The sequence below is a fragment of the Rattus norvegicus genome, chromosome X, assembly GCF_036323735.1.
Source record: "Rattus norvegicus strain BN/NHsdMcwi chromosome X, GRCr8, whole genome shotgun sequence".
In the NCBI taxonomy this organism is placed as follows: Eukaryota; Metazoa; Chordata; class Mammalia; order Rodentia; family Muridae; genus Rattus; species Rattus norvegicus.
The window spans coordinates 147,711,065-147,783,153 of NC_086039.1; the positions used below are offsets into that span (position 1 = coordinate 147,711,065).

Below are 72,089 nucleotides of genomic sequence, written 5' to 3' on the forward strand. Positions count from 1 at the left end.
TTACTGATGAGAAGAATACAGGGCAAATTGTAATAAATGGAGTTCAGTAAAAGGGACAGATCAAACACAGTGCAAATTTGGGGAATGATGAGACTTAAGTCCTGCAAGGGAAATGTTTGAAATCCATTGGTAACGTTTGAAGTCCAAATGCTGGTTAATAGCTGACATGTATTTGAGAAAGACAGCAAACCTGGATATTGTGACCATGGTCAGACAGTGTAGTCTAGGTAGGTGGGTGGTCTAAATGGAATATTCATTCACAGGAGCATAATAAAATCTGAGTGAACTCTCAAAAAAGACATATATGGACTAAACTTAAACAACTACAGCACATAATGCTAAGGAGAAAAGAAGGGACCTGATCCTTTATAGTCTTAAGTACAGCAGAAAGATATGTAAATTTTGATCTCAGGGGAATGGGGTCCCATGAAAGCATTCTGAGCAGATGAGATATGTTGTCATATTTGCATTTGAGAAAAAAAAACATTCTGACTTTACTGTAGACAACAAAGTAGAGGGGCAGAAAATAGAAAAGATGGCAGGATAATCTACTGAATTAATTTTACAGGAAAGATAATGAGGTCTAATAATGTGGTGATGGTGAGGCAGTGAAGTTAGAATTTATTTGGCAGTAGAAGTGTGATGGAAAAATAAATCATAGAGATTCTACTAGATAAAATTGACTGGCCATTGTACATTATTGGATTTCAGGATATAAGGAAGCGGGTACAAAATTATCCTTTAGAATTAGGTCCACCTGAATGGTAAAAAAAAATTAAAATCACATTAAGGTCTATGCAACAAAGGGACCATATGCTTATGGAAATAATGGGATAGTAGGGAAATGGAGGAGAAGGTAAAAAATGATAAAAGTCCATGAATATAATACATGCTTATTTTTTTACCATTATGTTCCCAGTGCATGGTTCAACAAATATTAAAATGATAAAAGATCTTGCATTCTTCTTTTTGAAGTATCATTGAAGTAATTTGAATATAAGGGTTCTGCTGAGGAATGAAAAGAAATCTCAGTCTATGTATTGATCTAGGGTTAATAAACAAAGACTACAGGCCTGATAGAATTTTAAGCATGTGTGATATTTTAGTTGAAAAATAAAGTAGTATGGAACTAAAGAATGACTAGGTATATTCAAACAAAATTTGTCAGTGGCTGGGGAAATGGCTAGAGAAACTTCTGTACAAGGATGAAGACCAGATTGCTAATACTTGTAACCACATGAAAGCCACACAGGCATGACAACCTACTTGTCACCTGTGAGCTCTGGACATACAGAGATGGGGAATCCCAAGGGAAGGCATCTAGTAGAGCTACTGAATTGACGAAGTCTGGGTTTAGCAAAAGATCTTGCTTCAGTAAATAAAGTAGAAAGCAATTGAGGTAGACACAGAACATTGGCCTCTGGCCTCTGGCCTCTGGCCTCCATGTTAACAAGTATACACGCATACTTTCACACATGTATTCCTATACATGCACAAGCATGGAAACACACAGAAAGAAAGAAAAACAAATGAAAAAAAGAAATAAAATATAGTAAAAAGAGATAGCTTTACTAAAAAGGTCAGTGAATGCTGAGCTGAGTGGAATGGAATGTGTCATGGGTCTGTTGCTGAGAAAAGAATAAAAAATAAATTATGTAAAAAAGGGCAATGACAGAGATATATCAGCACCTTTATGTTCAAAGAATAAAAAGCAGATCACTGTAATTTGGAGAATTGAACAAGTGTAAGTGACATAATACATGAGGTCAAAGGAAGAAAAAAAAACTAGATTATTTAGATCTGTAAAAGTTATGGTTTGTGTAGATCTACCACACTTTCTTTATCCATTCTTTAGTTGAAGGACATCTAGGTTGTTTCAAGTTTCTGGCTATTACAAATAAAGCTGCTAAGAACATAGTTGAGCAAGTGTACCTGGGTATACTGGGGCATCTTTTGGGTATATGCCCAGAAGTGGTATAGTTGGGTCTTGGGGTAGAACTATTCCCAATTTTCTGAAAAACTGCCAAATTTATTTCCAAAATGGTTAGACAAGTTTGTACTTCCACCAGCAATGGAGGAGTGTTCCCCATGCTACACATCCTTGACAGCAAGATGTGATGCCTTATGCCTTTTTGATCTCAGCCATTTTGATTGGTGTAAGGAGGAATCTCAAAGTGTTTTGATATGCATTTCCTTTATGACTAAGGACTTTGAACATCTGTTTAACTGCTTCCTTTGTTAGACATTCCTCTGTTGAGAATTCCCTGTTTAGTTCTTTACCCCATTTTTGAATTGGGTTATGTGTTTTGTTGGTGTCTAATTTCTTGAGTTCTTTATAAACGTTAGATAGCAGTCTTTTCTTGGATACCTACTTAGCTATTAAAACAAGGACATCTTGAAATTTGCAGGCAAATGGATGGAACTAGAAAATGACATCCTGAATGAGGTAACCCAGACCCAGAAAGATGCATGGTATATACTCACAGGTGAATATTAGTCATAAAGTACAGGATAACCATGCTGCAATCAATCCATAGAGTCAAAGAAACTAAGTATTAATGAGAGAATAAGGGAGGTAGCATAAAACTTATTAAGAAGGGGAAATAAAATAGTCACAGTAGGTGGCTGAGGGGAGGGACCTGGGTATGAAAAGGGGTGAGGAGGGGAGAAAGTATGAGGATCAGGTGTAGAGAGAAGGAGGCTGAAGAGAGCCGAGAGCAGAAATCAATGGAGGACATCCCTGTTACTAGCTGGAGACCTGGGATGGAGTGATGTGACTCCCAGTAGGCTATGAAGGATGATCCTAGCTGAGATTCCTACCAGTGGGGGATATGGAGACTGATTGGTCAGGCAAGATTTCCAGTGGAGGGAGGAGGACATCAACCCATCCACAAAATGCTTGACCCAGAATTTGTCCTGCCTACAAAATAAATAGGGATAAAGATAGAAAATAGATTGATGGGACAACCATCTAATGACTGGCCCAACTTGAGACCCATCCCATGAAAAAAAGCCAACCCCTGACACTATTAATGATACCCTGCTATGCACTCATAGCATGGGAGCCTAGCATAACTGTCTTCTAACAGGCTTCATCCACCAGCTGATTGAAACATATGCAGAGACCCACAGCCAAACATAAGTTGAAGCTTGTGAGTCCTGTTGAAGAGTATTGAGTAAATCAGGTGGGTCAAGGACACTCCAAGTAGACCTACATAGTCAACATTACCTGGGGCCATGGGTACTTACAGAAACTGAACCACCAACCAAAGAGCATTCAGGGGCTGGGCCTAACCCCCCTACATATTTGTAGCAGATATGCAACCTGGTTTTCAAGTGAGTCTCCTAAGAATTGGAATGGGAGTTGTTCCTGACTCTATTGTTTGCCATTGGGACCCCTTTCCTTAACTGGACTGCCTAGTTGGGCCTCAATGGGAGAGGATCTGCTTAGCCCTGCTGCGACTAGACATTTCAGAGTGAGGTAATATCCAAAGGAGGGCTTCCATTTTTCTGAGAAGGGAAGGGAGTAATGGGGGATGGGAACTTTTGAGGGTGGGAATGGGAGTGGCAAAGGGGGGCTGCAAGAAAGTTGTAAAATAAATAAATTAATGAAAATTAAAAAAACTATGATTTTTGACTTTGTTGCTTAGTCACTGTGAAATGAAATCCATTGTCTGGTTTGTATCTGAGAAGTAACAGTATCTATGTCATTTTTTCACAGGATCACTAAGCTGTACCCAGAAGAGCAAAGGAAGAAGCAGCAGAAAGTTACTTCTAAGACTCTGGAAGTCATAAGTTTAAAAAGTATTTCTTTACTTGTTTTTACTTATTTGTTTATTATTTAATAACTTGCATCAAGATGGAAACAGTGGAGAATAGATGATGGGTTATGGCCTTGTTCTCTGATAGTTTTGATTTTATTTTTACTTTAGTTTATTCAGATGAAGCTAGTAGGGTGTACTGTAGTTACTGCTCCATGTTATCATTATCAATTGACTTTTTATTTTGATGACCCATTAGGGCAAAATACTGTGGTTGCTAGTCTGTGGCAGATGAAAGTGTCTTACCTCATAGCACCATAGAAACAAAGAGAGAGAAAGAGGAAAGAGTGTTTGTCCTCATCTCCTCCAAGAGCATGCCTTAGTATCAATTCTTAAATTTATAAATTTTGGTGAACACCAAATTCAAAGCAGAGCAAAAGGACAGTAAGGTGAGAGAAGAAACAAGGAGCACAGGTGCTTTAAAATCAAGTAAATCAGCATATTACAAAGAAGAGATAAGTGTATCAAAATGCTATATGCAAGGCTTGTAAGAACAATAGGCATTCCTTGTTATATTTAGCAACTAAGAAGTCACTTTTGACCTTGACAGGGGCTGTTCAGTAGAATACAAAAGTATGGTTTGGACAAAAAAGCATGCTTAGAATTCATTTAGGAAAAAAAATTAAAATGTAGAAAGAGAAGTCAATAAGTAGAAGCAGTTGATTTCAAGTACTGATGTAAAGTATAGGAAAATTCAGTATTCAAGTGAGAGTGTAATCATGCAAGACTTTGGGGTATTTCATTGAGATATAGGGATCCATGGTTTTACAGGAGAATATGGCAATTCCTTTGTGTCTAAAGTTTGGGGTGAAAGGTGTTACCAGCATAGGCGACCAATATGCTATTAATGAGGTAGGATACAATAAGAAAATATTTGTTCAGAAACTATAACAAGAGGAGTAAAAGGTAAACTATATTAATTGCTGTTTCAAGTCATGTAGGACATTACAATGGACCTGACAAAATGTGAAATATGAGATGGAACTTTTCTTGCCTCATCTCTTCCAGTTGTTTCAATGGGATCAAAAAGGAATATTATAGTTCATGGTGGGCTGAGGAAAGTGAGACTAAAGAATAAAATTAACTAAGTCTATTGATCTTAGATAGAAGTCATTATCTCTTATGATATGCTGAAAAGGAGAAAGTCTCTGTCTCTGTCTCTCTCTCTCTCTGTTTCTCTCTCTCTCTCTCTCTCTCTCTCTCTCTCTCTATTGTGTGTGTGTGTGTGTGTGTGTGTGTGTGTGTGTGTGTCCCTGTCCATGTGTGTGTCCAGGCAGTTGTATACATATACATAGTAAAATATATAATGTTTTCTTTGAAAAATCATATCTTAGATTGAAGATTTCAATATTTATACACTGACCTTTATATGACAGAAATCCATTGCTTAATAAAAGAAAATTGAATGAGTCGCTAATATAATCTTAAGTCTTATAAAGGTGAAAGTTTGGTGATAACAAATGGAACACAGTGAGTGAAATTCAGATCTTAATGACTTCAGAGATGAAATTAGCACTTAATTACAATAATTATAACTTGCCCCCTTTCCTGGCATAATTACCTCTCTCATCTCTCTGGTTTTTGAACTCTTCCTGATGTTTATTTAAACCACTGTTTGATAATGTACTTTTACTCTGAACCTTTTCCTTCAGTCTCTTGGAAACAAACAATTATAAAAATATATTTAAGTTCACCTTAGAAACTGGCACTGAGTCAAAGATCTTGAAAATGAGATAATTCTAATTTGTGTCTCTCCTCTGTATGAGTGTTTCTCAGAAATTCTTTCAGAGGTGGGTAGAGCACTCCATTAGATAAAGAGTTGAGAATTTTTGTAGGGCTCTAGTGCAGAGCCTCTCCCACGGAGATCTCTTGCCTGGTTAGGTGCTCAAGTTAGGGTGAGGTGGAGAGAACTGTGCCAGGGAGGGGGAATGCCTTTCACTGTATCCATCTGCCAGTCCTTCTCCTTTCTGCTGCTGCCAGCCCAGGCTGATCCAGCAAGAGACTGACTTAATCCACAGGGGTGCAGGGGAGCTTCTGGTGGTGATTTCAGGAGAGTGGATCTCTTACCCAAGTGGTGGTGTTACAGGTCTTATGACTGAATCTCTCAGATGATGGAATAATTCTGCACACCTTTAATTCTAAACATGACACTTAAACAGTTTTTTGGATGGGTCAGTGTCTGACATTAGGTACTTCCTATTGCTTCAGCCTGAAAGCTTGGGAAGAACTCATCTGCATATTCAGGGGAGTGGTCCTGTTTCTATGACTGATCTGTCTTGAGCTATATGACCTGTAGTCATGTGCTCACCTGTGGAGGAGGTGCTTGAGGTATTGCTCTATGAGAATGGTCTGTCTCAAACTTCTCTGTAGGGGTTGAGGGGAGGGATGCAGCTAGTGAGGCCCTGATCTGGGAGGCTGGGAATCCACCTGCCATCCTTTTTAGGGTCCCCAGGGATTTGACCTGTCTCGACTGGGAATCAGGGTACATTTCACAGCTCGCTGCTCCATGAATTTTAACAATATTCTCTTCACTAATGTATAGTGGCAGGGTAATGTATAGTGTTACCTCTTCAAAAGGAAGAGAATATTTCTAAATATCCATCCACCAGGATGCTGGATAAATATGAATTTTTTTCTTGCATAATTTTCCCTCTTTTTCTACTTCAAATTTTCATGTAGACGTCATCCTCTGTGTTTCAACTATTACTTACTTAGCAACCACAGCAATTTACGTAGTTTGTTAATCCACAAATAGCACACTGAATATCTTAATGATATTTAGTAGTCAGAACAAGTCTTTTTGCAACCCCTACTACTAATCCAATTTATAAGTGGGAAAAGTGTGCTGAAAGAATTTGTCCAACATTACACAAGTAGGTAAAAAGGAAACTAGAATTGTCATCACATGTTGGTGGCACTAAAATCTGTGTGCTTAATTTTCAAGACATATTGCAGTCCTAGGATTACAATTCCCTATTAAATTCAGGATTCACATTAACATTTCATAGAAATGGAAGTTGATTTTCAATAGAAAGGATCAGGGAATTTTCTGAGATGATACAAGTAGAAAAGTTCTGTTTTTATGTCAAAGTTACCAACCTTTTCACACTTTTAAAATGTGATTTACTTAGAACTTGCCTTTTCTTTAACTCAATATTTTCCAAAATGTGTTTCTTCATTGGTTTCCATATACAACATGTGATTTGAAAGTTTCCATTGCTGTCTTATTCTCTACACTTGGACACATTATGCATCTCTCCATTGACTGTTGTCCTCTGCAAAAAGAAGTTTCTCTGAATAAGGAGGGGTGTGGCCAAGGTGTATGGGTATAAAAAATATTTGAAAAGTCAATTATACAGCATGGTCATTCTCTTAGTTTGGGTTTTATTGGTGCAAGGAGACAACATGAGCAAGGAAACTCTTCTAAAAGACAACATTTAACTAGGGCTGGCTTAAAATTTCAGAGGTTCAGTACATTATCATCATAGCAGGAAGCATGGCAGCATGTAGGTAGACATGATGTTGGAAGGGATGAGAGTTCTACATCTTGATCTGAAGGCAACTAGTAAAGGACTGGTTTCCATAAGCAGCCAGCAGGGGTGTCTCTTCAACACTGGGTGAAGCTTGAACAAAAGAGCCCTCAAAGCCTTCCTACACAGTGACACACTTCCTCCAACAAGGCCACAGCTGTGACACTTTCCATGAGCCAAACATATCCAAACCACCACATTCATTTAGGAAAATAATAACTGCAAGTTCCACTCTAAGGTTTATGTCTTCCTTGCTTGTGGCCTTTTGTCCACCATTATAGCACCAGACATGAAATTTCCTCCTGTGAAGCCTGTCTCAAATCCTATCAAAAAGAGGGGAGTTACACTGTAACAGAAATGCCACTATAGCACCAATAGGCAGATCTTATCTGACAGGTCACTATGGCAACATGTAGTACTGGATGAGACTATTAATATATTTTCTCTCTTAGCCAAATAGGACATCTATAGTAATCCCACCACACCAAGACTCAAGAAACACTGCAGAAGAGGAGGCAGAAAAAATGAAGAACCAGAGAATGGGAAGAATGACTATGAAAATGCTTTATTCTGGATATCATGTGGCTATTTCAATCATGAAATTATAGCAGCTGTGCTCACCTGCCCAATACCAAGCCAGAACAGATGTACTATATGATTTCCTGGCTACATCTCATAATGAGGAGATTTTGGCAGTGGATAGTTCCTCATGGAGAATGATTTGTTTTATAATATCTGGCAACTGGAATGTTTCCCATACTCTAGTGGAGGGCTTCGCATACATGCAGTTTGCAAGTACCACCTGGATTTAGTAGGTTATTTCCCCTGCAAAATGTCATGAAATTGGGATGATGGTCATGTTGGGGGGATATGGGAGCAGTCAGATCAGAAGTGGGTGATAGATATAGTCACATCCTACTGTATACATGAATGAAATTCTCACAAATAGAGGAAACATTAATGATTCAATAAGCAAAACATATTTGGCTAATTCTCAGTTCATCAATGCTAAAGTGGGGTCTTTGTTATTTATTTACTGTTCAGATTTATTTTATATGTGTGTGCATCATATGCATGCGTGGTACCCATGGAATTTCAGATGCTTGGGAGCTGCCATATAGAACCTAAACCAGGTCTTCTACAAGAGTAGTAAATTGTCTTAATTACTGAGCTATCTCTACACCCACAGCAAAGTGCTATATAAGTCTCTTATATGTTTTTGGTTACATTGAAAGACCCCCCAGATATCTGTATACAATTTAGAGACACTCTGATCTTCCTTGTACAAATGCAAGATGTAATGTTTCCTCAACAATGCTTGCTATATATGTTATCCATTCTGGGAGATTATATGAAGATGTTGGTTCTTATACAATTAGTATTTCAGTTACAGAGCATAATGTATTCAAATTTTAATCCAAAGTTCTACAGAATGATCTTATATATAAACTATTACTAACATACTAGTAACCAATGTCAAGGTTGCAATTAATAATAAGAAACACAAATTTGTCATTTCTCATCCTTGTAAAGTTTATGTGAATATAGCCCTTTAATTTTTTTAAAGTCTCTGCAATTGGATGTTATTTTTTTTAAATCTGAGTAGTAGCCAAAATAGGCACTAAGGCAATTAAAGCATAGGATGCTATTGAAGTAAAAGTATTTCATGACTATTGTCATAGCATGGCTTTAATGAGTTCATTCCCATCACCATATTTACTTTAATAATGATATGGAAATAGTTATGACAATACAAAGTCAGGACAGAAGTTATTCTACAACTTAATTATTACAGAAACTAGAGAAGCGATACTTTGGCATCAGACTAAATATTGAGAACTGAAACCCCTCAATTATATATAAATATAAAAACAGATTATGCTCCAGTATATAGCAAGCTGAAATACAAATATATTTTCTTCCAAAAGGCATTAGAATTAAAAGGTCACTATAATTTTCTGCCAGATTTTATGGCTTTTAGGTAAAAAGCAGAAATTACACTTTTTTATTAGCAAGATTAAATGAAATGTGACCAGGAAATGTTCTCACAAAGTGATTACATCTGAAGCCTATCTAGTACAGACACAAAGGAAGAACACCCTCCCCCCTACACACATACATATCTTTTGTACCTGGATGTACAATCTGATATAGACACAAGAAATCATATAATACCAGAATTTAAATAGGCTATTCAAATACCTAATTTATCAACCATATCTGTAATAGCTCCAAGAACACATAAAATATTTACGTAATTAAACTACTATGATGCTCTCATTCATTGCTAAAGAGCACACAGTGGTCATTTTGGGAGAGCAGGTATTACAATTGCAGGAACACAACTTTGAGAAGCAGAATGGCTTGTAAGCATATCGATAAAAATGTGCTGTTTTCCTAAGGTAACACAAAAATACTCTCAAAAATTGCAATGAAGAACAATAATTTATACAGCATACCATCCACAGCTAAGACAAAATAACAAAAAACAAGCATATGCACATAGCAGGATTTTCTTGCGTCTTCATGGCTTATGATATATATTTATTTGTTTTTGCCGTTATATGTATGAGCTCCACATTGTAAAGGGGAAGACTTCTGATTCACCCTGCCATGTTTGTGTCATCAGCACTACAAGGAGGGTGAATACAGTGAATAACTTATTGACTTTAAATTATAAGCCCAAATCACATGATCATATATGATTTCAATGTTACCATGTTCATGAAAGGAAGAAAAATAGAGAGTTAAGACTGGCTTTAGTTACTGTAATACTGTTATGACTGTATGGAAATTTACTCTTCATGTGTAAGATTTATTTATACCTTTGTTATCTCTGGTCTTGAGCATTGCATTTCTCTTGTGATCCTTTCCTCCTTTTGTTCTAGTGTACTGTAAAATAAATGTAGTACATTTTCCAGAGATCAGCCCTTTGCATACTTAAAAATAGCATTTCTCTCTGTACATACTTATCCTCTGCTTTAACCTAAAGTCCCCAAGTCTTATCAGCCATTCCTGAAATGTCATATGTTTGAATACTCTCATCTCCTTCATCCAGCCTTGTTACATTTGTCTCTGCTTTCTCTGAAAACAAAGACCACATCTGAGTACAGTGTCACTAATTTCATTTTATCAGCGTAGTTTATACCTGAGCTCATAAGAAACTATAGCTTGTACACCATGCTTCTCCTTATGCCACTAAAGTATACTGTAATGTTCTAACAATTAAGGGATAAAATGGTTGGAAAGAATTGGAAGTCATTTAATCTAGTCGTTTCTGGGCATACATTTATAACTCAACAATACCAGATCAATGTGAAGAGGTGTGTGTGTGTGTGTGTGTGTGTGTGTGTGTGTGTGTGTGTGTGTGTGTGTGTGTGGTCTGTTTGTTTTATATGAAGTGTTCTAATAATTAAGATAAAGCATGAAACAGCCCCTCACCACCAAAAATTCTGCAATGTAAGTCCCAAATTGAGGAAAATTGCAAGCATCAACATGTCTAGTATATAGTGAATAAGTATAAACCTAATGAATATATATTTATTCACAGGCACTGCTCCATCACATCTAAAGTCTTCATTAAAATTTTAGAAACTGGTGCATGGAGATGTAGAAAAACTCATTGTTCGATATTTTTTCTGGGGTGGAAAAGTCCTCTCTATGCTGTGCAATGCACTGAACTAAACTTTAGTCCTTTATATAACCTGTCCACTGCCTTTTTAAGAGACATATTCTCAAGTTCTCACCACCACTTACCCTTTTCTGGGCTACAACCTGCTATGTAAGCTAGACTGGCGTTGAACTTACAGAGATCCACCTGAAAATGCCTCCAGACTGTGGAAATTACAAGTGTGGGCCATCACCCATAGCTTCTTACAAACTTTCTTGATACATAATCTTATGTTCTTTCCAAACTTTCACATATGGAGCAACATATGCTTCAGAGCACCTGGAGTGTTTGTCAAAAATTGTTTTGAGAATCTTCTTACCAAAAATAGAATTTCTGGAAGTTGGTCTCAGAAATATGCACTGTTACACTACTTCCATTTGGACCTGTTGAGCCACTAGGATTGAAAAACTCTGACATGTACTTCATCTTTCTACTAAAATATGTAGGACTACCAGTTACCACGAAGTTTTATAGTAAATATCACTTTGAGCCAGTTAGGAACATTCATACTAGAAACATACACTATGTTATATAATATACAATAAAGATAGTTTTCTTTAAGTTACATGCTTAATACTTAAAATTTAATTATTTTTCTCTTTAATGAGATAAAAAATGGGATGTCACATATCTTATAATATCTATAAAACTTCAAAATAGAAAAGTCATACTACGGGGCTGGGGATTTAGCTCAGTGGTAGAGCACTTGCCTAGGAAGCGCAAGGCCCTGGGTTCGGTCCCCAGCTCTGAAAAAAAAAACCAAAAAAAAAAAAAAAAGAAAGAAAAGTCCTAAATAACACCAAAATATACTAAAGCTATATAGTGGAAACAAACAAGATCAATAATAATGATACATTTTCTATGATTACAAATTTCTGTCCTATAAAGCTGTTGATTTTGATTAAATTGATTTATAAATTTGAAGTACTTCAGTAAAACTTTAACAGGTTCACTTATACATCTTGACCATATTAATTTAAATTTTATTTGAAACTATAAAAAGCCCAGAGCAATTGAAGCAATTTTGATTAAAAAGGAATACACTGAGAGTTCATTTCCAGAGAAATTTTTAAGCAGCCGTAATTGAGGCTTCAAGATGTGAATCTAATGTAGATATACTGCTTTCAAGCTGTGTAGAACAAGAGTCAATAGCAGCTTCTTGACAATATTCAAAAGAGTACTGAAAAGATGGAAAATACCAATTGTTAGAGCAGATGCATAAAAGGATTATCCTTCACACATCACTTCTGAGAGTAGCTACTGGTCCTAAAATTGACAGGAGCAATTATTTGATCCTATTAACCCTAATGTTAAATATATTTACTATTTAAAAAGAGAAAACAATTAGTTGCACAAAGTTTTCCATGAATATTTATAATAAATAAAATAATATATGCAGAAAGAAAAAATAGTGAACACTGATTCAGCCATAATTACCTTTTTCTTAGAATTTCCTTCCATTCTCTGAGACTAAATGCTTTCTTTCCTTAGTATTTCCAGACTTCCAGCAGTTGAGCTTCATATGTAAGCACAGTAAAGACATCTTTCTATGATGCCTTTCCCTTAATCTTCATAGTTGCTCACAGAAAATGTGAATCATACATAGTCAGAGTTAAAAAGGATTTGAAACTAGAAATAGGATGGAAGTTAGAAGGAATGCTCTGTTACATGGAGTATTTCAAAGGCAAAGTACATGGGAAACCATAGAACACTGATTCATTTTTATTCTTTTTTCTATAAAAAAAACCCACATAATATGTTCTGATCGTGTTCTCATCCCCAACTCCGCTCAGACCCTTCTCATCACCCCATCTACCCAACTCCATGACCTTTCCTTTTCTCTCTCTCTCTAGAAAACAAGAAGGAAAACAAAATACTGAAAACATCCTCTCCCCCAATCTCAAAAATCTCTTCTCTCCCCTCTCTCCACCCCCACCAAAGACCACAAAACTCTAAACTGGAAAAGGTAATATACAAGAAAAAGAGCAATAAACCAACAAACATGCCCAACAAGTAATATGAGACAAAAACTAGAGAAATACTATTGAGTTTGTTGTATGTTAGCCACCTACTGCTGGGTGTGGGGCATGCCCTTATGTGTGTTTAATATACCCAGTGAAACATCATTGGAGAAAAATAATTTTCTCTTTGTTAACAAGTATCAGTTGCAGAGAGCTTCTTTGTTATGGATGGGAGCCCATGTGTACTTCCCTCTCACTGCACTGGAACCTTCTCTGGCTTGAAGCAGTGCAGATATTGTGCGTGCTGTCACAGCATCAGTGGATTTTCATGTGCGTCAGTTCTGCTGTACCTGGAAGGCTCAGTTACCTTGGAGTCATCCATCCCCTTCTGGCACTTAAAATATTTTTATTTCCTTTTCTACATAGTTCCCTTAGTTCTGAAAGATGGGGTTTGATGTACATTTGATTTAGCATCGAGTGCTCCAAAATCTGTCACTCTCTACACAGAGTCCACCCTTCGGTCTCTCTGTTCGTTCCAACTTAGTGAAGGAGGAAGGTTGTCTGACGATGATGTCAGCGAGTATAGGTATGGTTATAGCATAGAGTGATCTATGGGTATAGCAGAATGTCATTTAGAATAATTTTATTGCTATGTTCCATTAGCACAACAATTATGGGACAATAGGCAGTGTCAGAAAACTTGATAAGGTTGAGCGGGTTCAGAGTTCCCAGTAACCAAGCACCCACCTGAGACAGTAGGTGGCTCCCTGCTCCCTACCAGATTCTTGGCTTGGAACATGTGCCACACTTCCCACATAGGAAATGTGACTTGTGGTCAGGTAGCCCAGAACAGAGTTCTCCAGGCTAATGAGGTATCTAGATGAGCCCTGAGTGTGTAGCCAATAAGCTTCTCTTTTTAGACCTTTCTCTATGCATAATCTCTGGTCCACCCTGAAGAGGTGGTATGCACCTATTTTCCACGTTGAACAATCAATAAACAGTTTGGAACCTAGGAATATCTGTTTCACCAAGAACCGCAGTTGGAAGCATGAAGAAAGCCTATTTCTGCAGAGCCATGCACCCACAGAAGGTCCTTCTGCCCACCCAGACAACTTCCACAAAGCCAAGGACTTCAGCTGATGAGCTAAGCCAGAGTGTGCATCCCTGCCTCCCTGTCTCAACTGTAGCCCACAGGCCTCCTTTGTTCTCTGCTCTTGGACATCCAGTGGTCTGAATGTCTAGGGGTTTGGTAGCCCCTGACCCCTGACTCCTCATTACAGGCCTGTGGAACTCCAACCCTCCATTCTTGATTCTTCTGTAAGGTTTCCAGTGGTGTTCGGCTTCCCATATGTTAGGCTACATTTTCCCACCTCCTTAGAGGTTATTAGCACTTCCCACTGAACCTCACACCTGAGTTACACATAGGGTAAATGCAGTCTAGTATCTCTGTGTTTCCTCTGCTCTGAGGAGTTTCTGTCCCCCAGCAGTGGGGTGAAACGTGGAACCACAAACAATAACATGATTTTCTCCGAGGTTCATAGTCTATCCAATTTCAGGTTCTTGGATATCCTAGTAATGAGTTCTACCACATGGCAGGGTTTTTAAATTCACCAGGTAGGAGTTTGTTATTCCCACAATGTTTATACCACCCTTGCACCAGCATATCATGCAGGTTGGTTGCCAATAGAGATTGCAGGACTTGACGCTCAGTTAGTGGTTACCTTTCTACTCTGGTAGTGCACAGAGTAGCTTCTAGCTAGTCTGAAGGGATGAAGGTACTATTTAGGGACCAGACCAACTTTGTTTTTAGTAAGATAGCTAATCATTGTTTTCAGAAGTACAGCTTTACCATCACTTTATGGAGAACGACAGATAATCTTGGCAACAGTCTGAAATGTTTGAGGGTTACAGTGTAGCCTATGTGGCCAAAGACTCATCTAGATGCAAGGCATTCCTAGCACTGGAGTTTTGACTCAGTGGCAAAATATGTCTAGTTTGGACATTACCTACCCCATTATTTGGTGACTCCACTTCAATTTATTTCACATATGTCTGTATATGCTTCTACAGTAGTAAATTTTCATATGTCCAATCAAATGGCCATCAGAAACACTAATTCTTGTACTAACATGCATATAGCACAGAAAATTGGCAGCCACTAAAATGTATAACTTTATTTAAATAAAAATTTTAGGTATTTGAACAAGTTTTTTAAGACACACCACACAGTAGACTGAAGAATTTACATTATCTATAGGAAATGTTGGTCTAGAGCATTTTTAATGAAATATGTGAATTTCTTATTGTATATTCCTACAGGGACCAGTTAGATAAATCTCTGTGTAAAACCTCTCATCTCACAATCCCCAAAACCCATAATAGAAAGGAGAACCAATTTTGTAATGTCATCTATCCTCTTACTTTCTTTACATGTGCCATGGAGCACTATGTGTGTGTGTGTGTGTGTGTGTGTGTGTGTGTGTGTGTGTGTGTATGAGAAGCACAAAGAGAGAGTGACAGAGACAAAGACAGACAGAGACAGAGACACAACAGTAATTTTTCTTGTATGGATTCATTAAAATAATATATATTTGTGTATATTGAAAATTCCTTTTTTGTTATTTCTGTTTACACATGTGCCAGACAATACATTGACTTCTGCCTCTTCTAAAGTATATATTCAGTTATTTCTAGAGATAACTTAGCATAGTGAAATGTATGTATGATTTATAGTAGGAAGCCTGCATTTGATATTTAACATTATTTACTATACATTCATTACATAATTGGACATTATTTAGTTATTGACATTGGTTTTAGTTTCATGTAAAAAGAAAATTACCATGAATTTTACCATGAAATGTTTTGTTTAATAAATATGGTAATGTGTGTTAAAAGCTTACCATAGTGCTTGGAACAGATTTTAGTGCTAATATAATAGCAGTGTCTATTTCATTAGCAAACAGAAATGCAGCATTCTAATTAATAGTTTCAATTTCAGTATAGACAAATTAAGTATTCTTTAATTTATTACTTCTAAAATATAATATGAGTATGCTACTATCTCAAGAAGACATGATATATGAAAAAACACCAAAACAAACTTTGTGGATGAGGAGAGAAACATTACAGATGTTATTGCTAGAACAGGTGTGTTGTTTGAAGATATTTCTTCTTGACTAAGGAATATTTCTCAATAAGATACAATTAGTTGTCACTGTATTGAGTAGAAACTCCTGGTATGATGACTTACTCATCAGCAATCTGTGCATTTATAGGATAGATATAATTTCTCATTGCTGTGGACAGGAGAAAATAGTGTAATGAGGAAAGTTTCATTTGCACTTATAACTTATGTAGTGGTGTTCAGCAATCATAAAGAGAAGAAATAGAGGAAGCAATCATGGAAATATAGATTTTCTTGTATTATACCCAATGATGTGCTTTGTACACTAGGCCCCACCTTCAGATTTTCAACAGATGTCAATAATACCATTATGTTATGAATTTATCAGGAAATGAATCATTTTATATTATCAGAGCTTTAATGATATAATGGTTTCCAGAAATGGAGTCTGTAACACCCTATTGCTGAAGTGTCTGACTTGCAAAGGAAGCCTAAAGGATGGGAGAAAATAACTCACAAGACATATGTTTTATAAGAATTACTAAATAGAATTTACTGTTTGATGATCTACTACAGCTCAACGACAACCCATCCAAGGAAAACAAACCCTAAGGAGAACCTACAACAATTCAAGTTCAAAATGCTTTAAAGACTTTAGATCTTTTTCTAAGTTAGATATGAAATTGCCAGAAGGTACATGAAAAGAGTCTCAGTACCAATAATCATCAAGCAAATAAGACTCACATCCAAACTACAAAATCTTGCTAATCAAATGCACGCATTGGTGAGATTGAGATTATTGGAACCCCTATGGTAATACTCAATAGTGCATCTACTATTTCAGTTCTTCAAAAAAATTAACTTCAAGTATTACATGACTTCCCAATATCAATTTTGGGTATTTTTTTACCGCAAATTGAAAGTTATGCATCAGAGATGTGCTTCTGTGTTCATTACCTTGTTATTGACAGTAATAAAATCATGGAAACTTTTTTGTTAAATATTATTTATTTATTTTTATTTATATGAGTACACTGTAGCTGTCTTCAGACATACATCAGAAGAGTACATCAGATCCCATTACAGATGGTTGTGAGCCACCATGTGGTGCTGGGAATTGAACTCAGGACCTCTGGAAGAGCAGTCAGTTCTCTTAAGCGCTTTTAGCTAAGAAAATAGAGAAGATACAGATAATCCAATTTTAATGAAAAAATTAAAAAGGATTAAAGCATTATTATATATGTAGATAATAGAACATTTTTACATTAAGTAAAAAGGAAAAAATGTCTTATTTAACATCAAGGATAAACCTGAATGGTGGTATACCAAGGGAAGTAAACTAGGCAGAGAAAGACAAAACTGATATGATTTCAGTTATAGAAGGAATCTATAATAGACAAATTTAAAGGAGCACAAGAGAGAACAATTGTTCATAGGGGCTGTAGAGATGGAGCAAGGCTTGTGAGTGATTATTCAGTGGGGCTTGATAGTCTACTTAATGTGAAACCTCAAGAATAGATACTAAATCTAATGCCATAGTGTGGATGTGTAATGTTGAGTTCACAATCTTGTATTACACAATCAGATATCTGCTAAGTGAACAGATCTAAAGTTAATTTATTTTGCCTAAAATGAGATTTAAAATTCATTTACAGTGATGGAAAAGTAACTCATTATTTGAACAATGATGGTTTACTAAAATGAACACATGACAGAAACCCAGTTGTTACAATTAACATGTGTTCTATAGAAATGTAAGATGGAGTCCTCTGGTTAAGGGTAACACATCAGTGCTGATGATGCTCATTTATACATTTGATTTTTTAGTTTTATAGAAAGAGAAGTGAAATTGTTTTGCTTCAGTAGATTTATAATATGGTAATCATAGAATATGTAAATTTCTTTAAATGCAGGTAGAATATCTGGAAACATCTGGAAGAATAAAGAGTGGGGTCACAATAATGAATTTCATTTTCTAGAAGCTAGCCTAATAGCACAGATTAGGTGGTCCTAAGTTTCATGATTATTAGATGCATATACATTGGTAAGCCAGGGAGAAATATGATTAAATCTATCAACTAACTGTTTGATCCTCAGGAAAACAAGTAATGAGCTATTAATATCACTAAATCTATAGAATTCTTGGTGCCTTAATTCTAAATGTTCCATAAAATATCGACAGAGGCTATATTTCTCTAAATTTCTCTAAATTTGTTGAAGCTTTGTTTTCAAGCTTGGACAAGCTGAACTATGAGACAAAATCCTTCATTTTGCTCCAGCATGGGAATTTACCCAGAAGTTCTTAAGCTTCATTGATATGCTGGGATTTCCTTGACTTGGACAGTCTAATGCACTTAATCACTCTTGTTTGTTCGCAGCACTCCTATAGTGAGCTGGCAAAAAGGAAGAAAAACATTCATCACCAGATGGAGAATGGTATTAGCTATACTTGAACTTTCAAGTGTTTTATTGCTGTTTTCTAGACCCCCAAAGGAATATCTCAGTTGGGTAGACAATGCAATGTGCCTAATAGCGAAAGCAAGAAGAAAACCCAAACAAACAAGCAACAGTTTCTGAACACAGAAATCACCACAAGAGAGGTTCAGAGTCTTTTAGTGGATGTATATGAAAGTTGCTATTGAATAAAAATAGCATGAAAAGATGTTTTGTTCTAATGTTCAACTCAACAAGTACATTGATTTTGTCTAATTCAAGTTATTCATAGCCAAAATCTTTTTGATAAATTATTACCTCTTTTGATTCAAGGTCACACTATAAAACCCTTTCCAGCTTGGAGCTCACTATAGAAACCAGGCTGACCTATAACTCAGAGACACGTGCCCATGTCTGCCTCCTGATTGCTGTGAGAACAAGGCATGTGCTACCCGTCTTGATGACAAATGAGTTTTTATCCACCTTTTGAAGAAACCTGTTTGTTTGTGGTTTATGAAATGTCTCAATGTTTTTGCTGTATAGAGTAGTTTTAAAATGCTCATAATTCCTAAGTTTCTTATGGCTTTAAGAATTCAAATCAGTTGCCTTATTCAGAGCTGCCAAAAAGAACAGAATGACTATAAAGTAATTTTTAGTCTTATCATAGTGACAAATGAATCTATATATGTAAGGAATAGAAGGAAAGACAATGCTTACTGCCTATGGCATGACGAATGGTAGAATACTTTATTTAAAAATTTGAAAATTGTGTAGCTCTTTCTGAGTTCACTGAAAAAGTTCATGCATTATTTTTAACCCCCTTGCCCTTGGAGGTGTGAAACTGCATCTTGTTTCAACAAATGGTTCTTAGGCTTTCTCTCATTTGTCCCCTCAAGCTGAGGTCTAATCCAGTCTGATTAAGTATCACTCTGCATTGGAAACTACATTTCTGCCTTTCTCTTCTGTGTCATAGGAAGTTGTGGCATTGCTTATGTTTCCATGTTTTCCCCAAATTTGCTCTGCACAGAAAATTGGTACCTACATATATGTCAACAGAAGCCCTATGGGAAGGGATAATCACAAAGGTTTCATCATGAGAGTGGAGCATCAGTTTTAACATGAACTAAGTGGTGTAGGTCACACAGCCTATAGTTAAAGTTGTCTCACCCTCTCTATTCTTTTGATATTTGATCCACAATCCTGTGTCCTTTGAGACCCATATACAATGGAAAAGACCACTCAACCTTGCTGCTTTCCTTCTAAGAGAGAACAGGAACCAACCTCCAAATATTAGCACTGTTGTCAGAAGGTGGTGAGCTCACCAAGACTCCCTTTGCTCAAGCAGTATAGCAGACATTTCATAATAAAGGAAATGAAAGCAGGCACTTCCTTACAGTGAAAAAGGCAATGCTGAGAAAATGCGCAAATAAATGTGAAGATTATTCTCTCTCATCCTTGAAATCAGGCTCCAGATCAAACTGGAGAGCATAAGGTTTCCATGTTAAAATAACTAGGCAGGTGAAGAGAATTTCTTTTGGCAAAAATTGCTTAAAATCTGCACTACTTAATTCCTTCAACCCTGACATGCTGGCAAGTGAATTAGAACAGCACAAATTCCTGTAGCAAAAGTTTCACTTGAGCTTAGCAGCATGCATGTACTGATAGAAATAGGAATTACACTAGCCAGCCTGGGTTTCAAGGTTTTAAAAACAATAACCCCTATTCTCCCTTGAGGTTCTTGCCTAGCTTGATCAAAGGAGATACCAACTTTGGCGGTTGAGAGAAAACACCTTGACTTCCATCCTTCTTAATTTAAATCAAGAAGGAATAGGCAGAAAAGCAGGCCAATTTATGACAGGCTTCTTCTATGTTATTGTGATGTGAGACTTTTGCCTGAACAATACAAAACTTCAGAGTCGTAGGGAACTGTGAGAAGTGTAGTATCACTGGAGGAAAAGGAGCTTTTACTGTTTTAAGTAAATACAGCGGAGGCAGCACACAGTATTCATTTCCTCCTGTGTGTTCGTTCAGTGAATACACACAGCAGTGTCTACAATGGCAGGTCTAGTGTTGGCACAGAATATCCAGAAATGATCCATGTGTAGCTCCTTTCCTTAAGAAAAATATGCAACCCCTTAAGAACAACAATACCAACCAACCAGAGATCCCAGGGACTAAACCACCATCCAAGAGTACACATGGACAGACCCATGGCTTCAGCAGCATATATAGCAGAGGAGGGTATTGTTGGGCATCAATGGGTGGAGAAGCCCTTGGTCCTGCCATTTGGACCCCCCCCACCCCAGTGTAGGGGAATGTCAGAATGGGGAGGCGGGAAGGGGTGGGTGGTTGGGTGGCAGAACACCCTCATAGAAGAAGGGGGAGGGGGATAGGATAGCAGGTTTATGGACAGGAAACGGGGAAAGGGGATAACATTTGAAATGTAAATAAAAAGTATCCAATAAAAAATAAAAATGAATTAACAAATGCTGAATGAAGAATGAATCTGAACTTAATGAAATAAATTGGTGAATAAGGAGGTATCCTATTGCAATAGGTCTTCAGGCAAGGACATAAATAAAAAGGATAGAAAAAAAAAACAGGTATTAGAAAGTGAAGGGAACAGCATGGCTGGTTAGACAGAAGAACTGAGAATGCTAGTCAGCGTTGGGAAGTGGCCCACAAAGAAGGCTGAAGGCAGGTCAGAGAAAGAAAAGACTAATGATAGCTGGTCACATTGTGTTTTGATTTGTCAGTGGGAATAAACATTTTAGCTAATTATTTATGCTGAGTCCTGTACATCCAAGGGAAATCTTCTCATATTTTTTCCCTATGCCAAGCACCATTTCAGGGCAGACAAGGGTGAAATGTTTGCTAAACTGTAATTCTTGTCCAGGAGCAAAAGACACAGGTAAAATTAGCTTCATAGGCATGCCATAACTAGCAGATACACATACATAAGCAAATTGCACATGTATTTGAATGTTTAAGTTTATAGACGGTTGTTTAGAGATGGGTAGCATATAGAGGAAAGTCATTAACTGGAATTAATGACAGGAATCACAGGACATCATATAATGAATTTTAAACTGCAGAAGTACACTTTTTTACTACATTTTTCTATCTCTCCTACAGCAAGACCTTCATATGCATACATAAGTTCTCCTTGTGCCATGCAAATATGAACTGTCACCTTGCAGTTTTATTCAGTCAGCCAAAATTATTAAGACTTTAATTTTTTGCCAAGAGTTGATCTAGTTCCTAGGTATCTAGATTGAGTACATCATGTTAGCATTCAAAACTTTATGACTTTTATAATTTAAATATAATGATATTGTGCATATAGGTGATAGCTACTGACTGGTAGAAAGTCAGTATTCTCAATCTATAGTATAAATAAAATGAATAACATTCGTACATAGATGGAAGGCGGCTTTATTAGCAAAGGAAAGTAGAGATATTCAGCTGGAGAGCTAATGCTTTCCTATTATTATCTATGTCTGTGAGTAAAGGACATGCACATCATCTAAAGATCGTAAATGAGTGATTTCCTTCACCTCTATTTTCATCAAATCATTTCTGTGTTATTGGTTGTCTTGCCTCTAGAAGTTCGGGTCATCACAGACTCTTCTTTCTCTTTACTCTAAATCTAATCACTTGCATTTTTTGTGTTGTTCCACTCTCGCACTTCTAATCACACATCATCTGTCATCTGGAGCAATGCTTCTCAAGCTTTTATTTCATTCTGCCAGACCTCCAAGATATAATACTACTATTAGTAATAAGAGCTGTGGCACATTACATTATTATTAATGTAATCTCCTTTATTTTGTAGAATAGGAATATTTCCTGTGTCTTTTTGATGCTAGAATTGCTTCTGTACCTGCTTTGGTTAAATGTATGATGCATCAGAAGCTTGCTATGTATTATGGTATATTTGATCTTGCCCTCTTGTGCCTCCATTCTAGGAAAATGCCCTCTCTTGAGTAGCTAGGTGGGTACAGGAGAATTGTAGGATGATGTCATTTTGTAGCAAGGCGGATCCAGGATAAGGCAAAACCTATCATTGGAAGAGAAGGAAGGGTAGGTGGGGAAAAGTCTAGAAAGCAGAGAGGAGGAGGGAGAACAAAAAAGAGGAAGATGGAGACAGAGAGGAGGATAATTCCAACCCAGGTGGTCAAGGTCAATTTTATCCTGTCTAAGTGGGCAGTTTTTATCTTTATTAATTGGCAGTGTATTTATTCTGTCTGTGTATTGTAGATTGAGAATTTAACATATAGATCTAATTGTTAAACTACTGGTCTCTAGAGCTTTCATTTTACCGGGCTACAGGGGATGTGTGCAAAGTTCCTGGCAGGCAGAAAGAGACAGCTTGTCTCAGTTTTGGTAGCCATTCTAGGCTATAGAATGCCTGGAACTAGCATGGGATAGTGCCATGCTAGAAAAGGCCCGCGGAACACAATGTGTGTGTGTGTGTGTGTGTGTGTGTGTGTGTGTGTGTGTGTGTGTGTGTCAGGCATGGGAACAACCCACCAAGGGGACACTATGTGAAAGTAGCAGGCAGAGAGACAGCCAGAGTGTGCGGCTCCCGCAGATCTGAGCAAAGTGGAAACAGGTGGGTAACAGTAGCTGCTGATCCATTTTTATTTTTACCGCAGCAAAGATTAAGGAACATAAAATGAAGAAAGAAGAGACTACACTCTGGAAAGGGATTATGCTTACACTATTTATCTACCCTCAGAAGCAGAGCTACTCTAATTGACTAAGATACTCATAGCCCAAAGAAGTTGAATTATGATATAGACTTCTCAGTTCAGCAGCACTTTTTCTTTTGGTATGTGAATTCAGGTATGTAGATGTATGGATGTGTGCAGGTGTATATATGTATGCACCTTGAGTTTTGTCCATCTGGATCCACCCACCTTGCTTTTTATTTTGTCTTTTCTGAGACAAGGTCTCTCACTGATAACTTGGGCTCCCTATTCACTGGTCAGGTAGGTTGGCTGGACAGTGAGCTCCCCAGAGGTCTGCCTCTCATTGATGCCTCTGTTCTGAAATGTGACAAGCATGTGTCAACATGGGTGGCTTTTTAATGTAGGTTCTGAAGATGGATGTCCTCGTGCTTGTAATAGAAGCATTTTCCCAACTGAAATGCCTCCTCTGTCCCAGTTAGCCATTTCTGAATACGTAAACTGAAGATTATTATGATGTCTACAAAATAAAACTTGTAGAAAAGTTGTTAATAATATCCTTAGATAATGCTTAGATGGACATGTATGAATACATGAAAATACAAGTTTTCTATATACAAAAAATACAATAAAAATTACTTTAAAATTTGGGAGAAATATTTGCAAATCACTTCTCTGATAAAGGAATAATATCAAAAGCAATACAAAATCATAAAACACATAGCAAACAACCTGGTTCAAAACAAACAAAAGTATAAAAAGGTAATTTCGAAAGAACATAAGGATGCCCAATGGTTATAAGAAAAAATGTTTACTATAACTCATCATCTGGGAAAAAAATCAAAGCTACAGTGAGGTTATTATCAAAGCAAAAGTAATATTAGGCAAAGTGACAGAAAAAAGAAAACCCTCATACAGTGTTGTAGGAATGTAAGCTGGCACAACTGCTATGGGAAACAGTGTGTGGCATCCTCAAAAACATGAAAAATGGAACTAATCACATGGTCAAGCAATCTCTCTGTTGTATGTACAAAGAAAATAAATTTAAGGCATGTAGAGACAAGTTTCTATTCACTGTTCACTGTAGCATGTTTTATGGTAGATGACATGGACATGCTTTTGTGTACCACTTAAGTATATACAATTAAAAGCAAGCAACCATGCAAACTTCAAAAAGAAAGTATTGAAAGATGACAGAAAATAACACTAGCTGCTTCAAATGGTGGCAGGCCATAAGCACTTGACAAATTAAAATGGTTCTATATATTTTAAAATTATCCCAAATGCAACTGGAAACCATTGGAGGGGCTTCACTAAAGCTTGATGCTAAAGATTAGGCTAGTAGCTGGTGTTGTATGGAAAATTAAATATAGACTATATCAAAAGAACACAGAGAACATCAGGGTGACTTAAGAGTTAAATCTCACTCCTGCATGTGGTCAGTGAGATAGAAAGCAGACTATGGGGGAAGATGTCCATGTCTTCCTGATGAAGGACAAGGAGGGGATTATCATTATGACCAGAGTTCCAGCTCTAGTATCCATATAGCTGAAAAACTGACCTATTAGAATCCATCCACTCAGTGAAAAACATTTGTATGCAGGTAGAATGCTAAAGCATCTTTGAGCTTGAGTTTCTTGTAAGACATTCAGATGCACATAACAAACAAGTCGAGTGACTCTGCCTCAAGGAGTAGATGCTCAGGCAGCACTGAGCTACTTCCTTATTTCCCTTAGAATGCTTTGCTCATCTACCTTTCTATGTTTTCTTATCAGTTGTTTGCTATAGGTTAATTTCTTTCTTCTATTAGGGGTTCATTTTGTCACCTGACACAAACTAGCATCATCCTGGAGAACCCCAATTGAGAAAATGAGTCCATCCTAGTGGCCTATATGCAAGTCTATGAGGGGGTTTCTTGATTGAAATCAATGGGTCAAGCCAAAAGGGGTCTCTGCCACCCCTGGACAATTGATGCTACACTATATGAGAAAGGTAACTAAGTAAGCCTTGAGTATCAAGACAGTAAGCAGTGTTCCTCCATAGCTTCTGTTTGAATTCTTGACCCCAGGATCCTGCCTTGAGTTCTGCTCTGACCTCCCTTCATGATAAGCAGTAATCTGAAAGAAACACCTTCCTCCATAGGTAGCTTTGGGTAAAGGTATTTTTCACAGAATTAGAAAGCAAATAAGACACCCCTATTATCCTTCAAATGTAAGATGACAATGTACCTCTACAATGAAGCTTTCCTTCCCTTTCACATATAAGCATCTGATTTTAGTGGTACATTGCATTGATTATCCAGAACAGAGAATACATAATTCTAGCTATTCAGCCTTTTTAAAAACATATTTTCATTCTTCTTAGATTCTGATTTCTATATAGTCACACATTTGCTCTGCTCTAATGCTTCTTCCTCCTTCAGTTACAGCTCAGACAAAACACACAGTAGGTATGCAGAGAATGTACAATAACTTTCATTTAAATAACACATTCTATTAAGGAGATATTGGAGGAAAAGAATGGGAGTATTTTTTTCCTGACTAAATATACTGAAATTTAATCCTTTCAGCAAACAATTGAAGCTCAAAAACTTTTGTTTGTCATGCGTCCTTGTTGGCATAGGCTAACACAGTACAGAATGCCTTAAAAGGGGCTACATTTTGGTGAGCATTTCCTAAAGCTCAGTTCTGATGATTTCAGGTACTGATTGTGCATGTTCCCTTTCACTTATTCCTCTTGGCATAACTCTACTGCTGCTGGATTTGCTGATTCCATCATTCCCTGAAGAATTCTAATATTTTATCTGTACTCATCTTTTCTCCTGCTTTGCCCAGTACTTGGGACCTGGTTCTCTTTATCATTTCTTAGTCTACCCCTTATCTTTGCAATTTTGTTTGAAAATTTGTCTCTTTTTGTAGGACATATAGTCCTAGAGCTGTTTTTGCATCTGCCTTGTAATGAATTAAATCAGGTCTGACACCATAAAACTCTGACTTGGTAGCACTGCTGTATTTTGACAACACTAAACACATTAGACATTGTGTTATATTTAGATGTCAGTTTTTCCTTTGCTTCCTGGACTCTAAAGCCCCTTGGATTTCCCTTTGGCTGTCCGGAGACATATATACATATGCACATAAACATACATACATACACACACATACACAAGCATATATCCAAGTTTTCCAAACATCGTGGATCCTCACAATTGAATATAAATAATAAAAAACAACCCAGAAAACTTTAAAATGTGTTTTCCTGAGCATTACACACAAGGCTTCTGGGAAGGAGTTCTGAGTCCATCAGGGGATTTCGATACCGAAGAAACACAGAAGAGAAGTTAAGTTAGTAATGAACAAATCTTCCAGCTACAATCATTGCTTTCTGGTCCTATTGTTCCCTTCTGTTAAAACTTTCCCTTAGACATCTCAATGGAAGGCATCTTTATAAACTTAGGAATGTAAAGTCGCTGTCACTGTTGACCCTCTATGTAAGTTACTGACTAGTACTGCAGAGTCTATGTAAGTGATAGTGGTCATAGTGGTGAATGATTTGTGTCCCAGCACTCACTCACAAAACAGATGCAGAGGATTCCAGTGCAGCTTGGTCTACAGAGTGAATTACTGTTTTCTCCACTTAAACTCTGCTCCTCACTCCATTTACCTGAACTTCCATATAGCAGGCATTAGCTTGTCTGTAACAAGATTTATGATGTCAATGCTTTTGAAAACTTTCACTGACTTCCTAATATACAGCAAAGTTCCACTCATACTAGGCTCTTGAGTGGCCTGGCACTCAGCCCCTTTGCCTAGAGGCCAAATTTGTTCACCGTTTTATTCTTGTCAATAAATATTTTATCAGAAACAGAACTACATCAATAGGTTTGCTTATTTTCTGCCTCTTGGTTTGTCCTACAAGAGCATAGTAAGTTACTTGTATTAGAGATCATATGGATGGTGAAATCAATATTTGTTCTCTGTTACTTCACAGAAATGTCTACTAATCCTGGTAGAGCTTCTGCTTTGCTCACCACATGCATGCATTAGCTCAGATTGGTTTTTCAGCATCGTAGACCCTTATAAACTCCAGTCTTCAACGACTAATATAAGCTTCTTAGCTTATATTAGCTGGCCAAGCCCACTCCTTTGCTCCAGGCTTATACTGAATAAGACTGAATTAAAGAGAAGTCCTTAAAAGATTCTGGCATGAGAATGAGCTTTAGATTCGGCTTAAGTCCTTGTCACTCACCACTGATCTGAGCTGTAGAAGTTTGACACATGATAAGGTTAAAGGGTACTAAGGGAGGCTTAGTTTGTCCTGTTGACTAGCTTGAAGTATTATCACCTGCTCCATTATTGTAGTCTTGTTTCCTATTTCTAGGCATTGTGTTCTTTCAAACCCGATAGGGAATGTGGTATCTGACTGTGAATTAAGAAAACCCATTATCTGATGAAAAACAACGGAAAACGGAAAAAGCTTTAATGTGAATGGGAGTACTTGACTACTACCATAAGGAAGATCCTTGCTTGAGGTGTGATGGGACTTCCAGTACACGACGAAGTGGTAGAAGCCTCAAGGCTACATGCACTGTAGAAAGCACAAAGGTCTCACATGAGTACCCCACACTCTCAACATTTAAGCATGCCAGTGCTCAATCAAGAGAAGTATCTATTTCTATTTTTCTTAACTTTAATGCAAAACTGATTAGACAGAGGTTATTTATTTAACACTGTGACAATTTAGAAGTGAAACAGGAGTTGAAAGTATAAAGCTGATAGCTCTGAATGAGTTAACAGTACCTGTAGGAGTAGTTGTGGGTTTTTGTTTGTTTGTTTTTTTATTTGTTGTTGTTATTGTTGTTTCGTTTTGTAATTTAAAGGCTCAGGGACTATGGAATAGTCACGTTTGATGGCTTCTCATTAATAGTAGTGAACTAAAATAAAATCGTAATTGCATTTACAGCCATCACAAAATACTTCAAAATCTTAAAAAAAAAAAACCTTAGAAAGCCTGAAGAATCAAAACTCTTGAGATCTGAAGACATAGTTTTTATTTTCCTCTTCTTTTAATGATAACTTTCTATCTCAGTAGGATGAAATTGCAATGGATATTAATGGGAATGTTTTTCTGGTTAAGATAATTTTCACTTGTCCTTAATATTTTCTGTTGATCTACAGCTTTAACTAACTATAATAATTATAATTCCCTGGCATAAATTACAATTGCATATAATTAAGTGTAAATTTAAAAACAAATGGCCCAACTGCAATTACTTAAGGCAATACAATGCTACAGACCCCTGTGTTTTGTTTACCAGCCCAAAGTACAGTAAAAAATTGAAATTTTTCTTTGAAATAATAAATACCAGCATATTCCATGAGGTTGGTACTATAATGCCACCTTTAGTGCAGTGGACCAAGCAAGCTGTTTTTCCTTTTTAAAATGCCGATACCCAATATAAAAGTGTTGACAATTAGAGGGATTATTGTATTTCTCATCTAACATGATATTTAATATATAATTAGTATTTGGTGGTTATATTTTATTTGCAATTACAATGCATAGAAGATAGTGTTTACTAATAAACTTCAATAGAACAAGTTTTTGAATGTTCAGGGTAAATTTTGCTTGGTAATTTTGACTTGACTTTTATCAGTGCACAATCCAGAACTTCCTTACACTTTTAATATGTGGAATGTCCTCAAAGACCATCCAGTGTAAGCCTGAATTTAGATAATTGTTTTCAGATAACTTCTGTTCTCCTTTTCTGAATCATTCTTACTTTGGACACTAAGTAAAAAGAGGTCCAGGTATTATAGCTGATTCTTTTTAGTTATAAGTTGCTGTGGGACCTTGTGAAAATTGCAGTTCGGTTTCAATGGAGTTTCTCATATAACCTCAGCTATAGATTCTCATAGCCTCTATGGAACTTACAGAGAAAACCAAACAGTACAATGTAAGCATCATTAAGCTGTGTGTCAGGAGTTCCTGGACAATGGTGGCAATGATAGATTATGTGACCTAACTCATGCTCCCTCTCAAACCTTTCTTGGGATGATAGGAACCAAGTCATTTGATTTAGAAAGTTACTGAGCACATATCCTCTATGTCCCTTTGATGGTCCTTAAACAGGGAAGATGTTTATTCACCAACACTTATATGGTCTACCCTAATATTGATAATGAGTATGCTGGTCAAAAGACCATTTAGTGTATAGCTTTATCGGGGTATAGTATGATTCACTTGAAAGGCTAAGCTTTTTTGACAGATTTCTATTAAGAAGGATACCTGAAATCTTATATGCATTTGGGATTAGATGATCAAGTCTGCAAGCACAGTTTGCTTTGTGCTGGAGAGTAGGCATCTGGAATGAGTAAACGGAGAGTGGAAAAGTTGTTTCTAGACTAAGCTTTACTTTCTTATAATATGCACAATGAAGCTTAGGGAAACATTGACAAGTTCAAGGGGGTTTGGTGGACCCAGATGTAATTTTAATTAAATGCTTCCATTTGATTCTCTTAAAGCCTGTTTTCCTTCAGGATGCACTGGTTGACTTCTTAATCCCGGTGGCTTTATCAAGTTTTCAATACACATTTCTGCATAACGCCTTCGTTACATACTGAAAAAAGGCTTAGTGAATTTTCATGGTTGGAATTGATGCAGCAGCATTTCAGCAGCTGTACCAAATCTTTAAAAAAATGAGTATTTTCTGAAATACTGAATGTAAGGAGAAAAATAATAGTCATGCTTGTGCTAACCCTTGAGCAACCCTAACAGTTTCAGCAATAATGCTCTTCTGTAGTTAGAGTAGAGGCTCCAGAGTGAGAAATTAATTCCTTGGATTCTGGTTTACAGCCTAAACCATTGAGCTCTAATCACATTGCAAGCAAATCTAAAAGACAAAAAAACATGTTCCAAAAGTTGAATTTTCTGCTGATAACTCAGTCTATCTTCTTATAATTATTTTCATGACAACCAGACTTCACTAAATTTTCTATATTTCTAGAACTTTGGGAAGTTAAATGGTAGTACAGTGTGTGATTCTTTCTATAAATAATTTTGAGTTTCCACAGTGGAGAGTAGTTCCACATTGAAGAATAGTATAGAATAAAATGACAAGCAGTTCCTTTGGGCTGGAAGATAACTGATGAACCAAAACAAAGATGCAATGTGGAAGAAACACAAAACTGAAATGCTCTCATGTATCATAATCTTATGCTAGTGAGTATTGGCCTCTGAATCCTACAGTTTATATGTATTGCCAATAGAAAAACAAAAAAGAAAAAAAAATCTCCCTAAACTAGCCTGTGCCATAGATAGTCATGGCTGTTCACAACAGCAGAACAGAATAATTTTCAGCAGGGAGGACTTGGCAGAGATGGCATATCCTGCTATGGAGCAAAGGGATCCATGGCAGATACATGACTTCCTGGGGCTTCGTTCAGGAAATGACTTCTGAAATAGGCACTTAATATATTCCGCTGAAGTAAAATTTCTGAAAACAAACCAGAAGACCTAGCACAATTTTATTACAACATTGGAACCCAAATGCTTATAATGATCTATTTTATTTCCTGAAAATACATATTATATAAATGTATTGTCTAGTACTTCTCTTAAACAAAAATATTGCTTGTCATCATTTTAACAGATGTGACAATTCAGAAGGCTTCAACATCAGTCCATAACATTACTCAACAAAAATGATCATTTGAGGATATCAAAGTAATTATACCTTTCATTTGACCAGTCTCTCTCTCTCTCTCTCTCTCTCTCTCTCTCTCTCTCTCTCTCTCTCCCTCTCTCTCTCTCTGTGTGTGTGTAATTATGAAAATCTTATAGGCACTGCATGTTTATTTAAAAGAAAAATTATACTTAAAAAATGAGTCTAATACTTGATATATTTTTACCATAAAGTGTTCAGCAATTAGATTTTGAGGTCTGATATTTGTTCTGTGAAAACTCCTTTGACCTTATTGTTCTATCAAGTCTTTAGGCATCAGTTTCTATTAAATGTTCCTTCTTTTAAAATAGATTTACATGTTCTAGTAATTTTTAATTATAAACATAACCCTTGGATTGCTTATTTTTTATATAGGTGCAACTACATTGTTTTCTGAGAATGTTTATACAGGGTGTAGAAGGCTTGACTTACACCATAGCTAATGTTCTGTGAGTAACACATGACACCAGTCATTTAGTAAGCACACACAATGAAGACCCTAATGAGAAATTTTAAAAATTAGGAAAATCAAAAGGAAATCCTGAAATCTAAGGAAGTCAGAAGATAAGCTCAGTCCAATTATGACTACGTACAACACAGTGGTTATGTTTCAATTTAAAATGATACCAAAGTAATTTTTATCTGGGGATGAAGTAGCTAATCCATTTGTAAACTTTAGATGAGGCAGGGACATTTTGATATTTATCAGTTACATATCTATATTTGTGTATCATCCACTGTTTGTGTCTATTATTTTCTTTGTGCATGTGTACAGGTATAAGTTCCCTAATTATATAAACTAATAGGAAAACTGTACTGAGTATAGAGCAAATTATTTGAATTTCTCTTTGCTCTTGAGCTTGGATAATATCAGACTAATAAAATCACTGAATGGCTACACATATGACCTATAAGAAAAGACTTTTATTCATGAAAACAGCATTAAAGTTACTTCATACCAACTCCAGAATTTTAGTACAATGATTCCATTTACATAAAACAATGATGGAAATATACATTGCGATTTTTAGTAGGGAGAACAGAGCTTAATGTGATTCTCAAAGGTTGCCATCATTAATATCCATTGCACAACAGGGCTTCTTTAGATGTTTAATAACAGCATCTGACATGAACTACTATTTGTGTATTGCCAACTGGGAGAAATATATTGTTCAAAAACTGTATAAAAGACTGCCTTGTCTCTCTATAGCCAATTTAAAAGTAAAGGATATTGGTTCACTGTATACTCCCATTTGTTCTCTAAAGGCTTCATTTGTGAATTTTTAAAACAATTGTTCTATTGTAATATTAGAATGGCTAGAGTCTATGTCATATGCAGGCAATGTCTACAAACGTAAACTATAAGGAAAGAGTGAATGGTTATCTCTTGGTTCTGGATTCTTTTGTCAATCTAACTTGTAGTTATCAAGCAATGTTGAGTTCCAATCTTTTATACTCTAAGTCTCATATTATATGGGACAGTATTCAATTGCCTCAGAGCTTCAATGTATTTCCCCTGTGTGGGTATGAGAACAACAAATTAAAAATTTGTTAATAAAATTTTAGAAAATCATAGTGTTTTACACAGGAGATAGTAAAACCACTTTCTTTAAGTTGTCCTTCTCCAATGCTATCCTATAAATCACTGGAAACTAAATAGAATAAAGAAAACAATACAGTGAAACCAAATTAAAAATTACACTACAGGCAGTTTTTGTTAAATAAAAAATAAGTTGTTTATGTTCATTTAACCTCCCATTTGGTTTTAAGTTAACAAAAGACAGACCTAGAAATCTGCAATTGAGAGATAAAAATCATCAATTAACTTGTAACTATTCCTAGTAAGCGATACCACCAATAATGTAGTTCAGTTCATCTGATTAGTAAGTAATTGTATGAACACTGAACATGAGCATGGCTTTTGATTTGATGCCAGTTGTCTAAATAATGGAGTGACTGAGAAAAATGCCTTGTGCTTGCTATCTATAGTGTGTTAACTTTCAGCACAGTTTATGTATAGTTGTAAAGCCACAGAAATCTTAATTTATACTTCTGTGTACTTGGCTTCACATAGCTTAAGGATACGTGATTTAAAACCACTTTATGGTAAATGCAGCCTTTTGATATTTTTTTCCTGCTTTCAATTTAACTATAATGCAATTGGTTCACTTTTTTTTCAACCACAGCAAATGCATCAAATGACTGACTGATATTTTTTGGTTACTTTAAAAGAAACCATGTTAAAAATAACCATTTACCACAGTAACTTGAAATCAGTCAATCTTGCTATATGATGTAAAAGTTCTGAAGTTCCTCTAAAAGTATTTGAGGTGATATTTCTGATTGAATACTAGTATTTGCTAATTTAAAGATATATTACATTCCAAATGATGAATGAGAATGCAAAAGGATCAAAATATATTGATTTTTGACACTGAAAACTGTTCTCTAAGGGATTGCTAGTACAAAGGAATACATATTGCAACTATGTTTGTAAAGACAACATCTTTTAACAGAGGCTTAACAATTGAGTGTAAACAGTATTATAAAGCTATATATCTTACCCTCAAATTTGAGTGATATAATCAGTTTGGTTACTGTTTTGTTTCTTCTGATAAAATAATGAAAAGATAATATACTTAACAAAATGCTGCTTCAGAAATGACACTGTACCAAACGATTTTATTACTTTCAAAAAAATGGCATTTAATGAATTCTAATATCTTGTTGTAATTTAACACAAACAAAATTCATTAGAACCGTTCTTTGCTGTGATTTACATTAGATTTTATAGCATTACTTGATTTTTAAAATGAATTTATCTAAAATAGAAATAACCAAATCAGGGTAAAAACAATATAATACATATTCTCTACTTTATTTCAAAATAGTAACTATAAATACATTCTTAATATATTTTCTCCCTAAGTCTTTGGATGCAACAATGAAAAAATAAAAAAGAATGAAATAAAACAATCTCACTGTGCTCATTTCATATACTCTCTGTGTAATAGTCATGCAGATGATATTGTAGATTAAGATTATCTCCATACACTTCTAAGATTGACTCTGATATTTCTAAAATACCTATGACATTACTCACGAGGCCATGACCTTTAGTATTTATGCATCCTTATGGCATACAAAAGTAAATGTTTGCGTAAAGCAACAAATGCTAATGGTCTTTAATAACTTCCTAATTAATATATTTGTTGATACTGTTATTTAGCATGGAAAATTAAGTATAGGATATAAATTGCCTTATATATTTGAATCACTGTACTTTAATAGCTGCTTTCTCATAAAATTACACAAAGATTTAATTATAAGGAATTGAATCATTTTCATTGATTTTATAAAAAATAATTTAAAACTTGATTTATATTACACGAACACAATATATTATCTCACCCCTTCACTGATTTCATAAGATCTAGTTTTCTCTGCAACTGTTCCAACACAGTTCATACACAAGAATATCTTGCCATGATGTGTCATACCACATTGGAAATGATCCCTTCTTGGCTTTTAAGATCTGAATCAAAGTCTACTAAAAATGTTTTACCATTTACATATCATATCTCAAGGGGTTAAACTAACATCAAGATTATAGTTGAAGCCAACAAAATGTAGATACAGCATTTTTACTGCTCTTGTACTCAACTCAGAATTTATACCTAACTATAGTATCATAAAAGATACAAGAACTAATGAGAGACAGGTGCAAATTAGCATACACGGTATAATGTAGGCACAATGACTTTAGTTAAGGAAAGTATACTAGCCTTAACCAAGGATTTGTTACTTCCACTTACAATTAGAATCTCCAAATAACCACGTACAATTAAATTACTTTTGTTCTTAAAAATAGTTTGAACATTAATAGCTTTCAGTAGAAGAGGGTGAGATAGCCATTATACTACAGCAAGCTTTGAGATGGTGGCAGGTACTCTTAGGCTTGACAATTTTTGGAAACCTGGAAACATCTTTAAAACACTACCACACTGAATAAAACTGTATCATCCCAATGACCTATAAGCCCAAGCTTACGCATGGAGCTGTCTGGTCCCTCCTATAAGTGTTCATTTGAGATTTCTGAATCCACAGTTTGATGGAATAAACAAAAACACTTTGTTAGAAGACTTTGCATCTTTATCCTGTCAGTGTGCATTAGGAGCCCTTTAATCCATGGATGCATGCATGCATGGTAATGGCATATTAAATGTCCTTATGAAACTGCAGATGAAAATTTGCATTTGAATATAATTCTTTTCTTTCAAGATCAGAAAGCAATTATTTGTTTGGATGTATTTATATTCACAGACATTGTCATGAAACTGAAAATTACACATTAAAGTTTTAAGAGCACCAGCACATACATAGGGAGATTTTTTATTTGCTATCTAGAAAAAAATCTCCAAATTATCTCTACTTGTCAATGTACACCCAAACACACATGCCTTTACACACATACACACACATACATATACACACCCCTATAATAATGTCAGTTTTTCTTTTAAAAAAGTTGGAACAAACACATAAAATCTTGAAATTAACATTTAATAAAGGGATTGCTGTTACAACTTTAACTGTAATATCCTTTTGGAAGCTGCACCAAAACATCTGCCACTTGAAATTCATGAAGAATGTCTGCATACCTTCTTGGCTAGCTTACTGAATAATACAGTAATTCATCATATCACACCACACACCACACACACCACACACACACACACACACACACACACACACACACACACATAGTGCGTGTGTGTGTGTGTGTGTGTGAGAGAGAGAAGGAGGAGGGAGGGAGAGAGGGAGGGAGGCGCAGAGAGAGAGAGAGAGAGAGAGAGAGAGAGAGAGAGAGAGACAGAGAGAGAGAGAGAGCGCGCCAAGAAGACGATGACTTTCTGAATATTGACTTGCTAATCATAGCTCCTAAACATCTTCAGATATCAACCCATTATCAAATACTTCAATCATTTGTCCAATTTTGATCTAGAATTTAACACCACACGCAAACACAGGGGCATATCAGTTGTAGTTGTAGATCATGAATTCATCTGAGACCAGTGCAAGCATTTAAGAGGGTGGCTTTGTTAGCCAAGATTACCATGATGTTTACAGTTCTATTAGATTATCCGATAGTCAGAATGATGAAAGAACAGGATACTGATGCATACAAGATACTATTAACCTTAGTCATTAATTTGTTAAATATTGCAATTAAAACTATTTGAATTAAGCTCATAGAATCCTGAAAAGCAAGACAATTGATGGCAAATAACAACTGCCCCAGACACAATACTATAAAACTAAGGAGCCTATTGTAAAATGCACAGTTGGTAACAAATCTGAAGATAATATGCTGAATTCACAAGAATAGCACAGAACTGTTTTTTTAACTTTTTATGTATTTTTTTGTATTTTTTTCTGCTTTTAAATTATACCTGATCACAGAATCCAAAATATTTCTGTACACATTAGCTTCAGCCTCATTTTTATATTTCTTTTTCTTATCTAAATTTATACTTACTGATAAATTTGCTGTGATCAGGAGAATAAGTCAAGCATATTAAATACATATTAAGGATTACATGTTTTCCTATTTAGTATACAAAGTACTTCATAAATATGAATTATGTTACAAAAATAGCTTTGGGTGCGCTCACACGGTAAGCACTTGCTAATTTTGGACAACCTTTAAGGATTGTGGGTATTTGACATAACTGAGAACAAACTCTAGTTTAATTTGAGCCATGTTTAATTCTGATAAACATCATGTTTTTCTCTAGATCACCACAAATGCTATGTAACTCACATTGATTTTTTTCTCCTTTAGGTTTTTATGTATAGACAGGTAATACTTAAAGTGTTCAAATTTATTTTATAATTATGTAATGCATGGTATATTTTAAACACGTATTTGCACAATTTAACATTATAAATCCAGCGATTTCAAGATGCAGGCCATAAATTTTACCAATTTACAAATACTATCAAATGTTCTCTCTTTGCATGCTTATTTGTTTTTGTACACTTTTCAGATAATCTTTACACAGAGTTGTTACAATGCCACAAATCAAAAGGGTTATTCCAGTTTCACCAACTTAATCTACGTGCAAGATGAAGGACCCAGCTGAGGTACAAACACTGGTACCAGTTTTCTTGAGTTTGCTTTACAAAGCACAAAGAGACGAAGGTTTTGCATCTGGACACAAAACTGATTTGCCTCTTGAGGTTAAATTCAGTGTATTATGTTTATAAAGCATCCCTTTGGCAATAGAGTTTGCAGTATCCCCACAGGACTCCACAGTATAGGTTTTATGTAGTAAAATCTATTAAGGGAATTCTCTTCTACTTGACACATCTTTACAGCTATAGTTAATGAGATACCCTTGGAAACACCTGCCTCTATGCCTAATGATAATATAGTATTTGGAAGTTAGAAGTCAACAAAAGGCACTTTCATCATTAAATAATGTCCTCTGTATGAAGTCAGATTACATGACCTATATCTTGTTCAAAGCTGTTTGCTCCTCAAGAACCTGTAGGTAGTCGGGGGAACTCTGAAGTTTTGCCTTCAGTTCAAAATACTCACTCTTTCTTTGTTCCACGACGATTTTACTGTGGTTACCTCCTATCAGTGACTTCTTGTTTTTCTTATCTTGTTTTTCAGGATAGCGAATCTCAAAGCCACTGACACCAATGCTGTTATATTCCTTTTTGCTTTCCAGAAAATTCTGAATAAACACATTGGAATCTCTGCTAGGGAATAGTTCGTCCAGCTCATCAATTGTGCTCAGTCTCTTCCTGGTATCCACATGCAGTAAATCTTTGTCCTTGTCAGCAGCACTTCTCATCATGACCTTCTGTCCCGGAGGATCTGAAAACATGAACCCAGTTTCTGACTCTTTCAGGCCACAGGTGTGACTTTTGCTCATCTGTTCGATGGTTTGTGGAATGAATGCTTCTGTGCTCAGTCCGTCTTTTTTATTGGTTTTGTGGTCATGTTTCCTCAGTTGCAGCTGCATGGAGCCACACTCTGGATTCCCCAGACCTTCGTGCTTCACTGTGGGTTTCTTGTTGCGTCTCAGCACAAAAACAAGAAGGCAAAATGCAACAAAGACAGTTAAAATGAGGACCACCAGGATACTTAAAATTAAAATAGACAGAGGCACTGGGCCCCCAGGAGGACTTCGAATAGGACCCAACGGAGTGGTTAATGTAATTGCAGGCGCAGGGCTTGTGAATGGTGCAGATGGCTTGTTTAAGAGTTTAGGACATAAGATTTCATTTTTGAGGGACTTCAATTCAATGTTGGCAAACTGAACAGGAGTTTCACATTTCAGTTCTTTCACAACAATCCCATCATTTAACTTCTCCAGCCACAACTTTAATGCTACCAAGTCACAAGTGCAATCCCAAGGGTTGCCCTCCAAGTCAATTTGTGTAAGAGACTGCAACTGATCAAGGACTCCGCTGACAGGTAGGTACATGAATTTGTTGTTTCTCAGGTTCAGTCTAGCAAGAGGTGCTCCGGAAAAGATGTAAACTGGCAGGCTCTTTAAGAGATTGTTGTTCAAGTACAGTAGCTGCAAATTGGGCAGGGAGTCAAAGGTGCCTGCTAATATTTCCTTAATCAGGTTGTATTCCAAATACAAATACTGCAAGTTATGAAGGCCTGAAAATATTTCAGGGTACAGCCTTTCGATCTGATTGCCATTGAGATAAAGCCTGCGTAGATTAGTAAGATTGTGGAATACTTCTCCTTTGATTGCTGTAATCTGATTGCTGCCTAAATGGAGCAAATCCAGTCCTTCAAACTCAGTGAAGTCTGAAATGTCCACATCTTTGATGTTATTACCATTGACATGCAACTTCTTGGCATTTAAAGGTTTGGGGGTCAATTCAGACATGGACTGTATATTTTTCTCTTGGCAATTCACACTTAACCCCAAATCAGAAGGATGTGTTTTGCAAAAGCAAGGTGCTGGGCAAGGTGTAAGAGGAGGCACTCTTGTTTGATACGACACAATCTGACTGAGATTTCTGTTGGAGAGGGCTTTGCCTGCCACAATTCCAGAGATTTTGGAAGGATTTGTTGTTTTGGGTGGTTTGGTCACTAATCTGTGCAAGGTTGTCTGAGTAGTGTGACCATTGGGAGTGGTAAAGCCATTCTCCAGTTGAGATGGAGGCAGAATGCGCACGTCAAAGTCACTCCCTGTGCCCATGGGGCATAGTTCTTGTTTGTTGGTTTCCTTTAAAAGCCTCCCATATAAGTCACTGGGAGTTTCACAAATAGCTTCCCCTATGTAAATGTTATATGGCATATTCTCCAACCAAGCCTTTAGAGGCAACAAATCACAGCTACAGTTCCAAGGATTATCTTCCAGCTGCAACTCAACAACCCGGCCAATGTGTTCTAGCACTCCAATATAGGGAAGTTTCTGGATTCTGTTTCCTCGTATATCCAGATGGGTTAAAGATGCGAATCGAAAAATATTATCAGGAAGGAATGAAATCAGATTGTCATTAAGAATGAGAACTTTCAGTTTGTGGAGCTTATTGAAGGCTCCTCGTTCAATATACTTGATTAAATTGTAGTCAGCCTGGAGATACTCCAAGTTCTCTATGCCAAGGAAAGTGTCAGCTCGGAGAATCTTTAATTCATTGTTGTTCAAGTGCAACTGCTTTAATGCACTGAGCCCGAGAAATGCTCCACCCTCAATGTTCTGCAGCTTATTATTTCCCAGATGCAGAGATACTGCATGAGAAAAATTCACGAATGTATTCGGGTAGAGGATATTTAAAAAATTGTTTTGGAAATTCAGATGATAAAAATTAGACCAAGGTGGTTTCAGCTGGTTTGGTCTGTAGACTGAAACCTTCTCACAGTTGACATAGAGCACATTTTCTACTGACACGCAGGAACACACATTGCAAATTTCCACTGATATGTCAGAATCTGCATTTGTCGAAGAAATCAGGGCTGACACAATCAGAAAGAGCCAAAGAAACATCTTCTTGCAATCAGCAAACAACTCTATGCTTCTGAATAAAGACAAATAATCTAAAAAATAAAAAGAAAACAGTTTTTCATTGGTCATCCCTTGAAAAAAATATTTGTGCTTAAATCATCCCATTGTGAACACTTGTGAACATCCTCTAACATTGCAGTTTTTAATAGAGCTAGATTTGCTTTCCATTGAACAATAATAGCCACAAATTTTACATCTGTAATTTGTACAACATGTACATGTGTAGAATATACAAGAAACAGCAAGAAAGGTGATTTTAAATTATAGTTTGACCTTAATAAATTTAATTTTCAACTTGAACCACAAAACTTTGCCCTTAAGCACAAGCCTCCAACTTGGCTATTTGCGACTTGAATGAACATACCTAAAGCATCATTTATTTCACGTCCTCTACCCCACAAAGATCCCTCAGTTGGTGAAAATTTATACCCCAGGCTTCTGCTAGCTAAAGAGGCTGGGTAGAGACCATAACTGAACTCAAATTTCAGTAGAGGATGGCAGTGGGTGGACTGGGCTGCTTTAAAAGAGACAGTTAAAGGAGCTGCATGAAAGGTGCCCTGGAAAGAAATTTGCAGTCACTTCGGTACTTAAGTAAGCCCATTGGCATTAATCAGTTCACTTCTGTAATTTGCCTCCTTCAAAAGCACAGGTGACCCTATGGAGCTCTAGAAACCAACTGTCAGATTAATGAACAGCACCTACTTTGCTGTCAGTCATTTCCCAAATGGGGTTAAAAAGCCTTTTGTCTTTGAGTCCCTGAAAGCAAAAAAGGGACCTGCTTATTCCTACACCACTCAGTTGATTTCCTGGCAGGATTTCCACCCACCAGAACTGGTTCTTCTGCCTTCCTGGCCCTCTCCTGTTCTTCATTTGTCAGTTTGAACCCAGTCACAACTGACCCCTTGGTCAGTTAAATGTGTATCACCTTCACTCAGACCACAGTCTGTCACTGTGAAGAAGAGGAGTCCACATGCCACGGTCTTTGAGCAGCTTTATCTGCAGAAGCAGATATATTCAATTCTACATATTTCAGCTCTACATAAAGCTCTCAGCTCCCAAACACCCTTCCAAAACGATCACTCCATGGCCCTGCCTGTAAACAAATGAAAAATTACTTTTTGGAATAGTCCAATAGTTCAAAAATTAACCCATTGAACTCAAACTCTCTCTTGATTACCCGTGCAGGCGCACACATACATGCGAGCACACGTGTGCGCATGCACACATACATGCACACACACGCACACACACAGAGACGGAGAGAGACAGCTTATGTGTGTGTGCCTGTGTGTGTATGTGTGTGTGTATGTGTTTCTGCCTCATGGAAAGGTATTTAATGGATTTCATTTTACGGATGCAATTTTAGGCTTGTGAATCTTTCCAGTAGTGAATGGGAGGAAACTAGCTGCAATTTTTATATGATCATCACCAAATCTTAATTAAATAAATAAAATACCCAGGGACACAATGAGAAATGGTGCAAATACAAAAAATTTCACACAGAAACTCTTATTTTTCTCACAAGAAATCAGCTAGTGGTAAAACCAAATGTGTCACAAGGTAGACAAACCATTAGCCAAAACCCAGGAAGATTTGCATTTTAAGTACTTCGGTTCAGAATATGGCCAGCACCACTGAGATGCCTTTTGGCTGCCATATAGCCAGGCATTTCCCCTATTCACTGTTATAGCATGACTGTCTTTGCAAAAAGAAGTCATAGTTCCTAAGCATGACATCACCCAAACCAACTCCAATTGTAAAATCGAGATTTTCACTTGGTCTTTTTTGCCTTGTGTTGATGTAGCTTTCAACAGCTATTTTGGTTCAGTTGAGTCATTTCTTGTTCCTAACCACCCCCATCCAAAAACAAAGAAGCCAAAACGCAACCAAACTAAAAACAAACAAAACACAGACAGCAAAACAACCCAAAACAAAATAAAATTCGAATAAGCGGACTTCAGCTCAAAAACAAGAAGCAGAAGAATAACAGATGTGAACATCCACGAAGAGCTGCCCTTATATTAGTAATTTCTACTTTAAGTAGCAAAGGGGGTGGGGGGAGGCGCAAGGATGAGCTAGGAAGTTCCCAAATGCAGCTCTGGTGAAACAGAGGGAGCCAAAAGCAGCTGGAGCAAGCAAGCAAGCAAGGCTGAATAAGAGTCCACCAAGGAGAGGCAAAGAGGCAGGGAGAGGGAGGGCAACAGATATGGAGAGCTGGAGAACTGTCAAAAACGAGGGTAGGAAAAAGAAGCCGGCAAGAGTAACTGCAAGCAAAAGAAATACCTCTAATAAACTCAAAAAATCGTGACAAGCAGCAAAAATATACAAACTGAGAAACAAAACCTTACAAAGTATGTGTTAGGTATCCAAAACTACCCCCCAGGCTTGCAAAGGGGGCGAATTTCCCTGTTCCTGCTTCATCTCTTGAGAGTGCCAAGCAAGATGTTCTGCTCCCAAGGCTACCCAGGACTGCACAAGCCTTGCCCTACCACAAATCCAGCATCCACCAGAGTGCCGCTCCTAGCGCTCCCTGTCCAAGCAGAGAGAGCGAGCCTGCGGAGTGCAAACCACTGCCAAGGGGTCCGCAGGTCGACGCGGCTCCAGAGCAGCGGACAAGGGAAACCTTAACTGCCCCCTTCCCAAGGGCCGAGGTGGGGGTGGGGGTGCAGGAGAACGACGGAGAGATCGGCTGTTGCCTTCCCCAGAGCAGTACCTCGACCTGGAGGCGACGCGGTTGGAGGGGCCGCTGGCGCGTACCGCAATGTTTTGCCGCATCCCGGTGCCCAGAGCCGGCGCGCAGCCCCCTCTTGGGTACCCGGCCTGAGCAGCAGCCTCGCAGGCTGGGGGGCGGGGGCGGGGTACTGTGCACGATGTCGCGGGGGCCTTCAGTCCCTCTGCGCACACATTTCTCCGCGCGCTCCCGTCCCACAAGGGGTAGCTGCTGGAGTTTTCTTTGGCCTCTCTAGACCCGAACGTGCAGTGGGTGAGCAAGGAGATGACTAGTTCAGGCCGCGAGGGATAGCTACTGGGGCATCAAAGACCCATTTGCTACAGTCAGAGTGACTCCATAGTTCTGTTGCCTGGAGCTATGGCCCGGGCTTTGCCCCCAACCCCCACCTGCCCACGCCAGCTATAAGATCCTATTTACCAAGCCAGAAATCACTTTAACATTTAGAAACCTTGCAAAGTGTCACTGCTAGCGTTCCCCTAGCTTCGCTGGGCTTTCAGAGTTACCCACCGGCCCTTCCTCCCACATTGCCTGTCTTGCTGAGTGCCAGCAATCTCTGAGCAGTCTGCTGGCCACCGCCTGAAACCCCACATTCAAGTCCACACGCAGAGCCTGAGAGTAGGGCTCAAAGCACAAAGCCCAACCCAGCGCAGCAGCCCGACAGCTCAGGGTGCTCAGCTCAGGGGACTTTGCCTGCAACCCAGGCTGCCCATGGGGCAGGGATGTTAAGGACACCAGAATTCTTTCGGTCCTGGAGGACAAGAGATCGCGCCACGGGCAGGCGAGTGGGAGGTGTGTGCTTGTGTGTGTTCCGCGCGCGCGCGCGCGCGCGCGCGTGTGTGTGTGTGTGTGTGTGTGTGTGTGTGTGTGTGTGTGGAGGGTTAACCAACACGTCCACTACTCAACGGGCCCCAAACCAACAGGACTCCAACAACTAAATATAAGCTACCTGCTTCCCTCCGCGCGCGCGCACATGCACTGTGCCAAGCCCAGCCAGGAAGAAGCAGCGCCCCTTTCCTTGCAGCTCACGCAGCCGGGGCTTGAAATTCACCCACCTCTGGAGCCCAAAGTCCGTTGGAGGGCCCACTGCGTTCCGACTCGCTCCTCAGTTTCCTTGGTGCTCTCTACTTGATCTAGGATCCAGCTTCTTGGCTCCCGCTCGCTGGTCAAACCCACCGAACAGCCTTTAGCAAGCTAGCAAGCGGGCAGCGGCGCGCGCGCGCACCCGGCCAGACACCGCGCGCGCACCCAGACCCTCGCACACGGGCTGCACCTTTACATACACGCGCCGAATCCCCGCCCCCGCCCCCGCCCCCTGGCGCACACGCAGCCCTCCCTCCGGACACCCAACCACTTCTAACACCGCACATTCCTGAGCCCCTTGACCCTCCAGCAGATGCCCCCACTTGAGTCCTTTTTTACCCACACACTGGAAAGACAACACGGTTTCCTCCTGGCATCTACCTCCTCTTTTGCCTAAAATATCACCTACGGAGGGAGAGACCCTGATCCTTGGACATTGGAACCCTAGTTTCCTAACAGGGTTGCACTAACCTCCATCACCCTACCACATAAGCACACTCGAGTCCTTTCTCTTCCTCCAGCACCCTAACAAGGAAAGGAACATGCTCGCGCACGCGCGCGCGAACACACACACACACACACACACACACACACACACACACACACACACACACGGGAGGTATTCCTCTGCGAGAGCAAGCAAAAACCCCAGAGAGATGGAAAAAAAAAAATTGGAGTGCCTGAAGCAAGGAGATGGAATGGGGGCGGAAGCAGGGGACATAGGGTTTTCAAGTCTACGTGGTGGAATTGAATAATTCCAGAATAGAGGGGTGAGTTAATAACAATGGCATTGAATTGCGCCAGTCGCACTTGGGTTTTATATCGTGGGCATGCTTCCTTTGACTAATTGTCATTCGGGAGAACAGGGGGCTTTGGGAATACTTCAGACTCCGGCGATTGTGGATGGAGCATTCTTAGGACGGTTTCCTGGGATCCAGTGGTATTCGCACTCCCCCTACCTGTCTGCGCATAAGGGACCTGATAGTTAAAAGGCAAAAGTGTTAGGTTTTAGCCCAAAGTGAGCTTATTTAGCAGGGTTAGGAGAAAAGGGCTTCTATGTATTTTAGAACTCCACAGGCCTTCAGTATTAAAGGTATTAAGCAGGGTAATTAAGAAGCTACGATGGGGACAGGGAGTTAAAGGTAGAGGAAAGAGGTGTGGGACACGGATTGGGGCTGCACTTGAAACTAGAAGAGGGGGAGGAGAAATAGAAAGAAAAAAAAAAACCCGCTTTGGCTACTGAGCATGCCCAGTTTCAAGCTCAAGCCCTATAAGAGAGGCATTGTGTGCATTCCACTTCTCCGGGCTTTGGAGGTGACCCAGAAGGGATTTTGGTTGGGGGCAGCAGGGGATGATGGGAGTCTTTAGGGAAGGGGGTGGAGGGTACTGGTTTGAAACAGTTAGGCTGCCCAGAAGGCACTAAGAAGAGTGAAGGGGAAGGGACATACTAGGGAAATAGAAGAGGGAAAATAATTAAGAAAAGTCACTTCTTTAGTTCCTACTTGTTTATACTAAGGAGGCTTTAGCAGCTGACTGTAAAAATCTAAAGGCTGCAGATCTCACCCTTAGATAATCTAAATCCCTTGTAACCAAAGATTAATGTTTGCACACAAAAAAGTAGGAATATCCTAAGGAAAAGCTAATGCTCAAGCCAGTTTAAAACAGATTGAGAATTTAGCTAGAAAGAAAAAAAAAAAAAAACCTAGGGGACTGGGTAGATGGGTTCTGCTGTGTGCACACCTTTCAATTGCTTGATTCATGAACAAGAAACTCGCACCTCATAGGTGTTTGGCTAAGGAAAACAAGACTCTCTTTACTTTCTGTCTGTGAGGGAAGTGGCTTTAGATAAATAAATCCAAGTTAAAGAAGCTTTTCCCCTAGAATTTCTAACAACCCATTCTTTGCAGCAAGTCAAGAAACAGTTTAAGACCCATTTCTTTGAGATCTGTGTTCTGCTCAGTTCACTTACTCAAATCTCAATGGTTCCAGTCACAATCTAGTATAGCCAGTACCCAGAAATGCATTTGCTTACAAATGATAAATTCTTTAAGCTAAAACTAGCAATAGCTTTGAAATCAGTTATGCTGTCTACAGGCAAACATATGCAATAACTGATTGAAATTTAAGGTTCCAAATATCCACAGAACAAACCAAACTAGTGAACAAAAGTCAACGGGCAATGGATTCATGTTATTTTCCATTAATATCCTACCTTCTGTATTATCTAGGTAGTTGTCTATTTCTGGTTTTTGTTTTTCAGTCTGCCATTTCATCAGTTTATATTCATGCAAATGATAGTTGAACACATCATGTTATAGAAAGGCCTGGGCAGTATTTAAACATCCAAATATATATGACCTTGTTTCTTTATGCAACCTTCACAAAGAACTCATCCTTTATCTATGCTCTCTATTGCCTTGATTTTTTTTATCCCTTTCCCCTTTGAAAACAACCTAGAGGCAGAAACTGAGTGAGCCACAATGGTAAAATTTGTTACATTCATTGTGAAACCCACGATGAAATAATATTGCTTAAAGACACACTAAGGGATCAGTCCACAACATGTGTACTGGCAGATCTTCTATCACTGAGGTGAAACGTGTTTCTTCCCTAGGTATCAGCTGCAATATGTTGAAAAATTTCCCCAATGTTGTAATTTGATCAAACAGATCCTGCTAATTAAGAGCTCAAATTTGCATTACTTCCCATAGTGCAATTTACAACTGGTAATGGCTAACAAAACAAGTTGGCATTTATTTTAAATGCAAAGGATTCAGGAAGCTACCATGTATTTTATCAGGGTAGGTGAATTGTTTGTTCTTTGCTATAAATGTTAAAAAGATTCAATAGAAAGAACTATTTTTCCTGAAAATATAACGCATGTTTCAAGTTCTGGAATAGTTCAAAAGGCCAGAGTTGGACAGTAAATACCAGATTATTTAAATGTGCATCTTTATTCAACTTTTAAAACTGTTCTGGAGCTTACTTATACTTAACTGCAATAAATATGGAAAATTGCATTTTACACAAATATGAAGAGAGAAGTCTGAAAGCAAAACCACCTAGAACACTGAAAAATTGCAATTAATATTACTAAAACTGTGTTGGTGATTTATATTCAACAACTCACTAAAATGAATGTTTTAAAATAACATATCACTCTATTTAAAAAGAATTAAATGGAACCATAAAATAGAGGTAACAGCTGTATGCTTTATTTATTTATGTATTTATTTATCTATTTATTTCTGCTTAGAAGCAATTTAAAGTTGAAACATGGAGTCCTGTAGCCACTTTCCCACTTCCAAGATGTTCACGTAACATGAAGGGAGAGAAAAGCAAACTGAAAGCAATTGCAGGTACCAGATACAGAAATGGTATATGTTAAAGAAACTTTAGTACTAGTTATGCTACTTAAAAAATAGAGTTGAGCTGGAGAGATGACTCAATGGTTAAGAGCACTGGTTGCTTTTCCAGAGAATTAGGGTTCAATCCCCAGTACCAGTAACAGCTGGCAGCTGACAACTGTCTGCAACTTCAGTTTTAGAGGATTCAATACCCTCATACAGACTAAACACCTATGCACATGAAATATAAACAAACAAACAAATAAAATAAATAAAACTAAGGAAAATATAGTTGATGCCCTTGAATACAATATGCAATACTTTTTGTGCTACCTCCCCTTATTTCTTTAACTGTCGTACTAAACATAATCTTGTCTTTGTGGGAATACTTCCCATAATATGACAATGCTCAGATATGCTGTGTATCTCTCACTCAGGACAAACAATTTTACCAGGAGTTTAAACAAGTTCCTGACTATCTTGAGTTTCAAACAAAGTCTCAGTTATTAAACAACAGTAGGTCTATATGATTACAATGGCAAAGCTAGTTCCTAGACAACGTCCTGCCACTCGTATAGTAGTCCTCGCTGTTTATTCTGTTTTGATATTTTCACTGTTTAGTCTTAATTTTATAGTGCAGCTACCATAGACTATTAAAGTTAATATGGAGTATTCATTATCTATCATCTGGTTTTTTAACAATTAAAAATTTGTCATTTCTTGTTTCTGTAAGTGAAACAGAAAGCATTATTAAGTAGTTAATAATTTGGGAAAGGCTTTTTCATAATCAAATGTGTATGTAAGACCATTGGTTCCTTGAATTGACCAAGTTATTTTTAAAAATTTAAGATTCCTCAATATATTTGATTTAAAATGAACTTTTATTCACTAGAGAAAAGGGATACAGCATGTAGCAAACTTCTTTGACAACGGACTTTACTTATTATTATTACTCTGAGAACTTTGTATTGATTGTTTATTTGTGTAATTTTTTTGGTAACTTAAGGGTAAAAGAAAGCTTTTGGGTTATAATTTAATGGAATAGTGGCAACTTCTACTTTGTGAATGCCTCTTCTTTACCATTATTTAGTTAAAGACACAGGGAGTGATTGTGTTTCTTTTAAAAAATATACCAGGGAAGTTAAATAACTTGCTGATGATCACACTGTAAATAAGTGGTAATCAGGATTTTAATTTCAAGTCTTGGAGGCCATTCTATTGCTCCCAAATCTTTTTCTTCAGAGCAATTTTGGCACCTCTAAGTTTGAAAGGAGAATAGATTTGAATGCATTATAGATTTTCCATATGTAAATATTCAAGACATAATTGTTTTCAAGTACTAAAGTATCAATATTTAGCACAAGAATAGATCAATAACTATGTAAAAAGCAGTTTATAACAATTATCTATGACAGAATATCTTAAATCAAACTTGTCTTTACCCATTGCCAATAGTTTGCTTGTGTTATGAATGCTGGTCTTCAGAGTCTCTGATCAAGGTGATCCTCAGTCTTCAATGATACCTCAGTTGTCCCTTGTAAGTGACAGTTGCTTCTATTACTGCCAAGAGGAATTATGTAAAGGAACAATGTTCATATCTTGGTTTATTCCCATCTAGTGACAAAAGAAATGGTATCCAATATGATATAGAGTGAATTAGAGGACATGATATTGAATCCCCTGCTCCATGTCCTCCATATCTCTTTATAAAATGACTAGTAACTTTTCTTACTCAGAAGCTATGTGGTGAGTGGTTAACATATTAAAGGCTGAAAAACTCTAGTCATTGATACAGTCATGGAATTCCATTTGTAAACTAGAAGAGCAATAAAGAAGGGTGAACTATGTTGAAGGGCATTTGGAACTTCATCTTTAAAGTCTATTTGGTATCACTTACATTGTCTACAATATTGTTTTTTCCACAGATATAACATGGGGATGTCATTGTTTTGTTTACGATTTTTCTTTGTGTGCATTCCTTAATTTGAACAAATCACATTTTTGTCACTGGCTGTCGAAGACTAGGGCCTACAAATAACCTGAGCTGTCCTCAACCTCTCTAAGATAATAAAGATTGTGAAATAAAAAATATGAAGTTAAGAGCTAAACAGCCTTGTATAAGAATTACTCCCATGTGCTATACAAGTTCCATAATGCCAACTAATACTTTGTAAAGGAGATAAAAACCTGATGAGAATACTTTGGTTTTACCATGCTTGACTCTTTTTAGGAAACAAGAGAGTTATAACCAGCCAGAAAAACATCGCCAATATTATTTTTTATCATAAGGATTGAGGGTCCTTTTTCCCTAATCCTTTTATGAGAGCATTATTTTTCCTTAGAAATATGAGCTTATAACTTCCTTTCAAAATTGATCCTGGTACAAACATATCCTCTTTTATTTTAGAGCCTGCTTCAACACTTTAAAACTTGGGTCAAAATTAGGAGCATTAAAACATAGCAAAAAGCCATATTATGAAAGACATGAGTTATAGTATGACTGTACCCCAATTACTGTATCAAAAATAAAATTTATCCCTTTATGATCTTCTAAGAATGAGTCAGAGGAAAACAGAATATCTGTGTAAGCTAGTGTCACATATATTTGATTGACTACTTTTTTCAGCTCAAAATTGGAGCTTCTAATTCTCCACTCTGACTCAAATTGAATAATGTCCACCCACATAAGGTCGTCATAAGAAAACTGTCCTCAGCCCCAAGCCAAGGGATTGTTATAGACACAAACAGTGTCACCAAGAGAATTGATGCTACTTTTAATGCATGTAACATTCTTGCTAAATGCAATTTTAGAGCTTACAGAAACCATGAAGTTCTATTTTAACCACCTTCAATCAAGTTTGAAATACACACCAGGTAAACGATAATTGTTTTGATGAAACCCAGTGACAGAGAGCTCACTGAGAAGGAATATCCAGTGATCTCCCAGAATAATAATACAGAAAATTTGAAATGTTTGTCTTTATAAGTAAATGGAATAACGTTAGAGCTGCTAGGATAAAATGATTGTGAAATTTACCCTCAAATAAATTTGTACTAAAAATTTCATGTCCATACTTAATAGTCTACCATATTTAGGGCAGTCATCTTTGTCTTTGAATTACCTCATCTGTCAAATGGGAATGAGAAATCAATTCTTTTCAAAGTTAATGAAGATTAACTGAAACACACAATTTCATACCTTTCTAGAAAGCTAGTTTTCTTTTGTTTTTTCATAATCAAAGTCAACTTTTGCATGTTCAAAAAGCAAGCCTTACAGATCATATGGTCACTTTCTATTTAAGTCTAAACATAACAAGTAGACAATGCAGATCAGTGAGATTCATTATAGAGTTTGTGTTAGAACAGTTTAAATTATTTCAAAGTTAGAACTATTTTTTAAATAAATCTACAAATTGTTAATCTTCCTGCTATCTTCTTTTTAATTTTCTATTTTCCCTTGACCAATAGTGGGTTTTTAAGCAATTAATAATAGTAGCCCTGGACAGCTAAGCATTATAAATTCAGCAACTATTCTTGAAATCTGACTTGATAGATCATAATGGATACTGTATTTAAAGAGCTCAAAACAGTAAACATTGTTAATATTTTAGGAAAATTCCTTGTCAAGACTCCAGAGGGATTATTAAAATGTTTTTCAAAAACTTATCTCTGAATATCTTTAAAGGAAAGTAGAATCTGAGAAGAAAATGGAACCAAGCATTTATATTTTTGTTTTAATATGCACAATAGATTCAAATGATTTGGGAGCACACACACAGACAACACACACACACACACACACACACACACACACACACACACACATATATATATATATATATATATATATATATATATATAACTAGTATTTTTCTAAGAATTGTGTGCACTAAGGATGACATACGCTGGTTTTTGAGAAAAGAAAGTCATACCTGACAAGCTGTAATGCAGTCAGACTTAAGATAACATTAAATCTCATAAATTATATGCAAATTAATTCAACCTCAGTCATTCAATAAGTATTCAGAAAGATATACTCTCTACTATATCTACTGTTAATTAAATCTTAGAATATTCATTGTTGGAAGTGCTGAGCTATAACTTATGTTATCTCAATGCTTTTTATAAAACCTTCTTATAGTAAAATTATTCTAAGCTAAAACCTAAATCGTTCAGGGGGTGACCTCTAGCAGTGCTTTTCCCCCCACAGAGCTAAAGTTCTGAGCATCCTACTTCCATTTATAACTGAAGCTATTTTATAAAATTTCATTTTTATTATCTTTATGGATGAAGGACTATTCAGCATGCCAAAACTATGAGATCCAAGTACTCAGGGCGATGAGAAAAAAATATAAATGAACCATACAGTGATGACTCCTTTCATCTGCCTGTGTCTCAAGAGATATGAGTTTCCTGAACCTTGACCGGAGGAGATTCTCACTGATAGTCGTTCTAATTTTCTCCTTGAGGATCTGTCCTATGTAACATATGATAGGGCTTCTCTGTCCCTGGACCATAATTCTAGGAATCTGTCTGGTCGTCTTTCCATATACCCCTGATTGAGGACCAAATCAGAGAGTTGATTTAAATATAGAAACTACTAAATTTGTATTTACCATATACACTTTTTACAGCTGAATGTCCGTTAGTTACTCCTAACATTTAATATTGATATTACATATGTATGAACAAGATTCTTCCCCTTTTTGTTAAAAAATATGCTTTTAAAAGTTTGCTATATTTTATGAAAGAGAAATTTATATAGAAAGCAACATCTCATAAAAGAATTTGCATTTGATAAACACAATGGGAATGCTATAAGAGAAACATTTTATGTATAGTTTTCATAGTAGCAATAAACCCACAAGACTGCTGGTGAAATTAAGTGGAATTTAGCTCAAAAGGTAACCATATCTGGGTCTCTTTTTCAGCTCACTATTGGAAATTATTATATAAGATGCCTCCAATTCATTAGAGATTCTGCTTTTATCATTTATTAAGACTAGTGGCAAGAACAGACTAGCCTAGAGGGGAAAATTGATAAAGGAGAAATGGATGACATTTCAGCACACTCATGAATTCAATTTATAAATTACACATAACTCTCAAGTAGGTGTTTGTCCTCATTCACATTATTACCTATTTCAAGTAATTAACCTCTTGCAAACCAAGCATTTTCTCTTCTTAATTATTCACTGAAACCTCTGAACTAACCAGAGCTGCACCCAAAGCTTTTCTAGAAAGAATGATTATTTTTCATGTTGTTAAGAAGTCACTTACATCACATCATATGCAAATAAACTCTCTACAACTACACAAAATACATCACTGCTGTTTATCTTTCCTATACTCATGCTATAGTAATATTTGATATGTACCTATTTAAAGAATCAAGCAAACCCTTAAAACAACTTAGCATTTTCATGCAAGCTATTCTTGAAATAGAAATTTGTCTTTTAGTTTGGACTTGAAGAACAAAAAATTGTCAAGGTAGTCTGCATTCAAATTATCTGTTCAATCAGAAATTTTAGGCCAATGAGTCTTCATTGAACACCTATGACACATCAGGCTCTGGATAGCAAGGGAAAAAGAACTGCCTGTCCTCCAAGATCTGGCATCTTAGTGATAATTCAATGGGATTGGATTATATCAAATACTATTATATAATGCATAAAATGCAAATGACCTGGAACTTCTGAATGTTAATCTTCAAACTTTATCAAATTTGTTACTTTTATTGACTGATGTGAAACACTAGAGTGGAAGGCAGTAATGGTAGGCTTCCATGGCACCTAATCAAAGAAATTAAGAAAATCAGTACATTGCCTTCCATCTAATGGTAAGGTCGGTAACTCGTATGTCCTTCTGGAGATGACACAGTCTAAATCCTTGATATTCCTCCAGAATACAGAGTCACAATTCACTGTGTGCCAGGCATATTTGGAAAGAACAGAAGCAGGAAATGTTCTATAAAATAAGAAATCAAATCACTTGGAAAGGCCAGAAATAAAAATAACCCACATAAGCAAAAGAAAGAAAAGGAAAGAAAGCCTCAAACAAAAGGGATCCTATCAAATTTGTTGTCGAAACTACGGGAATTTTAGAGTGGGTGACATAAGAATGGTGAGAATATTGTGCAGCTGTTGGGATCTTGGCCTCACAAATGGAACTAAGAACACTATATGCACACATGTCTTTCTCACTTAGTATATATAATTCTAAGGCTCTCTAGTGACTGAGAACCAACAATGACAAAAAAAATTGAACATAGTCTCAATAAACATGAGCTGGTTGTAACTACCTAAATGTAAACACATGCAGTTTGAAATTGTATTTTCAATGATTCCCACCTAGGTACAATAATAGTGAAATGGGTCACTCAGAAAATGATTCTAGTTTGAGAGGAATTCTACTCAAAAATATTTCACAATAATAGAAAAAATAATTAATTTTTAGGTCTTTCTTTCCATAGATCAAAAGGCTTCATTACTTATATTCTTTAGCCTTGGAATAAATACTTTAACCTGTTGGTGATTCTAATTGTTGTTTATGGATATCAAGATACTTTACGTTTTCCCCTCTCTTAGTTTTGGTTTGTTTCTTTTTTTCTAAGATGAAATTTAATTTCTCTATTTCTTCAGCCCACCACCAATAAACAAGTCTTTTGTGGACTGTATTTCAGTTGAAGGAATAATTTCATTAGAAAATTGGTAGCCAGGAAATTACCTTTCTTTGCTGAATTCCCTTGTTTTGCTGCACCAAAAAAGTAAAAGAAACAAACAAACAAAAACAAAACAATTAAACAACAGTGAAAACACTCTGCCCCCTTTTGTACCACAGGCCCCTAAATGAAAAGAGGTAGAAAGGAAACAAACAGACAAACACTTGTTGTTTGGCATCTTCCATGGAAATCTGCTGTTGCTGTTAAAACTATTTGAAGTTTGGATTTTCCTTAAATAAATTATTTGCAAAGAAAAAATATTTCCCTGCTGTTCCTGCTGTACTATTATTTGACTGATTTTTTATTTTATTAGTCATTCATCTGGATTGTTGCCTGTATGTTTTCCAAAAGGCTTAATATGGAAGATTGTTTCCTTGTTCATATTGAGCCTTAGCTCAAATTTTGATCTCTTTTTTTGTATTTAAGAAGCATCACATATATTTTCTTATTGATACAAACCTATTGAAGAATCTAAATAGATATCAAGATGTATTATAATATATAGATTAGAATAAACCTAACTGATAAGGTAGAAAGTAAGAGAAAAGCAAGAACACAAAACAAGATTTAAAAACAAAATGTAGGAGATACTTGCTATAAGACAGAGAATTTGCACAGGATCCACAACTGATTGAGAAGAAGAAGACTTTTTGTTTCTCTTCCAACCTTGTGGCCACTCTCAAGCCCATCCATTGTCCAAAACAAATAGGGAACTGGCTAGCACAATGTGATGGGCTAAATAATCAGCATGTCCTACTTAACTAGTTAGTATCCCTATCCATCCTCCCATATACCTTTAGTCACTTTACAATGATCCCACATTCATTACTTGAAGATGTCTTCCTCCTTCCTCAACATAAAACACTGTCAATTATGATGTCAATCTTTAGGGAGTATTAAATACATGTTTTATTTTATGCAAACAATTTATGTCCAGTTTATTAAATCATAAACTTCGATGCCAGGAATCCCTCACATAAAATAAGAATGAATGGAGAGAAGGAAAACAAAATAAAATAAAAAAGCTTTGTTCCTATGCATCTAAACAAACACACCCATGTGTGCGCACGTGCGCGCACGCACGCACACACACACACACACACACACTCAAACACACACACACACACCAAAATAACTTCTATGAACATGTATCTAATAAGTTAATTATTATCATACACAAGGCCATCAAAGGCAGGAAATAGTTATAGCTACCATCTTTGCTTTTAGTAATGCTTTGAAGAATATTTATAATTACCCCTTTCCTCAACCCCTTCAGCAGTTCCTTTGCTCTCTGGAGTTATTTCCCTGTTACAGCAATGCCATTAAGGGCTATCAATATTCTCTCCTCATTTTTTCTTGACTACTGGAAATTTCACTTCAAGTCTTACATGGATTAGGTAAGGGCTTACCACTGAGCTCCACACTCAGGCCTTATCTCTTTTTATAAAATTAGTTTTATATTCATCTTTTTTCCACAGCCATTGAAGTGCTGAAAGACAGCATGAATATACTGAGAAGGTAGCTTCTAATACATCATTTTAAAGTTTGTATTGTGAAATCTCTGTATAGTAACAACAAAAACTGTTCTTTGTTAACAGGACTAATCATATGTTATCACAAAAACTATAGAGGGCAGAAGACCTCTGTAGACATGCTGTTTCACACTATTGTTTATTACAACTTTTATTGATGTCAGCTTTCTAGATCTGTTTGGCTGTAATTGAATAGGATATAACATAGAAAGGAGATCAACCCATAACATATACTGTGTTGTAAAACTGGTGGAAAATGTATGAATAATAAATGGATTTATTATTAGACTTGTTAAACAAAAAATTAAAGAAATTATTTTCTCTTCTACTTCCTTATTAATAGTTATAATTTAAAACTATATCTGTCTGGTGGTAATAGGTAAGTACTAAAATTCAATAGCATACATATTTAGGGAGATATACTGGACCTCTACCAGTTTAATACCTTTTGATCCAGACAAGATTTATGACACTTTCTCATCTATTCTCGTAATAGGGTTCACATATTACACTACATATTTCCCATTTTTATCATTTTATCATGGACCCCAAATGTCTTCTTTACTATATATTGGCTATACAGAACTGAGATGACTTTTCCACCTAACTGTAATTATTCTCTCATCTCTACAGTTCTTTACTCGTTTGCTTGAACAAAATAGTGTCCTCATTTTCTAAGTCCTAGAGGGGATATTTGATAGGAGAACAAGTTAATAAAGATATCAATTTATGATGGTATTGGATACTAGGCTTAACTGATTAGTCTTTGGTTCAAATTATATTCAGAGTGTCTCTTAGTTTGGGTTTATTATTGTGAGGAGACACCATCACCAAGGCAACTCTTACTGAAGAAAGCATTTATTGAGGCTGGCTCACAGGTTCAGAGGTTCAGCCAATTATCATGGCAGGAAGCAACGTGGTGCCGGAGAAGCTGAGACTTCTGTATCTTGATATACAGACAGCCAGGAGGAGACTGGATTTCACACTTGGTGGAGTTTGACATAAGAGACCTCAAAACCTACCCTCACAGTAACACACTTCTTCTAACAAGGCTATGCCTAGTCTAACAACTCAACTTTCTTTGTGTCAATGTCTGTGGGTGAAGCATTCAAACACATGACTCTATATGGGCCAAACCTATTTCAAACCACCATAGATTTTATTTTTCTTTGTTAGTTTATTTATAATTTTGATATTGTAGAAATTTCTCAATTTTTTCATAATCTCTCCAAATATATTCATCTCAACTACAATGTACGTTCATAATCTTCACTCATAAAGCAAGTGACTTTCTACTTACCCTTAATTCTCTATTCTCTCTGGTAAGATCTCAGACACAACAACTTTCAATCTCTTCTTGTTTTGCACCTCTCTATAGAATAGTTTCTTTTTTTAATCAACAGCCATATTTAAACATATTGCATAAAATTCCAGTTATTTTACACTAGAGGTCTTTTATTAATGAACCTGATTCCTAACTCCCATTTTTAAAACTGTGTTTGAGCTTGCTCTTATGTGGCAGACTGATTTGAAATATTTCTCTTTTATTGGATATTTTATTTATTTGCATTTCAAATGTTATCCCCTTTCCTGGTTTCCCCTTTGGAAACCTGCATCCCTTCTCTCCTCCCCATGCTTCTATAAGGGTGCTACCCACCTACCCTTCCACCTACCCACTCCCATTTCACTGCCCTAGCATTGCCCTATGCTGGGGCATTGAGCCTCCAAAGGACCCAGGGCCTCTCCTCCCATTGACGATAGATTAGCTCATCCTCTGCTACATATGCGACTGGAGTCAATGGTCCCTCCATGATTTAAGTATTTTATATAAGGGAATAATGTAGGGCTTCAAGTGAAAGTAAATACTATGTATGGCAGTGCAATGTTGCAAAACATGATCACATTTTTCTGCCCTCTGTTCGTCCAACTTAACTGAGCATGTATTCATTTCTGACGTTATAATTCACTAGCCAGGTTGAAACTCTGGTGTTCTTCCAGCTATGTCAGGTGAGATAGCACTGGAAACATGGATGCTGTTTCATTTGTTGAAAGAGACACCTCTGTTCTGCATCAAAGAAATATTCTATAAGGAAAATATTTAGCGTTATTTAAAATAATGCTTATTGTTATTTTATTTTTTGAACAGTTTGGCTTCACAAAACACTCTATATACTTTGTTTTTTTTTAATCTTTATTAACTTGAGTATTTCTTATTTACATTTTGATTATTATTCCCCTTCCCGGTTTCCGGGCCAACATCCCCCTAACCCCTTCCCCTCCCCTTCTATATGGGCTTCCCCTCCCCATCCTTCCCCCATTACCGCCCTCCCCAACAACAATCACGTTCACTGGGGGTTCAGTCTTGGCAGGACCAAGGGCTTTCTCTTCCACTGGTGCTCTTACTAGGCTATTCATTGCTACCTATGAGGTTGGAGCCCAGGGTCAGTCCATGTATAGTCTTTGGGTAGTGGCTTAGTCCCTGGAAGCTCTGGTTGGTTGGCATTGTTGTTCATATGGGGTCTCGAGCCCCTTCAAGCTCTTCCAGTCCTTTCTCTGATTCCTTCAACGGGAGTCCCATTCTCAGTTCAGTGTTTTGCTGCTGGCATTTGCCTGTGTATTTGCTGTATTCTGGCTGTGTCTCTTTGGAGAGATCTACATCCGGTTCCTCTCAGCCTGCACTTCTTTGCTTCATCCATCTTATCTAGTTTGGTGGCTGTGTATGTATGGGCCACATGTGGGGCAGGCTCTGAATGGGTGTTCCTTCAGTCTCTGTTCTAAACTTTGCCTCCCTATTCCCTTCCAAGGGTATTCTTGTTCCCCTTTTAAAGAAGGAGTTAGTTAATCATTCTCCATCCAATAGTATACTTCTGACAGGACTATAGTTTTATTTATCTTTGTACGTTTCTATTACCACACACCACTATATAGATTATATATTCACAATACCATGCACCTTTTACCCTGAATGTTTCACTAGCAAAACTGAACTAAATGAAAGTATTTACAGTAACACTTATTTTTGAAAAATAGGATAATATTTTTTATTTTGTCTAAATTAATTGTAACTGATTAGAAAAATCTTAAAGTCTAAGTACAAGTTTAGTCAAGTAGCCAATAGAAATCTATAGATTTTTATTTAGAAATATTGACAGAAGGTACATGAATAACCACCGCACAAATGAACTGAAAATAAGAAAAAACATTTGGTACTGGTTTAAGCTTCCACATTTAATCTGCTCGCACTTACAATCAATGGGTAATTTCTCTGCACTTGGATGTGTTTGACAGTGTCTGGTGACCTTCCAGCAGTTTCACTCTTGTTCTGGCCAATCAGCCAGTAATTACAGCTTCCTATGTCCCACACTAAATTTTGGTACTCTGCAAAGCAGGTTAAAGCAATGCTTCTTGGATACCTTCCGATAGTTCATCAGTGACTAATGCTAACCCACCTAATGACATCAAATTTTAATGATTTATGCTGCTTCTCCAAATAAGTCTATTATAATTCTCTGTGAATCACTGTATGTTTCTGGTAGTAATCATTTTTTTCTTTAAATGATTTTAATAAGCAAACACTATACAATCTTCTATGCAATGAGAAATGTCATTGTAGTTTGTATAATATATCTTCCAGCATACTGTTGGCTTACAGTTTTTTAAATTCATTTAAATGTACTTGTTATATAATCTGTTTTAAGGTTACAATATTTACTGATGCTAGGACATTAATTTTGTAACATATTTTCACTCATTTTTGCCATTTTTGCCCTTTTTGTAGAATTATAAAGTCAAAACTTTGACAATCATTTTGTGTAATAAATTATTCTCTCTTAAATCACACAGTACTCTTTTGTATTTCCCACATTTCCTATCTGACTCTACTCTTTCTGCTTTCTTTTGACCTGTACATTGATACAAGGAATGTTCGGGTTATTTAAGTTCACACAAGTTCTGTTATTTTCTTGGTTTACTAAGCCAAGCTTTTTTGTATTTTAATTCCATTTGGTTATGCAGGTGCCCCCTGAATCTTGCCCTTTGTCTCATCGCACTTCTTGCTTTACGGTTGTTGTATAATGATTTCTTTTTATCTTTTGCACTCTGCATTTTATCCTTTCATTCCATTTTACAGATATTTAATTCCTTTTGGATTTGTCCAATATAAGTTGGTAGGTTCCAAGAGCAATCTTTGTGATTCATTTTGTATAAAACCATACAAAAATTAGATTCCCATAATTTAAAATAAGAATACAGAATTTAAAGGAGTCACATGCTTCTTTTGATTGCTGGGATGAAAAGATTTGCCTCATCAATGCTATAATTTATATTTGTCCTACTATTAGGACCTGTTCTTTTTTATTTGTTCCACATTGTGGACTATTATTTTTAGATCAATTTTAGTCTTATATCAGAAGAGAATGTAGAAGGAATAGAGATATCTCATATATCTCTTCTTCATCTCTCTCTCTCTCTCTCTCTCTCTCTCTCTCTCTCTCTCTCTTTCTCTCTCTGTGTGTGTGTGTGTGTTTATAGACTTTTCCGTTGTCAATGATCTTGATTAGAGTTGCACATTTGTTACAAGTGAAAAACAAACATGGGCACTTCATCATCATCCTAAACTCACAGTTAACTTAAGCTTCATTTTCAGTATTGGACATGCTCTTGCTTTATACCAATTTAGAATGATATTTATTTGGCAATAAATTCTCATACAGTATGATAATGCCCTAAAACAGTGTGTGTTTTCATATTTTATGTTAGAAAGAAGAAATTAGTAAAACATAAACAAAGGGACTTTATAGATTTCTTCAGTTGTTTATGAGTGTTAATATTAGGAATATTGTAGTTTTGTTAATATGCATTTGAAATTTTAAAAATACATTTAATATCTACTTTATAATTTCATGTAGAACAAAGCAAATTTAAGTAAAATATGTACATTTGTACATATATACATATATTCATCTATGCATCATATATCCTACATACAATCAGCATATAACTGCTGCAAGTACATGTTTCATCACCTTTAAAAGCATCATAACTCATCAAGATTTTCTTCATAGATTACATGACTTTACATTCAAGATGTACAACAATATGAACACTAAATTTATAACCATACACATCAATAATTTGGGGCAGAACTGTATATAGGTATTTCCATGAATATTATCAGACAATTTTATGCCTAGAACAGAATATGCTATGTAACTTTTAAAATTTATATAGGTGGTTAAAACAGACCTAACATGGCAATTTCATTTTTGGGATAAACCACATCAAGAAGGAAACAAAGCTTATATACAGTTCTCTTTCACGTACTCTGTTTAAAATCTGCTGGCACCTTCAGTTTTGTCTAACTATTTAAGTACAGCTTCCTCCATCACAGCTGGTTGCCTGTGAATGAGAAATATTTAAATAAACTGCTAAATTTTCTAAATGGAATTTTTAGCAATTCCACCTTGTACATCTGCATATGAAATTTCATGTAAATCATAATAAAACATAGTAGTAATATGTTCCTTACTTTGCTAATTACTTTATTAGCTAATTAGTATTAAAACAGATTGCCAGAATACCTAATATGATCTCTTAACTGCTGCTTTGTACTTATGACTAAAATTACTAGCACTGGTAATTCACTGAAAGGTTTTTAAATGTTCTTCTCATAGCAGTGATAATTATAAATGAGATGAAGTTAGATTGTTGGATGTTCATATATTCATACCTTTGATCCAGACAAGCTCTCTCTTTTTTATTCACCCTTCATACAGAGTTCATATATAGGCTTAAAAAATGTTCTTCACTTGTAAGAAATGTACAATTTTTTAAAGAAAAATTTTATTGGTTACTTTATTTATCTTTCAAATGTTATCCCCCTTCCTGATTTCCCCTCCACAAAGACCCATCCCACCCCTCCCCCTCTATGATGGTGCCCCTCGACCCATTCACCCACTGTCACCATACAACTTTAGTGAAAATCATGGGCAATGATAAAGTCTATGCAAATGTGCTTGAGGACATTTGGGGCTATGATTAAATGATAACAATGGAGAAATATGAAGCCTATGGAAATGAGGTATGAGAAAGAGTAAAGCCCACAGCAGGAGGAAAATAAAGGTCCCACACAAGTTATGAGGAAAATGCTTTTAATCTTTGACTTCCTTGACAAGTTACTATGGTGACATTTTCTTAAGGCAAGTGTAGCCCTGGCTAGCCTGGAATTCAGTACATTGGCTAGGCTGGCATTGAACTCCAAGTGATCTACCTGTCTCTGCCTCCTGAGGGCTGAGATTACAGATATGGTGAAACCTCTGGTGTATGTGGTGTGTCTAAGATAATAAAGTAACTTTCAGCTAAAGTACTGAGTTACACAGTATAAATAAAAGAGACCATATTAGTTTTCTTTATTCTATTGGGAACCATGAGAGTTGGATGGCTTGTATTCATTTCTTTTTCTTATTAATCATTCTATTCGTTTACATTTCAAATGATATCCTAATTTCTAGTTACCCATTAACAGTCCTGTCGCTCATCCACCCTTTCCTCCCTCCCTTTTGCCTCTATGAGGGTGTTCCTACAGCCCATACACCCTCTCCTGCCCCAACCCTCCAGCATCCACTAAACTGGGGCATCAAACCTCCATAGGGCCAAGGGCTTACCCTTCCACTGGTATCAGACAAGGCCATCTTCTGCTACCAATGTATCTGGAACCATGGATCCCTCCCTGTACACTCCTTGGTCTATAAAAGATAATGTAGTTAAGTATGGCTCTTGACTTTAAATAAAGTCATTTTACCAGAGTGTTATTTTTGAAGTTATCATTGAATCTTTGTACAGTGGTACAGGAACAGATTTTGTGATTATACTGATGTCAATATTAATATTAGACACATACCTTAACCATTTTGAGTTCAAAGGTTTTGCATAGGAAATTAAATAATAATAGTGTTCTAACATACACTTACTTTTGTGAATTTTGTAAAAGTCATAACTGTCAAAATTAACCCAATGTCCAGTAAATATACAGATATTTATAAGTATATAAATATATACAGATACTTGCAGCAAAATATTTTGAAGAAATTATTTCTTCCACACTACCTATTTTTCTTTTGTTTTGTCTGAAGAAAAGGAATCAATTTTCCTCCATTTTCCAGGTGTCTGCTACAACAAGAAAACAAGCAGTTCTACATGAACATCATTTGGCTCCTGCACAGGAACATGGTTCTGGTATAACAGCATTAAGAAGTTTCAAAATACAAGTCAATTCTGAAAAGAGATTTAAAATATCTAGCGGGGGGGCGGTTCCTTTCTTAGATTTGATCTTGCCTCCATTGAGTGTCAACCTATGGATATTTAAAATACACACTGGAGTGTATTTGTTTTAAAATGTATAACTGTAGTTGATTAGTTATTAGTTCAGTGAAGTGACTGGGAACATTTGGTTTCCAGAAAGTATTTTCAAAATCTGTTATGTTGTATATTTCCTTTTGCCAGCAGATGGCATCTGTTTTACTTGTAAAATACACAAAGAAAATGGATAATAAAGTATGTCCTAAGGAAAATAATATAACTCGTATTTTACATATTCAAAACAAAGGTAGGGAAAGTAGATTTGTCAGTGAGTTCAATCAGTGAATTTCTACATGCTAATAAAATTTATACCTGTGAATATGCCACTTAAACTAGGAAATTAAGGGGAAACAGTGCTGATCCATAAGCTGAATAATTGATTGAAGTCACTTGAGCATGATTATTTCAATTTGTACTTCCTTTACATGTGGCAACAATCTTATTAATGAGCTAGATTTATTCTACAATCAATTTTACAATTTATAACTGTAGATATCAAGAATGAATCCACCTACTATCATCCAGGTTTCAGAGTAATACAGGTAAAGACAGATTTCCCTTACATAAAACACAAATCACAACTATATAGAAAATTTTGAAGGTAATCATTCATTTTATTTCAAAATCCACTCTATAAAAAGATTCACAGCAATATCATTTAAAAGAATGGATTTTCTTAATGTATTTAAGTTTTCACTTGACTTTAATCATTGTAATGGGAATAAAAATCTAATCAGGTGAGTATGAAGTTGTACCATTACTCTGGGGCTTAAGGCCCCTTCCTAGGAGTAGCTCCTCCTAGACGCTCCCACCTCCAACCACAACCCCTCTGCTCCAGATCCAAACACACAGGCTAATAACCTACACTAAGACTGTGTGCAAACCCTCAAATCATGACTGGACTTGGAAACCCAGTAAGAGAAAAAGGCTGTCAAGCACAGTTCAGAGTCAAAATTACTTCCAACTCCCATTGTTCGCACTCCAATAGGAATTCCAAGCTACACAACCATAAGGTATATGCCTAGGCCCAACACAGATTCATTCAGGGTCCATGTTTGTTGCTTCAATTTCTGTGAGCACCATGAGCTTTGTCAATATTTTTAATTTGGTTACTTTTTAAACTATTGATTTTTCTGTATTTATTTGACCTTTGCATTGTATAAATATATGGTTTTAAAAATGTTATCCCATTCTGCAGAATATTAATTAATAAATATTGTAATACTTATAATATTGTAAATAATATTTTTTAAGATTTTTTTTCTTTATTAACTTGAGTATTTCTTCTTTACATTTCGATCGTTATTCCCTTTCCCGGTTTCCGGGCCAACATCGACCTAACCCCTCCCCGTCCCCTTCTATATGGATGTCCCCCTCCCCATCCTCCCCCCATTACTGCCCTCCAACCAACAATCACGTTCACTGGGGGTTCAGTCTTGGCAGGACCAAGGGCTTCCCCTTCCACTGGTGCTCTTACTAAGCTATTCATTGCTACATATGAGGTTGGAGCCCAGGGTCAGTCCATGTATAGTCTTTGGGGAGTGCCTTAGTCCCTGGAAGCTCTGGTTGCTTGGCAGTGTTGTTCATATGGGGTCTCAAGCCCCTTCAAACTATTCCAGTCCTTTCTCTGATTCCTTCAACGGGGGTCCCGTTCTCAGTTCAGTGGAAAGCTGCTGGCATTCGCCTATGTATTTACTGTATTCTTGCTGTGTCTCTCAGGAGAGATCTACATCCGGCTCCTGTCGGTCTGCACTTCTTTGCTTCATCCATCTTGTGTAATTGGGTGGCTGTATATGTATGGGCCACATGTGGGGCAGGCTCTGAATGGGTGTTCCTTCTGCCTCTGTTCTAAACTTTGCCTCCCTATTCCCTCCCAAGGGTATTCTTGTTACCCTTTAAAAGAAGGAGTGAAGCATTCGCATTTTGGTCATCCTTCTTGAGTTTCACATGTTCTGTGCATCTAGGGTAATTCGAGGATTTGGGCTAATATCCACTTATCAATGAGTGCATAACATGTGTGTTTTTCTGTGATTTGGTTACTTCACTCAGGATGATATTGTCCAGTTCCATCAATTTGCCTATGAATTTCATAAAGTCATGGTTTTTGATAGCAGAATAATATTTCATTGTGTAGTGTACCACATTTTCTGTATCCATTCCTCTGTTGAAGGGTATCTGGGTTCTTTCCTGCTTCTGGCTATTATAAATAAGGGTGCTATGAACATAGTGGAGCATTTGTTTTTGTTATACTTTGGGGCATCATTTGGGTATGTGCCCAAGAGAGGTATAGCTGGGTCCTCAGGCAGTTCAATGTCCAATTTTCTGAGGAACCTCCAGACTGATTTCCAGAATGGTTGTACCAGTCTGCAATCCCACCAACAATGGAGGAGTGTTCCTCTTTCTCCACATCCTCGCCAGCATTTGCTGTCACCTGAGTTTTTGATCTTAGACATTCTCACTGGTGTGAGGTGCAACCTCAGGATTGTTTTGATTTGCATTTCCCTTATGACTAAAGATGTTGAACATTTCTTTAGGTGCTTCTCAGCCATTCGGGATTCCTCACCTGTGAATTCTTTGTTTAGCTCTGAACCCCAATTTTTAATAGGCTTATTTTTCTCCCTGCGGTCTAACTTCTTGAGTTCTTTGTATATTTTGGATATAAGGCCTCTATCTGTTGTAGGATTGGTAAAGAACTTCTCCCAATCTGTTGGTTCCCATTTTGTCCTAACCACAGTGTCCTTTGCCTTACAGAAGCTTTGCAGTTTTATGAGATTCCATTTGTCGATTCTTGATCTTAGAGCATAAGCCATTGGTGTTTTGTTCAGGAAATTTTCTCCAGTGCCCATGTGTTCGAGATGCTTCCCCACTTTTTCTTCTATTAGATTGAGAGTATCTGGTTTGATGTGGAGGTCCTTGATCCACTTGTACTTAAGCTTTGTACAGGGTGATAAGCATGGATCGATCTGCATTCTTCTACATGGTGACCTCCAGTTGAACCAGCACCAATTGCTGAAAATGCTATCTTTTTTCCATTGGATGATTTTGGCTCCTTTGTCAAAAATCAAGTGACCATAGGTGTGTGGGTTCATTTCTGGGTCTTCAATTCTATTCCATTTGTCTATCTGTCTGTCTCTGTACCAATACCATGCAGTTTTATCACTATTGCTCTGGAATACTGCTTGAGTTCAGGGATAGTGATTCCACCAGAATTCCTTTTATGGTTGAGAATAGTTTTAGCTATCCTGGGTTTTTTGTTATTACAGATGAATTTGCAAATTGTTCTGTCTAATCCTTTGAAGAATTGGATTGGTATTTTGATGGGGATTGCATTGAATCTGTAGATTGCTTTTGGTAAAATGGCCATTTTTACTATATTAATCCTGCCAATCCATGAGCATAGGAGATCTTTCCATCTTCTGAGGTCTTCTTCAGAGGCTTGAAGTTCTTATTGTACAGATCTTTTACTTGCTTGGTTAAGGTCACTCTGAGGTACTTTATATTATTTGGGAATATTATGAAGGGTGTCGTTTCCCTAATTTCTTTCTCAGCTTGTTTCTCTTTTGTGTAGAGGAAGGCTACTGATTCATTTGAGTTAATTTTATACCCAGCCACTTTGCTGAAGTTGTTTATCAGCTTTAGTAGTTTTCTGGTGGAACTTTTGGGATCACTTAAATATACCATTATATCATCTGCAAATAGTGACATTTTGACTTCTTCTTTTCCGATCTGTATCCCCTTGATCTCCTTTTGTTATCTGATTGCTCTGGATAGAACTTCAAGAACTATATTGAATAAGTAGGGAGAGTGTGGGCAGCCCTGTCTAGTCCCTGATTTCAGTGGGATTGCTTCAAGTTTCTCTCCATTTAGTTTAATGTTAGCTACTGGTTTGCTGTATATGGCTTTTGCTATGTTTAGGTATGGGCCTTGAATTCCTTTTCTGTCCAGGACTTTTATCATGAAGGGGTGTTAAATTTTGTCAAATCGTTTCTTAGCATCTAATGAAATGATCATGCGGTTTTGTTCTTTCAGTTTATTCATATAATGGGTCACGTTGATGGTTTTCCTTATATTAAACCATCCCTGCATGACTGGGATGAAGCCTACTTGATCATGGTGGATGATTGTTTTGATGTGCTCTTGGATTTGGTTTGTAAGAATTTTATTGAGCATTTTTGTGTCGATATTCATAAGGGACATTGGTCTGAAGTTCTCTTTCTTTGTTCGGTCTTTGTGTGGTTTAGATATAAGAGTAATTGTGGCTTCATAGAAAGAATTTGGTAGTGCTCCATCTGTTTCAATTTTGTGGAATAGTTTGGATAGTATTGGTAAGACGTCTTCTATGAATGTCTGATAGAATTCTTCACTAAACTGTCTGGACCTGGGCTCTTTTTGGTTGGGAGACCTTTAATGACTGCTTATATTTCTTTAGCAGTTATGGGGTTGTTTAAATGGTTTATCTGTTCCTGTTTTAATTTCGGTACCTGGTATCTGTCTAGGAAATTGTCCATTCCCTGCAGATTTTCAAGTTTTGTTGAATATAGACTTTTTTAGTATGATCTGATGATTTTTTGAATTTCCTCTGATTCTGTTGTTATGTCTCCTTTTTCATTTCTGATTTTGTTAATTTGGATACACTCTCTGTGTCCTCTCATTAGTCTGGCTAAGCGTTTATCTATCTTGTTGATTTTCTCAAAGAACCAACTTTTGATTCTGTTGATTCTTTCTATGGTCCTTTTTGTTTCTACTTGGTTGATTTCAGCACTGTGTTTTATTATTTCCTGCCATCTACTCCTCCTCAGTGTATTTGCTTCTTTTTGTTCTAGAGCTTTTAGGTGTGCTGTCAAGCTGCTGATATATGCTCTCTCCAGTTTCTTTCTGCAGACACTCAGAGCTATGAGTTTGCCTCTTACCACAGCTTGCATTGTGTCCCATAAGTTTGGGTATGTTGTACCTTCATTTTCATTCAATTCTAAGTAGTCTTTAATTTCTTTCTTTATTTGTTCCTTGACAAGGTTATCATTTAGTAGAGCATTGTTCCACTTCCATGTATATGTTTGCGTTCTTTCTTATTGTTATTGAAGACCAGCTTTAGCCCGTGGTGTTCTGATAGGACGAGTGGGATTATTTCTATCTTTCAGTATATGTTGAGGCCTGTTTTTTGACCGGTTATATGCTCAGTTTTGGAAAAAGTACCATGAGGTGCTGAGAAGAATGTATATCCCTTTGCATTAGGATAGAATGTTCTATAAATATCTGTTAAGTCCATTTGGTTCATGACTTCTCTTAGTCTGTCTACATCTCTGTTTATTTTCTGTTTCCATGACCTGTTCATTGATGAGAGAGGGGTGTTGAAATCTCCTACTATTTTTGTGTGAGGTGCAATGTGTGTTTTGAGCTTTAGTTTGGATTCTTTTATGTACGTAGGTGCCCTTGTATTTGGAGCATAGATATTTAGGCTTGAGAGTTCGTCTTGGTGGATTTTTCCTTTGATGAATATGAACTGTTCTTCCTTATCTTTTTTGATGACTTTTAGTTGAAAATTGATTTTATTCGATATTAGAATGGCTACTCCACCTTGCTTTTTCTGACCATTTGCTTGGAAAGTTGTTTTCGAGCCTTTCAGTCTGAGGTAGTGTCTGTCTTTGTCCCTGAGGTGTGTTTCCTGTAGGCAGCAGAATGCAGGGTCCTCATTGCGTATCCAGTTTGTTAATCTATGTCTTTTTTTGGGGAGTTGAGGCCATTGATGTTGAGAGATATTAAGGAATAGTGATTATTGCTTCCTGTTATATTCATATTTGGATGTGAGGTTATGTTTGTGTGCTTTTCTTCTCTTTGTTTTGTTGCCAAGACGATTAGTTTCTTGCTTTTTCTAGTGTGTAGATTGCCTCCTTATGTTGAACTTTACCATTTATTATCCTTTGTAGGGCTGGATTTGTAGAAAGATATTGTGTAAATTTGGTTTTGTCATGGGATATCTTGGTTTCTCCATCTATATTAATTGAGAGTTTTGCAGGATACAGTAACCTGGGCTGGCATTTGTGTTCTCTTAGGGTCTGTATGACATCTGTCCAGGATCTTCTGGCTTTCATAGTCTCTGGCGAGAAGTCTGGTGTGATTCTGATAGGTCTGCATTTATATGTTACTTGACCTTTTTCCCTTACTGCTTTTAATATTCTTTCTTTATTTTCTGTGTTTGGTGTTTTGAGTATTATGTGATGGGAGGTGTTTCTTTTCTGGTCCAATCTATTTGGAGTTCTGTAGGCTTCTTGTAAGCTTACGGGCATCTCTTTCTTTAGGTTAGGGAAGTTTTCTTCTATGATTTTGTTGAAGGTATTTACTGGTCCTTTGATCTGGGAGTCTTCATTCTCTTCTATACCTATTATCCTTTGGTTTGATCTTCTCATTGAGTCCTGGATTTCCTGTATGTTTTGGACCAGTAACTTTTTCCATTTTACATTATCTTTGACAGTTGTGTCGATGATTTCTATGGAATCTTCTGCTCCTGAGACTCTCTCTTCTATCTCTCGTATTCTGTTGGTGATGCTTGTATCTATGGCTCCTTGTCTCTTCCTTTGGTTTTCTATATCCAGGGTTGTTTCCCTGTGTTCTTTTTTCATTGCTGCTATTGCCATTTTTAATTCCTTCAACTGTTTGATTGTGTTTTCCTGGAATTCTTTCAGGGATTTTTGTGATTCCTCTCTATAGGCTTCTACTTGTTTATTTATGTTTTCCTGCGTTTCTCTAAGGGAGTTCTTCATGTCTTTCTTGAAGTCCTCCAGCATCATTATCAAGTATGACTTTAAATCTAGATCTTGCTTTTCTGGTGTGTTTGGATATTCACTGTTTGCTTTGGTGGGAGAATTGGGCTCCGATGGTGCCATGCAGTCTTGGTTTCTGTTGCTTGGGTTCCTGCGCTTGCCTCTTGCCATCAGATTATTTCTGGTGTTACTTTGTTCTGCTATTTCTGACAGTGGCTAGACTGTCCTGTAGGCCTTTGTTTCAGGAGTGCTGTAGACCTGTTTTCCTGCTTTCTTTCAGCCCGTTAATGGGAACAGAGTGTTCTGCTTTCGGCTGTGTAGTTTTTCCTGTCTAGAGGTCTTCAGCTGTTTCTGTGGGCCTGTGTGCTGAGTTTACCAGGCAGGTCGCTTGGAGAAGAAAAGTTGGTCTTCCCTGTGGTCCCGAGGCTCAAATTTGCTCGTGGGGTGTTGCTCTGAGATCTCAGTGAGGGCAGCTACCAAGAGGGCCTGTGCTGCTTTTTCTGGGAGCCCCCGTGCCCTGGGGTCCCAGATGGCGCTAGGTGTTTTCCTCTCGAGTCAGAAATGTGGGCAGAGTGTAGTCTCTTCTGGTTTCCCAGGTGTATCTGCCTCTCTGAAGGTTTAGCTCTCCCTCCCATGAGATTTGGGTGCAGCAAACTGTTGATCCGGTCCCTTCAGTTTCAGGGGTTTCTGGGGCTCAGAGGACCTGCAGCTCCAGTGCCCCTTCCTTCTGGTTCCCACAGGCTGTATACAGTTTCCTCTTGGGCCAGGGATGTGGGCAGGGGTGGGCAGTATTTGGTGGTCTCTTCTGTTCTGCAGTTTCAGGAGTGCCCACCTCTCTGGGCAGTGAGCTCTCTCTCCCACGGGGTTTTGGAGCAGTGAACTGTGGGCTGGGATCAGCGAGGTTGGGAATCCAGCTCGTAAATAATATTTTATTTATTAAATTATATTCTTACTGTGCAGATAATTTTATTTTTATGCAATCCTGACATAGTTTTATTACATATTTATTTCTTTTTTCCTCCTTTCTTTCTTTCTTTCCCTCTTTCTTTCTTTCTTTCTTTCTTTCTTTCTGTGAGTTTGTGAATATGAATCTATGTGAGTAATATGATGTGAATATCTTGAAGGCTAAAATGTATGCTGCATGGTGTTCATTTCCACCATTCTCTGCACACTTCTTTTAGGGGCAGGGTGCCTCCTTGAACTGGGGCTTTAACCTTCTTGGGCAGGCAGGAAACTATCGTGACACAGTGATTTTCCTATCTTTACCCTACTCACACCCATCTACATTTGTGAGGGTTGGAATCTGAATTCCTGTCCTTCCAGAAAAGGGAGGCAAGTGTTTTAAAAGAATAAATCATGTCTTTGAGCCTGCTTTTGTAGTTTTTACGTTCATGTTCCCAAAATAATTATTTAGAACATTATTGCAGATTTTTCAGAAACTATTAAAACAATAATTTCAGTGTTTAATGATTTATTTATTTATTTTATGTATGTATGTGTCACTGTGCTGTCTTCAGCAGAAGAGGGCATCAGATCCCATTGCGGACCGTTGTGAGCCACCATGTGATTGCTGAGAATTGAACTTAGGACCTCTCGAAGAACAGTTAAGTTAGGTCTTAACCTCAGAGCCATCTCTCCAGCCCAAGTGGCCCATTTTACATAAAGCCAGAGTTCAATTTCCAGCACCCACGTGGCACTTTACTCCATATCCAAGGTATATGTCACCCTCTTGTGATCTCGATAGGCACTGCATTTATTTGGTACACATACATGCAGGCAAAACACTCAATATATATAAATAAAAGTGAGTAAATATATTTTATAAAATTCATAAAATAAATAGATAAAGTTAGCCTATATGTGATGTCTAGATTACCAAGGACAGGATGCCCCTTCGACTCAACAATCTCTTTATACGATATTAATGATATACAATTCCCACAGAACCCTATGGTAAGAGCAACACTCTAAAATTGATAAAATATTGAACAAGTAGAATATGATATTTTTGCATAACTGTACATAGAGAATAAGATACTACCGGGTGGGTATATGATGTCTATCATTTTCTTGAACTCATTTCCCTGAATTAAGCTCCCTGTTGTTCTTCTGTATGTTTGATAAAATTCTGTATGAAATATTGGCTATTGTCAACTAAGTAGTAGGACAAGACAAATTTGATCCATTACATGAACAGCAGTTAGTGAGATGAGCCATGTATTTATAAGAGACCAAATTTATCACTTATGTCACTTGTAAGAGATCTTTAAGGAAAAATGAATCACAGAATATGTGTGGTGGTTTGAATGTGCTTGGCCCAGAAAGTTACAATATTAGGAGATTAGGCCTTGTTGGAGTAGGTGTGGCCTTAGCCTCCTCCTTATTGTCCATCAGACAGTCTGCTTCCTGTCTTCCTTTCAATGAAGATATAGAACTCTCTGTTTCTCCAGTGCCATGACTTCTGGAACACTGCCATGCTTCCTGCCTTGGTGATAATGGACTGAACCTCAAAAAGTGTAAGGCAAACCCAATTAAATGTTTTCTTCATAAGATTTGACTTGGTC

At 37.0% G+C, this 72,089-nt stretch overlaps 1 protein-coding gene across 4 annotated transcripts; it reads right to left on the bottom strand.

Moving 5' to 3' along the window:
* Positions 1-17,098: 17,098 nt before the first annotated feature.
* On the bottom strand, positions 17,099-44,022 carry Slitrk4 (SLIT and NTRK-like family, member 4). 4 transcript variants are annotated; one of them, XM_063279903.1, is made up of 3 exons: positions 43,784-44,022; positions 37,561-40,032; positions 17,099-17,276 (listed from the first exon to the last, which is right to left on the bottom strand). In XM_063279903.1, the coding sequence occupies exons 2-3, from the start codon at positions 39,980-39,982 to the stop codon at positions 17,263-17,265; spliced, it is 2,436 nt and encodes an 811-aa protein (XP_063135973.1). In that variant the 5' UTR covers positions 39,983-40,032; positions 43,784-44,022; the 3' UTR covers positions 17,099-17,262. The 4 variants fall into 4 exon arrangements, with proteins under 4 accessions (XP_063135973.1, XP_038955528.1, XP_038955529.1 ...); NM_001106947.1 differs by lacking the exons at positions 17,099-17,276; positions 43,784-44,022 and adding exons at positions 40,926-40,996; positions 42,490-42,734 and having other exon boundaries at positions 36,385-40,032; XM_039099600.2 differs by lacking the exon at positions 17,099-17,276 and having other exon boundaries at positions 31,861-40,032; positions 43,784-44,002.
* Between the last annotated feature and the right edge of the window lie 28,067 nt (positions 44,023-72,089).

Excerpts from the sequence above, each read along its gene's own strand:
- Slitrk4 (XM_039099600.2), bottom strand. The coding sequence starts at position 39,982 with ATGTTTCTTTGGCTCTTTCTGATTGTGTCAGCCCTGATTTCTTCGACA.